The 72,089-nt window shown below is 36.4% G+C and overlaps 2 protein-coding genes and 1 pseudogene across 2 annotated transcripts; all 3 read left to right on the top strand.

The window, feature by feature from the left end:
• The first annotated feature begins 16,827 nt into the window (after positions 1–16,827).
• On the top strand, positions 16,828–17,594 carry LOC143531863 (cyclin-dependent kinase inhibitor 3-like). Its single transcript, XM_077027068.1, has 4 exons — positions 16,828–16,977; positions 17,065–17,105; positions 17,257–17,430; positions 17,512–17,594. Exons 1-4 carry the CDS (start codon positions 16,828–16,830, stop codon positions 17,579–17,581), a joined length of 435 nt encoding a protein of 144 aa, XP_076883183.1. The 3' UTR covers positions 17,582–17,594.
• Positions 17,595–41,348: 23,754 nt separating this feature from the next.
• LOC143531845 (putative membrane protein At3g27390) lies at positions 41,349–45,495 on the top strand. Its single transcript, XM_077027054.1, has 9 exons — positions 41,349–41,554; positions 41,663–41,771; positions 42,253–42,448; positions 43,012–43,145; positions 43,255–43,543; positions 44,003–44,109; positions 44,189–44,369; positions 44,823–45,271; positions 45,342–45,495. The coding sequence occupies exons 1-9, from the start codon at positions 41,470–41,472 to the stop codon at positions 45,484–45,486; spliced, it is 1,695 nt and encodes a 564-aa protein (XP_076883169.1). The 5' UTR covers positions 41,349–41,469; the 3' UTR covers positions 45,487–45,495.
• A 3,647-nt stretch (positions 45,496–49,142) lies between these two features.
• Positions 49,143–51,670, top strand: LOC143531846 (pentatricopeptide repeat-containing protein At5g03800 pseudogene; annotated as a pseudogene).
• The last annotated feature ends 20,419 nt before the right edge of the window (positions 51,671–72,089 follow it).

Consider the following 72,089-nt stretch of genomic DNA (forward strand, 5'->3'; position numbering starts at 1 on the left):
CGTGTATGGTTGGGAGGAGGTAGGTCCCAGCAGAGCCCAGTTGGACCCGCAAGATTCACCTTGAACAGGGACGTCTGCGCAATGACCAACTGCTCCAGCAGGACCCACCATGCTCAAAGAACCTTACGCGCAGTACGCCAGCTGTACCCGCAGGGAAAGCCTCCCAATGGTGAAGTACCCCGCCTGTTCCCGCAGCTACGGATACAAGCCATCAGGGAAGGCTACCCGCACTAACAGCAAGGCTACACGCACAAGGCATTCGTTACTTCAGTAGTCACATGAAGGAATGAGCAAGGCGGGAACACTCCCGCCTAAATGAGCCAGTCCGTATGCTTCTGGAAGGTCTTTCGTATTATACCTACTAAGGTATGGGCGGAACAGACAATTTGACCAAGAGCAGCCCATGAACTAATCACAGGGTGACAGCTCACCGACAACAATACGAGGAGGAGCACCCTCTAGTACTGTTTGTCACTATTAGCCGCTGCCTACTCACCAACCCTTACGAGGGGACGTGCGCAGCCTACAGTTGGTGGAACAGTGCGTAGCCGGCAGTAAAGGAACAGTATACAGCCGACCTTATTACTGTTGGCCGTAACCTATCCACCAACCAGCATGGCCTGTGCGTACGTCCACTGTTGGTAGAACAGGAATACTATTCAGCTGGCTGTACCTGCTTGGAAACCTACCTTCGGCTATAAATACTCCAACACCTTGGAATGGTAAGGACATCATCTGATATCTCAATCTTATCTAGCAATCTCTTAATATACTCTTATATTCAGAGCAATCTAGTCTGATTCTCACGCCGGAGGGTGGTCACAAGGAGGAACCCCCCCCTTCTCAGTGACGAGCTTACGGTGTCTGTTTTGCAGGTCTCTTGAAGAACAACCTTCTCAGCTAGATCTCATCCGTGGGAAACATTACTTAACCCCCAGATTATCTATAATCTGTCCAGGGTTCACTTAGTGTTTCTTCATTGGCGCCATCCGTGCATAAAAGCTAGAACTATTTTAGTTTTTTCAAAATTTCTGAAGAAATGGTTAACGTTACTCCGGTCCAAAGGCCAGTAACCGACCAAGAAACCCCGGTAACCACAACCCCAGCAACTGGGGGGAACACCGGCGGTTACACAAATCTTACGAACACTACCCCGACTACCCAAGCCGGGGCAAGTGCAGTAAATATTCCACTGGGGTTCACTGACGCCCAGTTGGAAAAACGAACGAGGGCCCCTCGCCAAACACTAGATCAAGTGAAGGCGTGGGCCGAAGCACGTCAAAGAGAATTCCAAGCTGAATTGGATGAACGCTTGCGTTCAGTTCAACAGGCTGACGAATTCGGCAGTACTCGCCAACACCTCAATATGAGCAGTGAGTGCGAGTACTCAGACGACGAGAGGGAGGAGTCCGATACCGACGCAAACCCTCGCCATAAGGCGAAAGGGAAGCGTAAGGAAACGGACGTCCAACCAAAAAGGAATTTTGGCGAAGCTTTTAAACCAACTGCGGAGAGAAACCCGCGTGACTTCTCCAAAACCTTTAGACCAACTGCTACAAATGCAGGAAAGTCAAAATTCGCAAGGGACATTGCGGAAGCAATCGCCCCGAGAAGTGCCAAACAGATGTCCAACATTGGCACTTATGATGGTCTATCCGACCCAGACGACCATTTGAACAGGTTCATTGCGGGGGCTACCGTCAGCAACTGGACGGAACCCACGTGGTGCTACATGTTCCAGATGACTCTGGTCGGAGCGGCCAGGGCATGGTTCGATCGTTTACCGGTCCACCACATATATGACTGGGCGGACTTTCAGAACAAGTTCAGCCATCACTTCAGCCAACAGAGGAAATACACCGAGGAACAGTGGACAATCCTCAACTGCGTTAGAGAGGAGGATGAATCTTTATTAGACTTCATCACCCGCTTCAACTCCAAAAAGCTAAGTCTCGGCAACGTAAGTGAAGATCTTGTTCGCGCCGCTTTCATCCAAGGCGCCGAATACCCGGAGCTTATCCGCACATTGACGGGTAAGGATGGCATGCCATCAACATGGGATACCATCATGACGGCGGCCAAGCGCTTTGCCGAGACAGAGAAGCAACTGGGAAGGGACCTCCCCCAGAGTACACACCTCTACACGCAGAGGACAAGAGAGAACAATGTCCGGATCGCCCGGCAGAACAAAAAGAGGAAGCTAGGTATCTGGCAGTCAAGGGTAAACTTTGACACCTCATCCAGCTCTCGCCCTCTTGTTGGCGGAAGAAGTCACACACACCCTCCAAGCCAAAAGCACCGGTGGACGCCACTCACAAAAAGCGTCACGGAGATATTTGCCACTGAAAAGCTACCGTGGCCAAAAGCTCCAGTGATCCGGCACCGACCTAATGCGGATCAGAGCAAATCCTGTGACTTCCACGGGACAAAAGGTCATGGTACGGAAGAATGTACATCCTTGAAAGATATTGTTGAAGCATTCGTCAAGGATGGAAGATTGGCACACCTGGTGGCATCAATCAAGAAGGGAGGACGGAACGACAACCGGTACCGGGGCAACGGACGAAAGCCCGTTGACATCAGCATCAACATGGTTCATGGCAACATCAGAGGAAGAAAAAGGCGAACGCCAGAACCATGCGCGTGGAAGGAAGCTGAGGTGCGCTTCCCGCGAGTGCCAGGAGGACCCAGCAAAAAAGGCCTTATCGTCATAAAAAGCCAGCTGGGGCACTACATCACTTCTCGCACTCTTGCTGACAACGGCGCCTCGTCAACGGTGATGTACAGGCAGTTCTTCGACAAGCTAGATGACGAAGACAAGGAGCGCCTGGAAACGATCTGCGCATCGATGGAAGGGTTTGATGGCAGCACAAGCACCTCACTGGGTATCCTATCTTTCCCCGTCACTCTTACAGATGGAAAACACTCCCGCACAGAAGATGTGGACTTTGTCGTGATAAGGAAGCCACACCACACGTACGACATTCTCTTCGGGAGAGACGGGATGGCAAGATTCAACGCCGTGGTATCCTCAGTCCACGGCATGATGGGATGGCCAACAGCTGACGGTGTAGCGATGATCACCGGCATTCCCCAGGTATGCATCGCATCTGTCTCATCTAAACCCAAACCAAAGATGGCTAAACCAACCATCACCGAACCAGAAAGATGGGCCTTCAATGGCAAGTACCCTGACCAGGCCGTAACCATTGGCCCAACAATTGTTGATCCCACACGCACCTTACTTAAGCGCTTATTACAAAGGAACGCCGACATCTTCGCGTGGACACCAGCTGACATGACTGGTGTACCCCGGAGTAAGGCAGAGCATAGGCTCAAATGCGATCCGGCTGTCACACCGATCGTACAAAAGCGCAGAGTAATAGGGCCAGAACAAACTAACGCGTGTAGAACCCAAGTCAAGGAACTTCTTGACGCAGGCATCTTACGCGTTAGTAGATATCAGACTTGGGTTGCAAATCCCGTTATGGTACCGAAGAATGACAAACAATGGCGCATGTGCATAGATTTCAAGGATTTGAACAAAGCATGCCCCAAAGATTGTTATCCGTTACCTGAAATTGATCTTAAGGTGGATTCGTTGGCACCATTCCGCCTTAAATGCTTCCTGGACGCGTATAAGGGGTACCATCAAATCCACATGGCCGTTGATGATCAGGACAAAACCGCTTTTCGGACGCCCGATGGCACATTTTGTTATCAAATGATGCCATTCGGACTTAAGAATGCCGGGTCCACATACCAACGCCTGATGGACAAAGAGTTTCATTCCCAAATTGGGAGGAACTTGGAAGTCTACATGGATGACTTGGTCATCAAAAGCCCTGACCCAGAAGCGAAGTTGAAAGACATCGAAGAAACTTTCAACACGCTCAGGAAGATAAACATGAAGCTCAACCCGAGCAAATGTGCCTTTGGAGTGGAAGAAGGGAAGTTCTTGGGGGTCATCGTCACTAAAGATGGCTTCAGAGCGAACCCTGAAAAGGTCGAAGCCATTCTCAAAATGGAATCACCTACTACCATCAAACAGGCTCAGACACTGAACGGACGACTAGTGGCACTTAATCGCTTTTTGGCAAACCACGCGGATAAGTCGTTTCCCTTCGTGTCAACATTGAGAAACTGTTTGAAAAAAACGCACTTCCGCTGGACACCAGAAGCGGAAGCAGCTTTTCAGGAGATTCGGTCACGCTTGATCGAACTCCCAACACTCACAGCACCAGAAGCGGGAGAGGAGTTAATCCTATACCTTTCCGCAACTGATAGAGCAACCGGGGCAGTCCTGCTAGTAGAGCGAAAGGGCATCCAGATGCCAATCTATTATGTCAGCCGTATCCTGACAGACGTAGAAACCCGGTACTCTACCATCGAAAAATTAGTCTTAGCACTTTTACACGCCTCACGCAGGTTAAGACGATATTTCCAGGGTCACCCAATCACCATCCTCTCCAACTTCAAACTTGCAAACGTTCAAGGCAAACCCGAGTTATCGGGACGCCTAGCCAAATGGGCAATTGAGTTGGGAGAATACGCGATAAAGTATAAGCCAAGACCAGCCATAAAGGGCCAGGTTCTGGCCGACTTTATTGCAGAAGTGCCTGTATCGCGGGAAAAAGAGTGCCAGGAAGAGGCTCAACCCTCTCCAGCACAAGACATCAATGATGTCTGGCGGCTCTACACTGATGGGGCAGCCAATAACGAGGGTTCAGGAGCAGGGCTAAAGCTAACCAACCCAGCGGGCCAAGAATACACCTACGCTATTCGATTGGATTTTCCAAGTACGAATAACGAAGCCGAGTATGAGGCATTCCTGGCTGGGCTGAGAATTGCGCGTAAGATGGGAGTGAAAAACTTGGAAGCCCACGTGGATTCCATGTTAGTAGCCAATCAAATCAACGGGACGTACACGGCCGTGAACGACACAATGGCCCTGTACCTCGCACAAGCAAAATCCCTTATGCGCGATTTCAATGACTGCAAAGTCATACACGTCAAGCAAAGTGAAAACAAATCTGCGGATGCGTTAAGCAAGCTTGCTTCATTAGCCTTTACCCACCTAGGAAAAGATATCCGCATTGAACTCCTCGAGACACCTTCGGTCCCGCACAAGGAAATTTGTGTCATCCAAACCGGCACGGAAACGTGGATGACACCAATAATAAAATACCTTGCGACAGGTACACTACCGGAGTCCAAAACACAGGCAAGAAAACTACGCTGTAAGGCACTGAATTATCAACTCGTCAATGACATCCTTTACAGACGTAACTTTCTTGGCCCACTCCTAAGATGCGTGGACAACCAAGATGCTGACTACCTCCTAAGGGAAGTACACGAAGGCATCTGTGGAGTACACGCAGGTCCCCGCGCTGTTGTAGCCAAGCTAAACAACGCGGGATACTTTTGGCCGGGGATGCATACGGATGCACTGGCATACATCAGAAAATGCAGGTCTTGCCAGCTTTACGCACCCAACACGCACCGCCCGAAGAATGAACTTGTTCCAGTCACTTCTTCATGGCCATTTCAGAAGTGGGCCATCGATGTGACAGGCCCATTTCCCACAGCAGCAGGAAATGTTCAGTTCCTAGTGGTAGCCATCGACTACTTCACCAAGTGGATAGAAGCAAAACCTTTAGCCCAAACAACCGCGAAACATATCAAAAAATTTATTTGGGAATTTATTATTTGTCGTTTTGGACTTCCACAGAATTTGGTGAGCGATAACGGCACCAACTTTGCTGACAAGAAGCTACAACATTGGCTGAAAGAACTTCAAATCACCCACACCTTTACCTCAGTGGCACACCCGCAAGGTAATGGTGAGGTGGAAAGAGCAAATAAGAGCATCGTCGAAGGCATCAAGAAAAGACTATTGGAACACAGATCTGGCTGGGTGGACGAGCTTCCGCACGTCCTTTGGGCAAACAGAACGCTGAAGAAGGCCAGTACGGGAGAAACCCCGTTCAGCCTCACTTATGGCACTGAAGCCATGGTCCCGGTCGAAATTGGTCTACCCTCACCAAGGGTCTTGATTCAGCCAGAAGACAATGATGCAGAAAGACTGTTGGATCTGATGCTAACCGAGGAACGCAGAGACTTAGCCGCAGTGCGTGAAGAGAACTACAAACGACAAATGCAAAAGTACTACAACACGCGGGTAAAACTCTGCAACTTCAATATAGGAGACTACATACTGCGTAACAACGAGGCTTCAAACCAAGAGCGCCCGGGAAAGCTGGCCCCGGTCTGGGAGGGGCCATACATTATCAAAGAAGTCCTGGGAAAGGGCGCATACCGGCTCGAAAGGCTCGATGGCACTCCCATCAAAAGAACATGGAATGGAGCTCAATTACGCAAATGTTATATGTAGATCAATTCCAAAACTTGTAAAGAAAAGGCCTAGAGCCACTTCTAATGGAAATGATTCTCCTTTCATAATGTGTTAACTTTACCTTTATACTTACGAACTTCCCACACTGGTGCCGGTATTCACCGCATGAATGGGGAAGAAGTAAGTCGTTACGTGTGGAAGGCGGCAAAACCCGCATAAACACAACGTTAAAAATAAGGAAAACCTACACGCAGGTCAGATGTAAGTAAAGATTAGCCATCCTTGTAAGTGCAAGTGACGGTCCTACCCGCACAATCACGAACAAGGAAGCAAAACTTCAACCTATCATCTACCACGTTCAAAGGTTATCCTAAAAAGGATAAGGAAAACCTACACGCAGGTCAGATATGGGTAAAGTTTAGCCATCCTACTAAGTGCAAGTGACGGTCATACCCGCACAATCACGAAAGAGGAAGCAAAACTTCACACCTATTATCTACCACGTTCAAAGGTTAACTTATCCTCAAAAGATGAGGAAAACCTACACGCAGGTCAGATGGTAAAGTTCAGCCATCCTACTACGTGCAAGTGACGGTCCTACCCGCACAATCACGGAAGAGGAAGCAAAACTTCACACCTATCTACCACGTTCAAAGGTTAACTTATTCTAAGCACTTGGAAAATTGCTAATTTAAACTAAAATATGCAAGTCATATAACGTTTATAAAGCAAGGAATCCAATAAAAGAAACGGTCTTACCCGCACAAAAGATTTATATTTCATAAATATTCGTTACAAGAATGGCCGGGTAACTACCCGCCTACAAGAAAGTAAATCTATACAACTATATCTATCCCAGCAGCGGGAAGGGATCTTCAGGATCAGGCTTCAGGGCCACTTCCACTTGGACCAGCCCCATCAGTAGAGCGTGGCAGTTCAAGGAAAGCTCTGAGGATAGCTAGCCCGTCATCAGCAGCAGCAACTTCATTCACCTTCTCCACCACTGGATGCGGGAAGGCGGCGTATTGATTTACTGCTTGGTCGTATACAGCTTCGGTATCTACATCGAATAAAGGGAAGTTGGAAGGCGGGATGCCTTTCTCAACGAACCCTAGACCAAGCAGAAAGCCGGCCTTTTCCCCATCCTCGTGAGAAGCGTTGAGGGCTGCGCTCATAGCATCGTCGTAAGATGTCTCTGAGAAGACCCGATGCACAACCTACAAAAGAAAATATACAAGTGAAACCTTTTCTATTTACAAAGAAAAGCGTAAAGACATGAAAACATACCTGAGACAACGCTTCTCGAAGAAGCCATTCCTTGGCAGCCAGAGCTTCTTGGAGGGCAGCTTGAGCTTCGTTACGGGCGCGTTCGGCTTCACTCTTGTTGAGGTTGGCAAGCAACACCTCTTTAGCCGCAGCCTCTTCGACGCCCTTTAGCTTACGCTCGGTATGGTCAAGCACCCCCCTCTGGTCCAGGATTTCTTGAAGCTTCTTAGCATCCTCCATTGCCAAGGCATCATGAGCCTGCTGGAGAGCCTCTAATTTTGCTTTAAGCTCTTCATTCTCCACGCGTAGAGGCTCAGCAACAGCTTCAGCCTTGGTGGCCCTCTCGGTTGCGTTCCTCGCAGTTTCCTTAGCCAGCCGAAGCTGTTCATTAACAGCTTGGGCAGCCTTGGAACGGGCCTCGAGTCGAGCCTGAACTTCAACCTCAAGAGCCTTGAAGGCCTTCTCCTTCTCCGCAGCCGCTGCGGAGAGTTTTTGGTTCTCCTCCCGGATAGCCCGCGCCTGAGCTACTTCTTTAGCGCGAGCTGCTTTTAACTTGTCGTTTTCACGACAAAGCAGCTCGACGCGTGGCTGCATCCGGGCGAGGAGAACCCGAAGCTCATTGCTTAGCCTACCCTTCTGGTAGCTAGCCATGGCTTCCCCCAACGCACCACTAGGAGCAGCGTGACGAGCCCATTCCACGCACTCCACAGGGGTACGAAGGGTTGTTCCTCGGCGTATGTTCCATCGCGGAACATACACTTCATTGGAATCCGACACTACAGAAAACAAAAAAGCAGTTAGGAAAAGATGATAAAAAATATATAAGTGAAAAAGGGCCAAAGGAACCCTACGCACCTGTAGGGTCAATTACAGGCCGATAGCCGCCGAACCCATCACCTGAACCCAATGGAAATCCATCCAAGAGGTCAGGCAGATGGGAAGGTGGCGGAGAGATGCGAGAAGCCCCACGCGTACCTGATGGACCGGCCGTCGTTGCCAATGATGGGGGCATGGTAGCAGCCGCCGTGGTCGCCGCCGCGGTCGCTGCCGCAGAATCCGCGGCAACAGTAACCGCCGGCTCTGTGAAGGATGCTGTAAAAATCGCACTCACAGCCGGCGGTGACGTCATCTCGGCTGGAACAGTCGGCTCAAAGGAGTGAGCAACTGAACCAGCGGAAGCAGGCGCAGGCGCCTGGGTCGACGCCTCAGGTAGGCTGACCAAACCTACCGTCATTGGCGGAGAGGTACTACTCGGCCCTTCACCCTGGAATGCGCCAACATCCACGCCTGCGTAAAGAAGAAAAGTGTTAAAAAGACTAAGGATTAAGCTATGAAGATAAAAGCTAAAGGAAAATTGTACTTACGGGTTTTCTTGAGCCTAAAGGTACGGAGAGGCGGGGATGGACCCGATGGAGCCGGCCTCTTCGCGCCGGTCACCGTCGTCTTTTTTGGCTCTCCGGAGGTGACAGCCGCAACCTCCGGAGCAGTGGTCTTATCACCACCGGGATTCCCCGCCACCTCTTCGCTCTCGGTCTCCGAACCAGACCGAGGCGCTGGATCGGCAGTGGAGGCCTTCTCCTTCCCCTTCCCGCCGGCAGCCTTCTTCTTCCGCACCAACGGAGGACCATCTGCGGATTCCTCATCAGAACATACGATTAGAGGAATTCCAGCAGAGGTTTCAGCATTGAGAGGTCGAGGGGCGAAGAGCGCCTTACCTGGCCGACGGGCACTGAGGATCTCATGGCCTAGCGGATAGACCTCCACGAACCGATCCGCCGTTTGTTCTAGGATGGGCAACTCGTTCTCGTCTAGAGCGCGAGTACCCATCCGGGCGGGACCGTCAGCCTCCCGCGGATTAAGGAGCGACTGTAGGTCGTTCCCCTCTGAAATAAACAAGAAAAAAGTTAGAAGAAATTCAAAATCAACAAAAGGGAAAAAGGCATACCGTAAGGAACAGAGTTCGAACCGTATTCGAGGACGATCGGAATCTTGCGCGCATCAGCCTCCTTACACACCCGGCTCATCCCCAGCATCACCATCCCGGACTCCGCAAACCGGTAAACCGGAGATTGGACCTGAGATATCTTGGCAAACCATTCCGCCTCCTGGTAGCTGGAGGCGTGAAGGCTGGGAAGTGCCTGCCCGTTCTTGAATTTCATGGCAATAGGGATGGCGCGGGCGGATATGAAGAAAAACTCCCTCTTCCACGCGCGAAGACTGCGCTCGGTCGCACAGATCTTTAAACCCTTAATCCGGGTCGTCAACGTGTACCACCCCTGGATGCACCTCCAAGTGTAGAAGGTCATCAGGCGGTCAACATAGGGCTCAACGCCCAGTATCCGGCACACCCACTCAAAATGGTGAATCTTGGCGATCGCCATGGGGTGCAACTCGGTCAGATGAACACCATGCCTCTCAAGGACACGGTAAACAAACTTTGTCAATGGGAACCTGAGATTCCTATAGACAAAGAATGTTGCATAAACCCCGATCTTGCCTCGGGGGGCATCGTACACGGTCTGATGGGGTTCAGGAAACTCAAGCTCGAAAGACTCGAGCATGAACTTCCTGACAACATACCGGTACAGGTCGCCAGGCAGAGCACACTGGCACTCGCCAGCAGTACTCCTGTCGTCAGCTGTAGAATCGATATCACGAGACATCGTGTAAAAGAAGAAAACGATTTCGGGAGAATGCTTGCCTGAAAAGGATAAGTATTCGCCGGAAATCGCAAAGAAGATGAAGAAAAGAGTGAAAGTGTGGATTACAAATAACCCTCTCCCCCTTTATATACTAATCGCAATTAATGCGATGAAATTAATGCGGAAGAGAGAGAAAACGAAGGTGCAATGAAACTATGACACGTGGCAAAAAGCAAGCTGGCAACAGCTGTTGACAGGACGCATACCATTAATTTCGCGGCCACGCGCCCGAAAAATCGCGCCCACGCGCCTGAAAAAGCGTCTGGAATGACCATGTACTGTCACGTCACCATAACTTCCTGCACGTCCTGACACAGTCAGAAGAAACCGTCGCACGACGTTTCAGATGTTTGGACTGTTCCTATCTTTCCACCAACTATTCGAATTTCAAAATTCAAAATTCAAAAAGATTCAAGTGAGCGGGAAAATACCCCTTACCTTGGCAACCAAATAACCGTCAGACGGATGCGGGTACAGTGTCAAGGCAAAACCCTTCACATACCGAGCACCCGCAGGGAATTGAAGCCAAGAATACCTTGGAAATAAAGTAACCGTAAGACGAGTGCGGGTACAGTGTCAAGGCAAAACCCTTCACGTACTTAGCACTCTGCAGGGAATTCAAACCAAGAAGGATCTTCTGGGCCATGCTTGCGGAAACGTGAATAACATTCCCGCACGACGGGAACGTCGAGAACTATATTGTTTGAAACTCCAAGATGGAATTGGTGGTTTTAGCATAAATAATCACTATGCCGAAAACCACCAAAACCCCATGGAGAATCTACACAATTTGGACTCAACGCTCCCGACGCGCGAGGAGGTTACAAACCTACCCGCTTCACACCCAAAGATCAAGCAGAAAAGTCGGGAATTTCTGCGTGACATCAGGAAAACCGCGGGATGAATCACCACGGAAAACCGAAAAACTATACCCCTTTTCAAAACCCCTTGCTAAGTCCAAACGTTCACCTCACTTTATTAAACATTCATGAGAAGAACATTGGACTGGGGGGACTTGAAGAGGTAGGTCCCAGCAGAGCCCAGTTGGACCCGCAAGACTCACCTTGAACAGGGACGTCTGCGCAATGACCAACTGCTCCAGCAGGACCCACCATGCTCAAAGAACCTTACGCGCAGTACGCCAGCTGTACCCGTAGGGAAAGCCTCCCAATGGTGAAGTACCCCGCCTGTTCCCGCAGCTGCGGATACAAGCCATCAGGGAAGGCTACCCGCACTAACAGCAAGGCTACACGCACAAGGCATTCGTTACTTCAGTAGTCACATGAAGGAATGAGCAAGGCGGGAACACTCCCGCCTAAATGAGCCAGTCCGTATGCTTCTGGAAGGTCTTTCGTACTATACCTACTAAGGTATGGGCGGAACAGACAATTTGACCAAGAGCAGCCCATGAACTAATCACAGGGTGACAGCTCACCGACAACAATACGAGGAGGAGCACCCTCTAGTACTGTTTGTCACTATTAGCCGCTGCCTACTCACCAACCCTTACGAGGGGACGTGCGCAGCCTACAGTTGGTGGAACAGTGCGTAGCCGGCAGTAAAGGAACAGTATACAGCCGACCTTATTACTGTTGGCCGTAACCTATCCACCAACCAGCATGGCCTGTGCGTACGTCCACTGTTGGTAGAACAGGAATACTATTCAGCTGGCTGTACCTGCTTGGAAACCTACCTTCGGCTATAAATACTCCAACACCTTGGAATGGTAAGGACATCATCTGATATCTCAATCTTATCTAGCAATCTCTTAATATACTCTTATATTCAGAGCAATCTAGTCTGATTCTCACGCCGGAGGGTGGTCACAAGGAGGAACCCCCCCCCCTTCTCAGTGACGAGCTTACGGTGTCTGTTTTGCAAGTCTCCTGAAGAACAACCTTCTCAGCTAGATCTCATCCGTGGGAAACATTACTTAACCCCCAGATTATCTATAATCTGTCCAGGGTTCACTTAGTGTTTCTTCAGGTTGGGTGTATAACAGCACCGTATTCACTTTCCCCTAAATATAATCTTATTAATTTCCTTAACCTAATTGAAACATATATTTAGTAACCAAATTCCTAAGTACTCGGGTATCTAGTAATGATTGAACATTCAAAGTGAAACCATGAACAATAAAAGCGTGTAATGATCCAAATAGAATTGCATATTTAATTTAAACTCACCTAACAACCCAAATCAGTAAAGAGAAACCATGAATCATAATTCATTCCCCCAAAAAAAAAAACTTTAATTACCAAACGAGAATTTAAAGTACAACTATTACAACTGATAAAAAATGTAACGTCAGTTATGTTTCCGGATTATAGACTCTTAATGGTAACATTATTAAAGAATCAAAATTTTAGTTCTTCATCCTTTGTTTTAAGACTTTAATCTAATCTACTGACATAACCTTTCAATGGTAATATTTAGTCCAACGGAAAACGATTGAGGTCCATTTCATTTTTTATTGAAGTCCAATTTTGGTCCACCCGGGTCCAAGATTCAAGACCACATGTTTTAGCTACCATACCATGGGTTCACAAATTCCAACCTCACTACAAACCAAGTTCAATTTGACGTATGATTTCAGGGGTGCTCATGAAAACATAAATCCGAATCGAAACCAAAACCCAAATAAATCGATCCAAATTCTTATTCGGATATTCGGATGGGATCAATCCGAATGCCCGATAACTAATTCGGATTCGGATCAGATATGAAATTTAAAAAAATTCGGATTGTTCGGATATCCGTCTAATCCTAATAAATAATATGTTTTTAGTGGTATATTCCAGCTTTGTATGGTTATTTAAAAAACTATTTTTAACTTTGAACTTTGAATTTATATTCAAGACTAATTCTTTTATTTTCTAGTTTCGTATGCTTATTGTGATTCTAAACGTGTAAAAAATGTTAGGGATCAAAAACAAGGAAAATTTTGTTATTGGGTTATATCGGATTATACGGATTTTATCCAAATCAGATCCGCATAGATTCAAATCGGACAGGATTATCCCTAATTCGGATCGAATTGTATTTCAGACAGTCCTGAAATCTTCAGATCCAAAGAATCCAAACCGAATAATCCGCTATCCGATCCGATAAACATCCATATATGATTTCAATCAAAACTAGACAATCTACCATTGGTGCCATCATTGTGGCATTAATGTCTTACATGTTAAATGAGACCCTACCTAATTTGGCATGTATAGACACATTGAAAGCGCCAACTATCTCTAGTCTATTTGGTTAAGAGTGAGGCATCCAAAAACTTTAATTTTTATAAAGTGGAAGGTCTTGGGTTCAAGTCCCGCCTAAGACAATAATATGAGTTGAAATGGAGATGATCAAATGATTAGTAGCCCGTCAGTTATCCGAATTAGCCGATTTAAAAATAGCCACATTGAAAACGTATAATTGAATGCTTTGGATTCAATTATTAAGGGTACAATTCAATTATTGTTACACCTAATTATGTCACTACATACCATTTAAATCATATGGAAGCTATTGTACCCTCAAAACGAAAGAAAAACCCTAAAGTTTCCTTTCCAAAGTAAAAGTTATTGGTTGAAACACAATAAGATATTTAGAGATCCTACCCTTTCCAAAAGGAGTAGACTTATTTTCCCAACCCTTTTGTTATCAAACCACAAGCCTATATGAATAATTAAATTTGATTTTAACTATGGTTAATTACTAAAGTGATATTTATTATTATTATTACAATTATTATTATTATTATTTAACAAATAATCTTTTTTTCATCAATTTTCCCCATTTCTCAAATAAAACTAGAATCACAACCATTTGGTTGAAGATCCTCATCTTTACTACTAAACCAAGCTAGTAGTTATGTGGTATTATTTATTTAAATGCATCTTTCCTTATGAAATTTTGAATTAGTAGAAATGAAATGATTACTAAAAGAAAAAGTACTACTTGTAGAAAAGATTTTCTAATTTTTAGATAAGAATTCACATTATTAAAAAAATATACATGTGTGTTTAAAAATTTTAAAAGCATATGAAGAAAGTAGTTTGATGGTTTTCATATCTATAATATACACATTTGTACGTGAAAAGTGTAACATTTTAAAAATATAAACTATTGATATAAAAATCAAACAATGTAGGATCCTGAGAACATTTTAACGTTTTGGAAATAATCTTAAACACACACATATATTATATGTAAGTGTGGATGGGGTATGTTAACGAACAACATGAACGACAATATATGTTCGTTTATATATTCATGCTTGTTTATTTGTTTATTAAAATTAAAAAAATGCGCATGAACTGTTCAATTTGTTTTCGTGAATCTTGTGCGACATGTTTTTTTGTTGACGCAATGACAAATTAAAGAAAAAGAAAAGTTAAAAGAAAATAGCCAGTTTTTACCTTTCGTACTCATGATAAGCTTGCAAATTTAATTAAGATCGTGAATTTCTAGATGCATACATGCAAAAACATGATCACATATATTATTTTTAATTAGTATTCGCAAATTGTTTATTTTTATAGTCGTATGTATTTTAATATATTTTCGTTTATAAGAGGGCATAAAGATCAGTTCGTAAAAATGAGATGCACCAGGAAGTTTAAGGTAGAGGTGTACAAAACCGGTTTTAAACCCAAACCAAACCGGTTTGGTCAACGGCTGGTCAAAACCGGTTTGACTCAAACCGGTTCGGTTTATAAACCGGTTTTAGCCGGTTTTAAACAAGTTTTTCTCAAACCGGTTCGGTTTTAAAACTGGTTTGGTAGATCTTAAGGAGAACCGGTCCTGAAACTAACGGTTTGGGCCGGGTTGGGAACCGGTTTGGGTGAAACCGGTTTTAAACCCAAACCAGTTCGGTTTGCCTAAAACCGGTCCCAAACCGGTTTTTTTTGTACACCTCTAGTTTAAGGTCAGTTGAACGAGGGCCAAAAAGCATAGCAAAAATAATCACTTTGCTTAAAAGCATATATGGTGTCTCCCCTTAGTGTAGCTACCCCTCTTTTCCACGACTACAACAATAGCTTTCTAATGGTCACATTCATATATAGTTTTCATTAAGAAAGTGTTTTAAAATAAAGGCAACTACTAGTTTATATGTTGGGCCACAATGCCACATTTATCCCTTTTAAAAATAAGTATGAAAATTTTCCAAATTTACACAAATAATTTATTGTGAACACTAAGATGAAAATTAATTGATTTTATATAGGTTTGAACGACCAAACCAAGTTATATGTCAAAAATAGTAGCTAAAGGATCTCGGTTTTTTTCAAGTAAAATATATAGTAAAAAGTTCGTCCTTCAAAGAAAAATTCTGTAATCCTTCACTTGTGGCTTAGTGGTAGGAGGCTTGGGATCTCCAATAGCAACTCAAGTTCGAATCTCACTTGTGTCATATCTTGGTGGATACTGACAATGAAATATTTAAGTTAGGTCTTGTGCAAATATTTAAGTTAGGCCTGAAGCCAGCGTAAGCCAGGTTAAGGCAACATAGTCTGGCCAGAGTAGGGCATCAGGGCCCTCCAAGTTTTAAGAGTACGGTAGTTTAAATACAAAAAAACCGCCATTCTAAAATATATATATACACATATATAGAAAATTCTGTAACTTCAGTTTTACTTTTGTGTAATTTTATTGTTTTAGTATATATCATACACCTCTGTCCAAAACACAAAAAATAATAGATTTTTTTTTAATTGGCATGAGTAGGCTTCTTACAACTCGTGGACTAGGCACACCAGTACTTTTAAACTATACAATTTTGAACAAGTATATTGCTACACAATCCAACTCAAGACTAAAAATAGAATAATAACAAGAAGATAACAAGAATATTCCTACACCAGAAAACAGTTGTTAGTGTGGGGCAATATAGTAATTCAACCCACAAAATGTACACGGGGAATTTGCTAATGACCAAATCAACACCAAACTTTATGCAAAAGTAACAATAGCCGTGACACTTGTGACAGTTATGGAAGAGCAAATTCGATATTGGTACCAAATCGGTATCGTCGGTACTAAATCGGTACCAAAGTTTTAAGTGTCGGGGTCGGTACGGTACCGGTACCGGTAATTCTTGAATTTTTTACTTTCGATGCCATCTCAGTACCAAACTCAGGATCAGCATCGGTACCAAAAATTTGTGATTTTTAAGATCGGGTTTTTCGATACCGGTAGGGTACCGAGCTAATAATATAAAAGGCGGCGTACAATACAACAACTTGAAAGAAGGAGGTATAATTCACAGATCTGTTATAACGGTTCCGTTAACATAAAGTTAGAGAGAGTAAGAGTATGAGAGTGCGTGAAATACAGGACCACACACATACACGCACTGATAAATAATAAGAAGAAGCTTTCAAACGGAATCACCAGCGTCATCATCATTTTCTCTCTCTAAAACTAACATAACAGATATTATTCTCTTTTCAACAGCCAATTCATCATTGGCTGATTTGACACCATATAATAATAATTCTGATCAGAATTATGGAGGTTGCGCCGGCGATGGATAATTCTGGATCAACGAAACGGAGGAAGGTCGTCAGCAATGGCGAATTGATGTTGAAACCGGTGCGAATTGCAGGTTGTGTGAGTGATTCGGCCTTGTCTTGTTGTTCGATTGACGGAGATCTGGAGGTATTAATGTATTATCAATTATCAATTAATTTAATTTTATTTATTATTTGAAGGAATTTGAATTTTGAAAATTGAATTTGTTTTCAGGTGAGCGGTGAAACTGAAGGCAATTTGGTCAGGAGAGAAAGGTTATCATGATAGTTTTATATTTACTTGTTAACGTACATTTATTATTATTATTATTATTATTATTATTATTCCATTCGGTTGGTTTAAATTTCAAACGACAAGCCGTAATAACTGTGAACAACGTAACGGCATCCGTTATATTAATTTCAGTCCTCTCAAACACCTTAGAACGCACACTCTCTCTCCAGACTCAATGGCCGGTTCCTTCACCACACCGACGGCTGAAAAACCGGAATCCGGCGAACGGAAACCGGTACCGGCGGCTGAAATTGAAGAGTTTTTTGCTGCTGCAGAGAAGGAGATCCAGAGCCGTTTCAAAAACAAGTAAGCGATTTAATTAGGTTACGATACTGAATTAATCGAGTAAAACATTAACAAATTATCAAATTTGTGATGAATTTGCAGGTATAATTACGACACTGTGAAGGACGTTCCGTTGAAAGGCCGGTACGAGTGGATTCAACTGAAGCAATGAAGATGAAGATGAAGGTGATGAATTATTAATTTAGAATTAAAGTGATTGTAAAAACTAAAAACTGTTTCTAGAATTTAGTAGCAGTAGCAGTAGCAGTATTGACCAGTTTAATTAATCTATATCTATGGTTTCTTCTTTCTTTATAACTTTAAATGTCCTCCATTATCATGTACTTCTACCGTTGGAACCCAAAATGAGGAAGAAAGAATAGTTAGTGATTTGGTGTGGCTGTAGTGTACTTGAATTTCCTACCCGCCATACATTTTGTGTCTCTGCAATTCTTTCTGATCATAAATGTGTACAAATTATGCCATAAGTGATTATTCTTTCCAAGGAGGATGCTAATTCTGAGCAAACTTCAAAAATTAACCTAACTTTTTTTTTTCCGCTAATAACGTAATACAAGCGGCGTCTTTGTATGAAAATGTCGAATTTTACGCCATGAGATGGACAGATCAACGATTGACATGTTCAACCAAGATGAAAATAATGACATACAAGTAATGTTTGAATGAAAATTACGCCATATGAGTCGGGCCACGGTAAAAATTACATACTCTTGGTCATATCCACAATTTAACTAGTGTGTGTCACACTGATACATGCTAGTGATGCTACTTTTTCGGTTTAGGAAATTATTAAATATAGTTTCATTTGGGTAATTGAAAGGGCTATCATGTTTGTTTGCAATCTTTCTTCCATTCTTACACAAGAATATTCATAAAAGGTGGTTGATGATTTTTATAATTTGTAATTTGCATTGTAAATTCCCCTAAAAGGCTAAAACAGTAAAAAGTTCAAATTTGGTGAACGGAAAAGGTGTGAAGTGGAGGAGTACAAACGCCTTGCCGTGTAAGATACGGACACGTGTAATAATGAAACAGGCTCCCATGTGGATGCATGTGTGGATATATATTTCCGTGCGAATGGCTATTAATCCAATTGCTCCCTACCAAACTTGCGAATGCCATATTATACCCTCGTAACGGGGGTATTAAATAGTATTCTTCGGGCATTATGGGATGTTAAATTAAGAATACGAGTGTTTCTATAATTGAAGTGATAATGATTGATGTGCATTAATCTTTACATTTGTTTTTGCTAAAAAGAGTAATGATAATGTGACGGAAAATGCCCGTTAAGTGATATTAATCATTACATATGGCCTTAGACCAAGTGTAATACGCGTTAGTCCTTGTGCATATTAGTGCTGGAAAGCGCCAAACACCATTATAGGTGTCTAAGACAGGCCGCCAAAGGGCAAAGGCGGTACGGCGGTGATGGGCTTGAGGTCAACGGGTGTGGGGTTAGACTTATTCTAACTAATTATTTTACTTTTTTACAAATTTTACATGAAAAAATGGATTAAATAACAATTGTGTTGTTAGTTAATCCATTGCATGTTTTATTGAAAACTTAGTAAAAGCCTCTATGCCTACATGGCGGTGACGTGACTGAGCGTTTTTCACTTTTTAATTAAATCAATTCACCTAGTCTTACGAGTTTCACCTCGTTCCAATGCTTTGTTTTTCCTGTCTACTATTTTTTTAAACATCAAAGAATCTAGTGAGTAGCAAAAAATAAGTAAATAAATAAAAACAAACTACACTAAACCATCACAATGCCTACAAGAAATTTAATCAATGTTTAGGACATTAAACACGCATCAATTCACCTAGTCTGCATTACCAAGATTTGCCCCGTTTTTTTAACCATAAGAGCCCTGACACCTTTTCCTCCTCCGCTATCCTTTTAGGACAACAAGCTTTATTATTGAAAACCTTTTAGATTCAACGCAGATTTTGGTTGAACTGACAGGTTATATGTTATCATTTGGCCTAGAACTTCACATCTTATGTTTATAATTACATAAAAATCATCAATTTGGTAGTTTGATTTGATCTTTCATGATTTATAAATTCTAGGGTTAGAACACTTCTATGCTAATTGTTTTGTTGGTTTTTGTGCCTAATAAAAGCCCAAGAGGATTATAGGTTGGATTTTGTTTGTTTTTTGGGCTGGGCTTTTTGGTCTTTTGTCTAGAGTTCAAATTGTTGTTCGTAGTCAAAAACTTAAAAAGAGTCTACTTGGAGTCTGGTGACAAGTTTTACCGGGTTGTGGGGTTATTCTAGAAAGGATGGGAATCGTTTGGCTATCTTTATGATATGAGAGGCAATAATCAAGATTTGAGCGACCAAGTACCACCTCGCGATTTGTGTGATCCTTCACATCTTGGCAATCCGATTAGTGCGATGGAATGCCTTGTCAGTTGTCAATGATCTCCCCCACCATGTTACAAAAAAAGCCGCAGATTCCCGAAGTCAAAAAGTCAATGTTGACTATACATGCAATGACAATGGACAAAGTGAATTTGATGGCGTCATTGATCGAGAATGTGCTTTTAGTTCAGCATTCTTTTTTAGATCATAGTGTGTTGAATATGAATGAATACATGTAGTATAACTGTGATATTGTATACTCTAAAATGGGCTAAAAATGTCCCCTTGAGTATAAGTTTTGAGATGCAATTTCTTTTTGGACTATTTATGTTACGGTCTTGAAACTTTTACATGACCAGTTGCATAGGCTAGTTACATTGGGTTGGTATAAAAGCCCAATTATTAGGCCCAATGAATAGGTTTCTTTTGTGTTCTAGTCTTTCTAGAGATGTAAAGTCCTAACCGTTTTTAACCAAACCAAAACCAGTTTGAAACAGGTAATTTTGAAACCGGATGGTAACTGATACAAGCCGCCGGTTTTCAACCGGTTAAGAGTTTGGAGCAGGGCCTGGTTAGTAACCTATTAATCAGTGGCGAAGTTTGGACGAAAACGCAAAAGGAGACCCCGGGCCATAATATATGCTTCGCCCCTACTATTAAACAATACCGATTATTCTTGTATGGTTAATAACCGATTAATAGGTTATATACCGGTTAGAAGGAAAAAAAAGTTGTACTAGCCGCTAACCTATGTGACAATATAAATGTGTTGTGAATCAAGAGATCTTTATATATATATATATATATATATATATATATATATATATATATATATATATATATAGGGTAAGGTTAAAATGAAAACCCATTTGAGTTGTGAAAACTCGCGAAAACCCTATGTAACATCGTTTTTTTTTTGTTACATGTAATATATGTTGTAACGTTTAATACAAAACATCGAAACATAAAAAAAATGTTTTGCTATTTTTTAACATTTTTTTACTAATTTTTATATATGTTTTCGGGAGAGAAAAAAAGTTATATTTATATTTATATTTTTTATTCACTTTAATTGTGAACCACAAGATTTAAACATTAATTAAAAACATGTGGTTGAGAATGAGTTTCTAGAGTTTTCACAACTCAATTGGGTTTTCATTTTATACTTAGCCTATATATATATATATATATATGTATATATATATATATATGTATATATGTATATATATGACAAGATTCACTTACAAGAACACTGTTTTTATAAACCATAAGATTTTTTTCTAAAAATCTTGATGTTATATTAATTTTTTTTTCATTAAATACTTGATATTTAATCAAAGTGATTTTAAAAAATGTTTTTGAAATTCAAATAACTTGTAGGTGGAGCTTACCATTTGGAGAAGTCTTTTAAACCGTTTATCTTGAGATATGTGAAATAAAGAAGGTGATCGGATTAGAATCTTGGATTAGTAAAATGTTTGTACAATGTGATCACTATTTTTGAACCACTGAAGTACTTGGTCCATTGGTGATCCTTTCAGTTAAGAGATAAGAGAATAGTGAGTGAAGCAACTCTCGATTAGAGAATAGGTGAGATTGCGTAAAGTATATCAGTTAATATTCACTTATACCTCTATAAATCGATTTTGTCATCTCTTTCCTTTGAACTCTTTAGTTACTGTAAATCTTACATATTGAGTTGTAAAAGAGGTTTAACAACAAATTTAACATCTTAATCAAGTAAAAGTAGAAAGAAAAAAATATCCAACAATTGAATGACACCGCTTAGCGAAAATTATTAAATATAAAAAATAAACCAAAAGTTATGAATCCCCGACGTATTTAATGATGCCAAATTGAATACATGTTGATATATAAAACCCCCTAGACCCTAGTTGAATTATGATTAAGAAGAAAGCCTAACTTTATTTAAAAGAAGAAAACCGGCCCTCTTAACTGGATTTGTTTTAATAGTATTGACTAGTTCTAAGATATTTTTTAAATAAATCCATATAACTATTTTCACAGATTATTTATTTCTAAGATTAATCACCAATTAATTATAAAGAGAAAAAACAAAATCTTTTTACCTAATAAATAATTAGCGATGCCAACAAACAAAAAGTCAATTGTATCAGCTGTCATATATGTAAGGAAAAGAAGGTAAAAAGTTACCTCATTCGGAAGCTTCTTAATTATTTTGTTTTTTAAACATTGGCAGGAGTCGGAAAAAACGGCTAAAGACTAAATTTCATGCTTTTGCCGCAATCTTTTTCTTCATACATGATTGACGTTTCAAATTCTATATCTATATCTATATGCTATAATAATATAAGCATCCTTCATTTTCCTTTGTTGAGGTCATGTCAAAGTCATCAGGGTAAACTAGTTCAGATTATAAGTCGAAGGGGTATAATTGTCATTTGGCAATAGTGAATTAAGAGAAGTTCAATTCGAGTTTGCACTTCATGTGAAATGTGAGGGACTAAAAGTGTAAATATTTGAAGCATGGTCCAAATCGATCTCGTTCTTCACCATTTTCTGTTATTTAAAGTTCTTTAACTAGTTTTGTTTTCTTTAATCAACAAGCCCTAATCATTTGGGTATTGTAACCGTTTTCTTTTGTTTTAGTTCGGCTCAATAATAAGCGAGTGCTTTTTATGAGGTTCTTAATCAATTGTTCTTGACATTCCGCTTGTTGATATAAGTTTGCTTTTATGTGTATAGTGTTAGGATCAAATATATATAACTAGATTTAATGTGTTAAGAGTACAACTTTTAAATTAGAGTAGTTAACTTATTATTATCATACTTCATTTTTTGTAGTGTAATTATAATAGTTGAAAATTGTATATAAATAATAATAATTATTTTAGTTATTTGTATGTTTGGTAACTTAATTTCATTTAAATCCTCTCTCTCTCATGCGCACACAAATGAACACCATATGATAAATTATGCGTGCGAATGATTCAAGTATTTTAAGAAGCATTTCCCCAAACAGCCCATATTTTGATGGTTAGATATCAGTTTATGATGGCTAAAGGCTCCCAATGTAATAATGTTCATGGCACATACACAATGGTTAACATTAGGCACACGTCACACCAAATAGTTGCCTTGCTTGGCATACTTTTAAGACACCAAACACTCCACCAATTATTTTGATTTTATTTATGCTTAATTCACATTTTTTTTAAACTCACACGCTTATACATACATTCTTTATTAACATAAGTCCTGGAGAGATAACGGCCATTACTTGTTAAACTAGTGGTTATTGCATCTGTGTACAGGGTGTTCGCAAAGTTCCAAAACCATAAAACCATTCAAAAAGTTGATAAACCATGCAAAATTTTAGGTTAACCGACCAAGTTGTTTTTTTTTCTTTTTTGGTTCCATCAACCGAGCCCTTAAACCTATGGTTTTCGGATTCTACTACAATTCAAAAGTTCGACGCATGCTATATAATAAAAAAAATTGAAAAGCTATATAAGTAGTCGTTTTATTTTTGAGACCTTACAAGATAACTAATTTTTGTTGATATAATTATTTTGAATAAAAAATCAGCCATCAGATGGAAATAAAAACAAAGGGCACACCACAAGAAGTCATTGAGCCAGGAATTTGCGTTATCAATTAAAGTCATACACTATATGTCACACCCCGCTAAAACGGAAGCACGGGTGCGTGACGTCATGTATACCGTAAGCATATGATTATTGCCAACATAGTAGCATTAGGATACCAATAGTTTTAAAAAACGTTTATAAACAATAACATGTTTTTAAATAAATTAGTTTAAGATAAAATTGGGATTTCTTGTATATGACCCCAAATATCAATAGGGGTATACAAGCGAAACCCCTCCAAAAGGTATCCTAATATGCCTTGAGGTCCCGTCTTTTTGATTCCTTAAGTACTTGTTAATTCCCTGAAAAACATACGTTTTAAAAACTCAACACAATGGTTGGTGAGTTCACAGGTTTTGAGACTTGATATGAAATCACGTTATTCATAAATCATTGAATTAGTTCGCAAACAAGTATACGATAACATATTGAAACAAATACAATGATCCTCCGTAGACTAGCTAAATCTACGAATTAATATGACGAACCCTGAGCCTATAACCAATCCACGACTTATATCCTTTTGCCCTGTTCAAATCTCACAGATGGAATATACGCACCCTATTTCAATGCAATATTGGAGGTTAGAGCGACTAACCTAAAATAGGGGGAAATGTCAACGTCAATAGTACTATTCGTATATTCATGTGGCTAACCTCGTTAGCTAATGGTTATAGTATGCAAGCAAGGGACTTATAGCACTATATAGTTCAACTCATGTTCGCATAAGGATTGGTGTTTTATTTCTAATTATCGTATATAAAAGCAGTTGTGTATGTTTTCCACCCCGGATTTATAAAACAGTAAAACAGTAAAAAGGGTTAGTGAAACTCACCTCATTAGTTTAGTGCTCAGTTCCCTAACAGTTTCAGTTTAAGCCCGAGATCCCTGCCTTCACACGTCCTATACGTGTAAGTTCACTTAGTTACCGTTATCGACTCGCAGGTCGGTTTATGTTAGTCGCTTTCACCCAACTAGTAGTTTCGTTAGCTCGTTTGTGCCGGTTGCTTTCACCAATCGGTCCTTTCATTTGTTGTATCGGTTGTTTTCACCAACCGATCGTTTCGTTTAAGGTGTCGGTTGCTTTCACCAACCGAACGTTTCGTTTAAGGGGTCGGTTGCTTTCACCAACTGATCGTTTCGTCTAAGGTGTCGGTTGCTTTCACCCAGTTTATTTCGTAAGTAATGTTTCATATGTTAGTTTTCAGACGACCTATTGGTGATAAGTTTTTGTATTCTTGAAATTGCATATTTATATAAATTATGGTTCTCGTATAATTATTATGGTTGGGTTAATAATATAACGAATCATTTCTATCCGAGTCATAGCTCGTTTTGTACAGTGTGTGTGTGTATATATCAAGTGTTTTAATCCCCAAATATTTTGTTAAACAATTAGTTGTAAGAACGGGCTTTCCATTGCCGATCTCGATATTTACAATGCATAAACGTTTTGAGTGTTTATTTAACGCAACGGGCGTCTTTTAAATCTTTATATATTTTCTGTAAAAAAAATGTATTTTAACGTCTTAAGTCCGAAAATCATATTTTTACGGGTTCACCTTTTAATCACGGTTTTGAACGTGTCGGTTTTCTAAAAGTTGGTTTACAATTTTTTTTTACCAAATATCACCTGTTTATATCAATACAACATAAAGAATGATGATTCTTACATTTTTAGAGTTTTAGTTTTTTCTCAGCTCGGGTATTTACCGGTTTTTAAGTGTTTACCAGTCGAACTAGCGACTTAAAATCGCTTAAAAGCCAACGTGAACCATTTTTAGAATATTATCTATTTATTGGACTTCATGAACTGTCCAGATTTGGAATGTAAATGATTCACGTCGGTTTCGGGTTTCTAATGCCTATGGGTTCGGTTGTAGTTTAAAACCAACCAGGTGACTATATATTTTTCTTTTCTTTTTTTTTAGCCTTCTTATCACACTAATTTAAATATTCCCTGAAAATATAATTTTTAGTTTATAAGTCGTCAAAATTATAGATCTTGCATTTAAACAAGTTAATGTAGTTTTTAATCAAAACGTTTAAACGCGATATAATTCATGGCTTTGATATTTATACCTTCTTGTGAATGGTTAAGAAGGGTGTTGAAACATGGGGACCCGCCTCTAACTTTTTTGATAACCCAAGAATAATATAGCATCATAAATCACACATGTTTGTGATAATTTAAGGTTGGAAATAGAGCTTTTAAGTGGTTTTCGGCTTACCAAACGAGATAGACGTTTGATGAAACTAGATGAAGGATTTCATAAGATAAAGCGCACCAAAATGAGGTTCATGTTTCTGTGAAGAACATTAGGTTTAGTGTTTTGATCGTGAAGTTTTTAAAACTCAAAGTGTATGAACATACGTACATGAATAAAGACATGGATGGCTGTGGAAGCTTGGAAAAACCTTGATGAACACTCGTAACACCTTTGTTTCTGAAGAAACACTAAGGGACCCCGGCAGATTACAGATAATCTGGGGGTTAAGTAGATGTTTCCCACGAGGGTTAGGTCCGGCAAAGATGGTTGTTCTTCTGATGAACTGCAAAACAGATACCGTGAGCTCGTCACTGAGAAGGGGGGTTCCTCCTTTTGACCACCCTCCGGCGTGAGAATCAGACTAGATTGCTCCGAATATAAGTGTATATTAAGAGATAGCTAGAGCAGATATGTGATAGTATCAGATGATATGTGATAAGATGTGATATCCATACCGTTCCAAGGTGTTGGAGTATTTATAGCCGAAGGTAGGTTTCCAAGCAGGTACAGCCAGCTGTATACTATTCCTTTTCTACCAACTGTGGGCTACGCACGTGCCATGCTGGTGGTTGGTGGGTAGGCAGCGGCTGATAGTGACATGGCCGGCTGTGTACTATTCCTTTCCCACCAACTGCAGGCTATGTACGTGCCACAACAAGGGTTGGTGAGTAGGCAGCGGCTGATAGTGACATTTTGTACTAGAGCGTGCTTCTCGTACTGTTGTCGGTGAGCTGTCACCCTGTGATTGGTTCATGGGCTGCTTTGGTCAGATCTTGTCTATTTTGTCCATACCTTGGCAGGTATAGTACAAAAGATCTTCCAGAAGCGTACGGACTGGCTCATTTGGGCGGGAGTATTCCCGCCTTGCTCATTCCTTCAGGTGACATTACTGAATTATTGAGTGCCTTGTGCGTGTAGCTTTGCTATTAGTGCGGGTAGCCTTCCCTGATGGCTTGTATCCGCAGCTGCGGGAACAAGCGGGGTACTTCACCATTGGGAGGCTTTTCCTGCGGGAACAGCTGGCGTACTGCGCGTAAGTTCTTCATCTCTCTGAGCATGGTGGGTCCTGCGGAACCAGTTGGTCTTTGCGCAGACGTCCCTCTTCAAGGTGAGTCTTGCGGGTCCAACTGGGCTCTGCTGGAACCTACCTCTTCAGTTTCAGTTTAGTGGCTGATCTTTAGAGGGATTTCAGCCTTGTATATATGCTTTTGACGGATTGAAAGTGTCTTTTATATCTCATAGAGATATCTCGAGAAAGAAGAAGAAAAGGAATTATTGGTGTGGTGTCTAACTTTTAAGTGAATAAGTGGTGTGGCGGTGAGTACTAGGACTGATATTTTTTTTGAGTGTTGACCGAAAAGTTTGGTTCATGAAATCAGGTAAGGTGTAAAAGATTTGTTTAATATTACACTTGATGTGGTATGGTGTGGTGATTGGATATTTTGGTCAAGGAAGAAGGAAAAGAGAAGGTATGGGCGACAAATAGCGGTGGGTGGTTTTGGTGGGTAAATATCTTGATTGGGTATTATATGTATTTTTATGTCTTTAGCTATTTGCAATAAATAAAATGATTCTATTTGTTCATTATTTATGATGTTCGGTGTACGTGTTTGTTTCATGTTTCAACTGGCTAGGTACTCTATAATTCTTAGTATTAGGGCTGTAAACGAACCGAACGAACACGAATAAGGTATTGTTCATGTTCGTTCGTTAGAAAATAATCTGTTCACGAACACTTACCGAACGAGATTTTATGTTCGTGTTCGTTCATTAAGGAAATTAATGCGTTCACGAACGGTTCACGAACACAAACGAACACAAATAAAATCGGAAAAGCCTAGAGATTGAGACTAATGTATTCATTAATGTGAATAATGAAAGCCTGTAAATGAATCGATTGAACACGAAAAATGGCATGTTCATGTTCTTTCATTTAACTTTAAAAGAACACATACACTTAATTGAACAAATATTTATGTTTATGTTTGTTTATTTAAAAAGGGACATTTGTGTTCATTTGTTTAAAATCTAAACAAATATAACTGAACAAAGATAAACGAACATACATGAACACAAATAAACATAAACGAACTTAAATGAAAACACCTAAATGAACACAAAATAACAAATATAAAACCTTTAAGCAGATGACCTATCTAGATAATATTTAATTATTTTCTATTAATACATAAACGAACATAAACGAATGTTCATGAATATAAATGAACGAACGGAACATGTGTTCATGTTCGTTCGTTTAATTAAACGAACACAAGTTTTTTGTTCAAGTTCGTTCGTTTATTAAATAAACGAACTTAAATGAACTTCCCGTCAAACGGTTCACGAATGTTCACCAAACGTTCAGTTCGTTTACAGGCCTACTTACTATGAACATCTTATTTTGATTAGTTTATCATAAACATAATATATCAATTATTATTATTTTCGTAGTATGCTATACTAAATAAGTAGCCATTGGGTTGTTTTCTTTATTTTTATTTCTTTGTTAATGGCCTCAAATGTAAGTAATTATTTGTATTACTTCATGTTTTTTTTATAACCATAACTAGCTAACTAGTGTATAAATTACTCATTCGTACATGTTTAACACTCATATACCTAAACATATGTTTTGGCATAATTTACGAGATGCTATTCTTAAATATAAAGATACGTAAAGTCGATCATAATTATTATTTAAAATCTTGTGTACGAATAAATACATAAATATTAAATGTATTTTTACTGCCTGTAACGTTGCTATTTTTGTCCCGAACGTTCCGGTGTTGGTAGTATCTCAAGAAACAGGTTCGTATAATATATAATCAAACTTTAAAGGTTCGTTAAATATGTTGAGTCATTTATACAAGCTGTCACAAATGCCCATATCCGTCGAATAAAATTCGAAAGTTCGAGTAATTTCTAAAGTTATTTAGATTCAGTGTATCTTGCACGCGGGCTTATGTTAAACTCGTTGTGATTAAACTTAACTAAATTTAATCTAGAAGGAATTAACATAAAGAAATCATATTTAGTGATTGTACGAAAACAACTTAATTTACGGGGTGTCACACTATAAAACCTAATATAGTATATAATACATGTTAGTTTATTATATACACATCAAGTTATTGCCAAACCAAATAGGCTATGTTATAACAACCTAAATTTTGATATGATTTTTATAACTATCAGAGTAAATTATGATTTCCGTCTAATGGTTTGATCAAATTCTCCCTTTCAATCCAGTTTTTTTTTGCATGAGATACTATGTGGTTTCAAATTTTGCAATTTAAGTCCATGTCATTAACGCCACATGCCTCCCACGTGACGGGTCATTTTAGTCTATTTTTTCTTACCTAGATAGAATTAGGACTCTTTGTTCCAACAATTGCTTTCATTCACAGAACTATCAACCCGTTCAACGCTTTTAAGCTCCATCATAAACATCTAAAAACTCTGGAGTTTGATCACCACCACCACCGTGGCACCAGCAAGCAATTGCTTTTACTCTCTGAATGTGTTTAAATTATTGGGATATACGGTGCAATTTAAGCTAGTCCCAGGGAATATGAGTGCACATGATGATCATAATGTTGATGTTGATCTAGACAAGTTTGAATGCCCAAGTGATTCTGATAATTACACAAAATCAGAAAGAGTAGTGAAGAATCTTAGAAAAAGAAAACACGATAAGGATATGACATTAATTCCCCTTATATTTTGGTAAAAATTCTTCGATAGATGGCATCAAATGACTAGTAAAATGTGATGCAATTGATAGTAGAAGACAACTATGAATTGTAAGAAATATGAAATTAAGAAATCAATCCAATCTTTGTTGGAGTGGATGCAAAGTCCACTTGTCCTTGGCTATTAAGAGGATACTTGGATTTTGAAAACGTCCAATGAACACAATTGTGCTCTAAAATGAGAAGGCTGCCCAATATAAGTTTTATTGGAAGATAAGTTGGAACAAACTAACACTAGCATGCCATTGAAAACCATCCAAGATCAAATGCATAAAAAATTTACCATATCCGGGGCTCTATCAAAAGAGTTTCAAAGTGAAGGGGGTGACCACTAGCAGGAGCAAGAATATAATGAACTTTTAAGGGATAATCGTGAGGTGTGTATGTATGCGATTAAACCAATGGACTAATGCAATAGTTGATATTGAGAGAGATTAATTCTTGCAAGGTTAACACAACAATACAAAAGGATTTACATATGTAATGTGTAACATTAGTTATATAAAATCGATAAAAAATCAATTTTGAGCTTCAAAAACATATCTATCAATAGACTAAACTACAAATTCTCTCCTTTTGTTTGGTTTTTATTTATTTATTTATTTATTTTCAATTCATCAATCTCAAACTTTGACCTTATCAAATTAATTTTACCCCACAAGTAGAATTTGCTTTGCATTTTGTTCACTAACCAATAATGTTATATAATTTATTTAAACGTAACCAAAAGGGAAAGTTCTTGCAATATATTGATAGTAACATTTTTGAATCGCATGTAAATCATCAACATATATGTGTTTTTCACATCACCAGATGACCTATATAGTTATGAATCATTGTTGGAGTAAAACTTGGTTTATAATGGTTAAAAGCCTCCAAAATGTAACCTTAGTTTTCGAAATGATACAAGTTACAATGGCTTGCTCGAATATAGCATTAGATGTACCAAGTAACATGCTGCATTTGGTGTACCTAGTGAAAATATATTTTATTAATTTGATACACACTTTCAAAAATTGTAGATGCATGAATACATTTACTAATTTACTAATTTTGACTCGTTTACTCCAATCTCCGTATTATTGATAAGTTTCTCAATTTTACTAACGTAACACGTGGGATATTAAATACAACCCAAATGGAATCATGTTTTAATTAATAAATTGAATTTTCACTTCTAATAAATAAGTTAGAAAAGTACACTAACTTTTTGAGTGACAATAATTTTGCAACTTTGTTATTCATAATATGCTATAACTAAATCACAGAAAATGTTTTCACATAAGCATTTGTTAGTTGTTATGTGATATTTGTTATTTTCGGTTGGCTTTGTTTTGTAAACCTAACTCATTTTGATTTTTGGATCTTTGGATATTAATAAAAGGATGGATTTTATGTTACAATCTTGTTTCATACTTGTCATGTTGCTATATTGTTCTTATTAAGGGTCCTTAACTCGCTTAATTTACGCTAAAAATCGGTTTTAAAAAAGCCCAGGGGCCAAATTTGCCAAAAAAAATAAACTTGCTGGAAATTTCACCTTGTCGTGTCGCGCGACAAGGGTACCCTTACCTGGCCGTGTGACGCCACCAACCACTTGCAGCAGCAATTTCGTTTATTTGTTGGTTTTTCTCTCGTTTAAGGTCCTAACACGTGTTTTAACTATTCAAACCAACCAAGTCTCAACCTATAATTACTCTAGAACCCTCTAACATGTTTTTATGCATGATCATAATTTATTTAAATCAAAAATTGTTTTAAAGAATCAAAGTGTATCGGTTTATCCACTGGACAAACGCATTATCCATTTCCTCAAACCCTAATCCTTCCCCATAGATACCCACTCAATCTCAGTTATTTCACATGCTCATCCTCACCTTCTTCTTCCAAATTGCTTGATCTTGCAAGTTGTTCCAGCTAGTTATGCTTACGTTTGACTTTAAAAGTCAACAAAACCGAATCTTGCATTTCAATCCGTTTCGGGTATATGTTTTTGATATTTTCAGTTGTTCTGAGTTCTTTTATGTTAGAAAACCATTTTCATTTTTATTTAAGGTTTTTGGACCTTCAAACACATATTTATGCATTTTAGGCTCGTTTGGTCGTTTTCTGGAAGTGTACTCGCTTAACTTTCTTATTTGAGTTTAATCTGGAAATTTCACTTTATTATAGTTCTATGGTTTTGAACATGTGGTAACCACTTTTGGTCTCATACCGAGTCAAGGACCGAACTAAAACTAATTGTATGAAACACTTATTTAACTTCTGAATAAATATATTGTATGAAACACTTTAGATCTGAGTTTTTTTCTTCATAGTTTAGTTATTATATGGTTGAAATGGAAGTATTGAACAAATCTTGGCTTGAACCCAAGTTTCGGGTAAAAACTGAGTAAACCTGAACACTCGTCTTAACGAGATAGTCAAAGCTCACACCATCAAAAGTTCAATCTATCTTTTTTGTTATGTTTTACTTTATATTACTTAAGATTTTGAAAGTGTTGGAACAAATCTTGGCTTAAACCAAGTTTAGGGCAAAAACTGAGTAAAAGTCAAACTACTCGTCTTAACGAGCGAGTCACCGTTCAAACCACCAAAAAATCTTTCCTAACCCTTTTAACTTGTGTTTTAATTTATATTATATAGATTATTTATATGTCGAAACCAAACTTGGTTTATAATAAGATCAGGCCGACTTACACTCGCTTAAACCTAAGTTTGAGACTTTAATTAATAAAAATTCTCAAACATGTTTAAGCTACTGTTTTATTGAAGTCAATCACATATTTAAGCATTTTGTAATGTTTATTTGGATTTGGCACTTTATCAAGTCTCGAACCAACTAAACCGGACAAATCTTTAAAAGTTGGATCTTGATGCTTACATTAGCGGGATCGTGCACACTAGCACTAAAACCAACTCCCCTACGTAAAACTTAACAAATGCTAAGCAATACTAAACATCAAAGACCCAGTTTCGTGTAAAACTCATTTTATCTTATCATTACTTTATTTAACCGCACTTTTGTAAAGTATAACTAAAACTCTCGAAAACTCAAGCCTTATTTTTATGAATCATTATACCATTTATATTCTATCTTCAAGACTCGGGAGAGGGGGGGGGGGGGGGGTTTGGGATTGCTTATTTTCACCAACTTATAACTTATTAACTTTTGAAAAGTAATAAGGTGTTTGGAATTGCTTATATTGTAAGAGGAAAAGTTTCATAAGTTACAATATAGTAACTTATTAACTTAATGAAAAGTTATATGGAGGTAAAATAAGGAATCCCAAATACCCCCCTCAATATTAACTCAAGGACTTTCAATCTAGGACATGCACGTTAAACCGTTGGGCTCACTTTCTTGAAGATTTTATTTTAGGTTTTCTTCATCGACGTCACTTTGTCCAAGCGAGTAATTTCATCCTCGTTTTCCCTTTTATACTTTAGGGGTAGCCTGCATACTTACTCAAACAAAATAGATTTTAAGACTTTAATCCTCAAACCGCAAACTCTTTTATGTTTTACTTTGAATAATTGCTTGATTATATGTTATATGGCTCATATGACTAATTGCTAAATGTTTATTACTTTTGTTGGTTGACCTAATCCTCATCCTCAATATGTATGATCATACGCTCCTCCTTGTAGTTAGGTAGTTTTTACCTATTAGAAAGAAACCTCATTTATTTATGATTTATATAACGCAATTGTCGTTATTATCTACGGTTTCACATAAGAGTTTTGGAATTTTGCCTCGTATTATATATACAAAATCATGGAATTTCTCACAAATATACGTGTTGACAAAATATATTTTATGCAATGTTACAGGTTTGATTATTGGTTGATTTAAGATTTGATGATGTTATTTTTATTTTGGACCGTTAGGTTATTATTGAAATGAACTCTCTCTTTCTTGTACTTTGTATTATTTGTAATGAACAAATTGTGGTGTCTTTTAATGTTAAATGAAATGAATGAGTTGCTTAAATATTGCCACTTTAATAGTGTCGTGTGCATTGAAATAATCACGTTGCGTCCCGGTATGCTTCGTCGCTTTTGATCGGGGTGACATGCTATAACTAGAGGGGTACCCATGTAAAATGGCATGGAGAACATAGTCACATGTACTTAACATGTTGATAGAGGGGTGCCCATGTAAAATGGCATGGAGAACATAGTCACATGTACTTAACATGTTGATTCTTCTTCTTTGTTTAAAAAAAAAGTAAAAGACTACAACAATACTCTACTCAAATTAAAGAGAATAAAGTTATTATTTTATTTATTATTATATTTTTAAAATATTAACGTATGAAAAAATTTATATTCTTTTAAAAATCGTAAAGTTAGTTAGTACAAAAGTCAACAATATATTTTAAGTGATGTAGTATATATTTTAAATAAAAGTGGTAATTCCTTAAGTCTATATAATGTTATTTTCTTAGCCTCTTTACATGTATTATAATATAGCATAGGTTTATAAAGTTGTGAAATAATTTGTAAACTATTATTCTCGTAAGAATAGACAAGATTTATGTTCGCCCAAATAAAGAAACTAAATAAACAAAGGTTGTGTTCGTTCATTTATGTGTGCGGATGTTCATGATAGTATTTCTAAGTTATTTCCAAAGGTTTACAACCAAACTACTACAACACATGCGCACTAAAATTCTCACTACTATGAAAGCTATAAACAATGTTTAATCAGGATAAAACAGTTGTTTACAAGAAGAATCCCATCTATAGAACCATATAAGAATATGAAAAATGTAAAAGAAACATAGAAATGAAAAATAGATAACGAAATTAAAAATAAATAAACACATAACAATATAATAAAATAGGTAAAGAGATAAAAGTGGTTATATTAATAACCTTAACGTTATGTGTTCATGAAGTCCTTTTCAATCATCTCTTAAAGAAGTGCAATTTTACTGAATCATGCCTAATTAATGCATCCTAAGTAAAACTGGTTCTGCCTCTACCTCCTATAATTAGAGATTTCACAAATTTAACGTGAGTCGTTGTCTGTCTCCCTTTCAGATCTCCAAACCATAACAATTTCCCCACCCTTCTCTTCTAAAATACTAGCCACCCTAATTTCTTTCAAAAAACTTTCTATCTTATTCGGTCCAACCTTGTGTGTTCATATGTCACCTTAGCATCCTATTTTTGTTACTGACGCACTTGTACGTCCACACATGTATTTTGTCATTTATACTTTTTTAGTAATAAATAGTTTACCATAAAAGAACACTTAATTATAAAAATAGAAGTAAAATGTGTTTGGAAATGCAACAACAAATCCGATGTGGATGTGCTTGGTTATGAAAAATAGCTTTGTGGATTGCATGCTTTGGGTTTGTTTGTTTTGTTTTTTCATATGGGGGATGACGGCCAACAAACATAGAATGTTTAGGTATTCCGTATGGGGTGACCCAATGGCTAAAGGCCACCGCCAGCTGGCCCCTGCTGCTTCATCTGGGAGAAAATAATCATAGATATGCCGGTCATTAGAAGGAAGAACCACCATAAAAAGATTCCTCGTGTATCATCTGTAGCAAAATTATGCACGGGAGCTAGCAATCCGGACAGCCTTGGAAGCAGGGCCTAATCCCCTACTTGAGACGATGAAGGAAGCACTTCGGCATCGGCAGCGGTAGTTACAGGATCATCGGATAGCTATGAAAAGCATCTAGGAAGAAAGGACCGAGCTGATTCTATAGCTGCCTATTCTGCCAAAAATATGATGAATAGAAGGAAAGGAGATCAGAAAAATAGGCGGACGACTTATAGTATAGGTCGGATGTTTCCGTGAGCAGTAAGCAGCAGATCCAACCCAGACGTACGGAGCTCTTAAGCGCCTCCAAGTTATATCCAGAGGCCCGAAGGCCCACGTATTGGTGGTAAAACCCGGATGCTCTCAAGATTGAACTGGAGATCATAAAGATCCCAGTCTTTCTTCATTGAGCCACCTATGTCGCCCAAAGTGTTATAAGTGAGAATTGAACTTGGGCCTCCTTTGAGAAACCCAAACTCCCTACCACTACACCACATTGGAAATGACATACGGGAGATGCTCTAATCGGTTTTAGTGCTCAAAGTATTTACTGTTGTATCCTTAAAAAAAAGTAAAAATCACGTATAGTATAAATGAATAAAAACGTAAAAAAGAAAACTTATTTCGAAATTGGGGGTCTAGAAGAATACTAATGATGGCGTAATATTTTTGTTCAGTCAATATTTCCTTGCGAATGACTATTTTGACCGAAGCTTTTCTAAAATATATGGCTGCCAACACATGACCACGACTCTACCGTTATCCCACTTACTCCTTACTTTCAAATTGCACTTGATAAATGCGTATCATCAATAAATAATAAATTGAATGCTTGATCATAAATGTCACCTAACAGGCTAACACAGTCTTTTATCATTTTTAGAACACGTGAAAATCATTTAAATCCAAGAGTTTGTATCACAAACATGAATATAACTAAAAATTTATGGATCTGAGTTCCGGTATAAGCATATTCTATTTAACTTTCGGTCAAATCTATAAACATGTTTAATTAGTTCTATGAAATAGGTTTGTGGATCAGGGGTCCTACATAGGTGTTTGGTACAAGCTTTAGTGTATGTGGTACAATATTTGGTGCCTACGTGGCTTTTCATTTGTAAATGCTAGCATTTACAAATATGCGTTATGACGGGCTATTAAAACACACTAAAAGCACACGTAAAAACACTAAACCCCGCACACACATTAGGCAGGCCAACTTTCGCGTGAAACATAATATAAAAATTTCTTATGATACTCTAATGGAAATCTATGTGGTTTAGTCAATTTGTAATAAAAAAAGAGTAAGCTGTTTATAAATTTTGTATACTTTTAATTACCTATTTTATTTAATCCAACAACATGTAATAAATATGATTCGATATAATAATATCTTGATTAGCAAGAATAATATTAAAGTATATGTAAATGTGTTGTATGATAAGTATTTCCAACCCATTCTCTATTCATATATACTCATATAATTAAATTAAAAATTATTACATTTTTTTTTGTTGAATTAAATAATACTCTTTATATATTTATCATTATTTATTCTCTTTTCCACTAACAACCACTTTCAGAAAAAATTTAAAAAATTATCTTGTGTAGTGAAATTTTAAATTTAACTTTCTAATATAACATGTTCTCTTTTCTTCACTCACAAGTCACAACCGCTCAAAGACATACCATATAATTTACAAACCTCACTCACACAGTTATAAGGCATGAGTTGAAAATTCTCTTAGAGCATTCACAGCCCGTTCCCTATAATTATGTGAGGGGGATTTATAAATTATATGGTATGGTTATGAGTGGTTGTGAATAGAGGAGAGAGAAAATGTTATAGGGGAAAGTTAAATTTGAGGTTTTACTGTTCATACCGTATAATTTTTTAATATTTTCTAAACGTGGTTGTGAGCGAAGGAAAGAGAAAAAATAATGATAAAGGTATAAAAAGTATTATTTAATTAAACAGGAGAGAGAAAAAACAATAATTTTTAGTGTAATTATATGATATATATGGATATAGAGTAAGAAATGCTCTTAGAAAGCATAATATGAAGTGAATAGGAACCATGTGAGGGAACTGAAATATGAAAATTGTTATTATATAAATATGTATGCACTAGTTTGAGCCCCCCTTGGGTGTTATGGGGGTTTATTTAGGGTTTTGTTTTTAATCGTTTTCCTCTTTTATATTTTGTAATAATTTGTTTTATTTTTTACGGTAGTTTTGTTTGATTTAATATGTATATATTAGTTTGTTACGTTCATTACATCTTTTAATGTTTGGGCTCTTTCAATTGAGATGTGTAGATTTTTTTTAAATTATTAACAAACCAACACAAACAAACACAAAAATGTTGATTTTTTTAAACGAACAAACATGAACACAAATATTTATCTTATGAAAAAAGGACGGTTGATATAGTTGACGATGGTGGTTGATGCATGAGAGGTGAAGTTGAGGATGGTGGGTGATAATCGGAAGTTAACTGGTGATAGTAAGAATAGAACGACAACAGAGAATATGTATAGGATGGAAATAAAATTAGTGTTTGATGATGTAAGAGCATTCTCATCCAACCCCTCATTTTATATGAGGGGTGTTTTATAATTTAAAGAGTGATTCAGGGTGTTATAAGTGAAGAGTTTTTATATTTTAGAAAAAGTAGTGATTTTTCTGTATATTTGAAAAATTACTGTTTATCCCCTATAATTTTTTAATATATTTTAAAAGTGGTTGTGAGTGACGGAAAGAGAAAAAGTAATGATAAAAGGTATAAAAAGTATTATTTAATTGAAATGAGGAGAGAAAATGTAGTGAGTTTTAGTGTAATTTTTGGTTTAGAAATAAGGGTGGGATGGGAATGCTCTAAGGGTTCACAAATAAATGAGATGTTATAACCTGCTAAAAGGTTATTTGGGATTGGTGAGACCTATAACACGCAAAAAATTATTGTTTGATCATTTTCACAAATAAATGAGATGCTATAACCCGTTTAAGGGCTATCTAGGTTTGGTGAGACCTATGACTAGTGAAAATTATTATTTGATTATGAAATGGTTTCACAAACAAGTGAGATATAACCCATTTAAGAACTAAGCGGGTTTGATGAGACCTATACCCATAAATTCGGGTCAAATGCAAGAGAATCCTCATATTACAAATCAAAAACATAAGATTTTTTTAGACATTTATATCAAATAGATAGATATGTGTTTGATACAAACTATTTCTTACCTTGACCTTGAGGTGTATTTTTACACTTATCTTATTTTGGCGTATAAATATGTTAATTTGTTTAACGTTAGATAGTAAATACACCAACACAAACATGATTCTCATGTTAGAAATTAATGAAACTCAGGCTATTTCAAGATGAAGATCGCCAGAAAAAAGATGAATTCCATCATCCCATAAAGGCTGTCCGATTAACAACGAAATTAATTCGAGAAAGGGAATCTCTGGTCTTAATTTACAATGAATCAACGAGGTTAATTTTCCACAAAAATGAAAAAAAATAAAGAAAAAGAAAAATATGAAGATATATATTATTCAATTATATATTATTTTATCAAATTAGAGTTTCCTTCTTCTAAAAAGCACATATTCAATGAGGCTACGAGCTATGGATAGCATAAATATAAGTCAATAAACATACATGCATGCATACATACGTATGTACGTACGTACGTACATACACGTTAAATCAACAAACATAACTTATTGGAGACCTAGATTCTAGAAAGACGACTACCCATTTATACCATTATTTTCAACTAATTCGGTTTTAAATTTAGTTAAAAGGTGTTAAATTAAGATGTGTTTACAGGTTGATGGATCAAACCTCGCGTGCATCCAATATCCATAAATTTGTATGATCTTCATTTGGACATGTAATAACTAATGAGCCTGAAAGTCTTGTCTTCCCACAACCCGAACACAACTCTTGCATGCATGTTAGTACAAGAAGACACCATCTCAAGCAAGAAATAAGAAAGTAAACAAATAAAACCTATCAATACATGTGTGTGTTTCCGGGAAAAGATGACTGATGAAGAGTGATGCAAGTATGTAACTTAATTAGTTGAGCGCTAAATAGCCAACTTGCAGTTTAGAAGGACTATAACTGTAAGTCTATAACTGTAATTCTTGTAATAGCTTAACTCAGTCGTTATAATACAGTTATACAATTACACCAAGCACTCCTCAATTAGTTTGGATTGATGAAATTTTTCTTTCTTTGTATTCTTTCTAAATCTAAGCTAACAATGCCTTTTGATGACCAACCATGATTTAGTGTCTCTAGCGGCAGGAGAAAGATAAGGAGATAAAGAAGAAGACAAAAACCGCAACGCCTTTGACTTTTGGGAAAAGTTATAAGTCATAAGTTTGCGACTTATCAACTTTTTCTCTCATACAATAAGAAATTCCAAACACCTATTTAATTTTTCAAAAAGTTATAAATAGGCTAATATAAGCAATCCCAAGAAACCCTGATTTTAGGGTTGTGAAAAAAAATTCAAATCCAAAACCAAATTCGAGTTATCTGAAAATTTTAATATCCTGAAATTTCAAATATTTGAAGTATTCAGATTTGGATTCGGAAAGGCTTTGAAAATCTTAGATAATTTGGATATTTTTAAGTAGCTGTTTGAGATTCTTTTATATGTCTATACTTTAGGTTTTAGGTTAGCCTAAAAAATTCCCAAAAATTTCCTGGGTGTGACTAATCTATTACACAACAAATATTTGTTCACCTTTTAAATTTTTACCAGGATAATCAATACTTTAGGTTCCCTAGGGTTTGTTAAAAATACTAAACCTTATTAACTGGCCACCCCCAGTGTATATATGTATATTTATCGACTAACACATACCTTTTTAATCCTACTTCTAAATCTACATAATGGTTCGTCACCTAGCATAAACCTTCAATCTAATTTTATTTTCAACACATAATTATTTAGAATCAAATGATTAAAAGGTAAAAATATAAAAAGGCCTACATTTCAACTTCAACGGAGGAAACTCGCACTTCGTTGTTAACAGATTTCCAACTTCGCTATCATATAACGACCTTGACTCCTTATGCGTTAGGTTTATCAATAATATGTTTTGTCCTTTCACATAGAAAGCTAAGGACAGAGGAACATGGGCCCACACTCTTTATCGCTAATAATACTTTCGATAAATATAACTTCTTGTAAAATGTTTGGATTATCGTATGAACAAATAACCTTTTCACTTTGTTTGTAACATCTAAAATTCAATGTGTGATTCACAATTTTATTCATAGCATACCAATGCCAGAATGGATTGTTCCACACTAAAAAAATAATTTTAAAAGCATTCAAATCTCATTCATTATATTAACCCATCCAATAATTTGAAATATATTTTCAATGGTTTCATCTAATTTGATAATATATATCACTTTCTAAAATAATGATGAAATTTAGAGACTCGTTTTTTTACTTTCATTATCCGTGTAGTGTTTTTCAATGAAAGTCAAAAAGTAATTAAAAAAATCAAAAAATATTATGTAACTAAATAAAGATAGATACGGGTAATAAGATGTAAGATACTTTAAAACAAATAAATAAAATTTAAAATTTGTTTTGTTAGCTAATTATTAAGGTTAGCCACAATTAACTAATAGCAATAACATATGTGAGTGCAAGTAGAAGAAGTGTTTGTTGGAATCAAACCCCAAAACTTGGGTAAATGTATTGACTTAAAAAGAATCATACTAGATTGTTAGGAGAATAAGCTAATCAACTTTAAGCGAAATCCGAATAAGTAAGCCGACTTTACCAAATAGTTTTCGGTTATTATAAACCACATGCTTAGATTTTAGTTTTTGTTTACACCATAACCAAACTTATACTCACCCCTAAAAATATGTTAAATGACCTACTAACATTAAATAATTGATGTGCCATAAAACTTTAGGTCTTGTCATTATCCAACCAAGATGTTAACCAAATATGCTAGTTAATATACAAAAAATTATCATGTTTAACTTTTAAGTTGGAATCACTTCTTAAATAATTAAGAGTTTGATTATCTAAAAATTCTTTTTTTAATCTAATACCTCATGGAAATGTCATCGGAATAAAATAATTAAAAACTAATTAGAAAATAAAGTAAAAACAAAAATAGGTAAAATAATACAATAGCAGTTGAAAAGCTAAAGTGACATTTGAATACAAAAAATATTAAAAAATAATCATCAAATAAAATCCAAGTCATATTATTTAAAACCAAGACAAAACAAATATTGATTCCCATTCCAATTAAACTTCATATGCTCTGTTCTTCATATCAAGACTCCTTCCAATTTCTTCTTGATTCTAACAAAATTCCATATATTCTTGATCAAAATTGAGTCTTGGAGTTAAATTTCAACTGAGATTTGCTGTTTGATCATTAACAAAGTATGCTAAACGTGTTGCCGGATTGGTTGAAGATCATCTATGTCGTTTTCGCCTTCTGTTCTGCTCTGTTCTTTGGTGCTCTCAAAAGTTAGTACAAATTTGACTTTTTTTTTTCTGTTGCGTGATCACCTTGACTCTGTCTTTATTCATGTGAATTTGCAGGCTAATTTTATCTATGTATGAATATTGATTCAGGTTTATTGGTCGGTCCGATTGCGGCTTTGATTCTTATTATTGGAAATGTTGTGGTGATTTTAGCTTTGTTTCCTACACATGTTGTATGGACCGTCTACACCCTTCTCAAGTATGATGTTCTTATATATATATATATGTGTGTATCAGTTATTAAGAGTTCATTCAAGTTCTTAAAAAATTTAAGAATTCTGTAATGATATTCATCCTATATATATATATGTATGTATATATATTATATATATAGGGTTTGGATCAAATAAAAATGAAATTAACGTGCTAAACGTGAGAATCAGGTAGAGTAATTATATATACAAGTAGAGTAATTATGTAATTACATCGTAGAGTAATTACGTAATTACTCTACTTGATTCTCATGTTTAGCACGTTAATTTCATTTATACGTTGACCCTCCCCTATATATATATATATATATTGGTATTTTAGGGACAAGATCAAGTATTTTGGTGCAAGAATTTTCTTTTTTTGGAGATGATTTTGAAATGAGTGATGTGACTTTTCAAAGTCAATTTTGGGCTTTGATTTTAACTTATATGTTTTATTTTTATTTTTAATTTTGATTTAAATGGCAGGTATCATAGATTTGATGCACCATTGAAAGTAGCCATCTTGTTTGGTTTGCCTGTTATGTTTGGGCTTTGGTTGAGTCTAAGCATAGGAGGCAGTGTTCTTGTTGGTATTGGTTATGGTTTCTTTACTCCATTGATTTCATCTTTTGAAGCTTTTAGACAAGAAGATGAATCTAATAAGTTCTATCACTGCATTGTGGTAAGTGTATCCTTATTCCAATAATTTTTAACATGCTTAGACAAGAACTATTCAATACAAAAACAATTTTAAGTAGAAAACTGTAAGAACTACATTAGTACAGTGTATGTAAGATACAGCAGGGGAGAGAAAAACATAGTGTTATGCAGTTACATAACTCCCTTATCTGTCACAACTAAAATAATATGTAAAAGACGCCTTCAATAAAGAGTTTTTGCCCGGATTTAGATGCTTAATTGACGGTTTTTGCAATTCTTGCTATTGAGGAAGGATTAGTTTTAGGGTGGACGATTTTGGCAAAAAACGTCCAAAACCTAATAGTGGTGGGCCTGTGTGTTTTGACGAAGCCTTTTTTGCTTTTGTGTTATTGGGCTTCTCATTGGGTGGGATTTTGGGGTTTCAGAAGAGTGATTGTTCTTTTTTTTTTTTTTTACAACTAACTAGACACGTTTGTGAATGGTTATCATATTCTTATAGTTCTCTACATAAATTAGTTGTGTTGAATGGTCTTATGGTCGTCTACATACACATGGGATTAAAATGTTTGAATTGAATGCCAATAGGATGGAACACAGGGCACAATTAAAGGAAGTTGTACGGTCGTTAGAGATTTTGCTGACATTTGTTATCATTCTTACCCGCTCTACTTGAAGGAGCTTCGAGAAACCCCCGCTTCTGACGAGCTTAAAACTCTTAGGTGCATGCCACATATGTGTTAGCCGTGATACGAATTATTTACACAAATGGTCCTTGTAGTCTGGTTAAATGCACGAATATCACCAATATTTTATAATTATGGATTTCAGGTTGATTCACGTGCCAGCATGCATAATTGTGGGATTATTGGGAATACTTGTTGATCTTCCTATGTTCACTGCGATCGCGGTAGTAAAGAGTCCGTACATGTTGTTTAAAGGGTGGCAAAGACTCATCCATGATTTGATTAGTCGAGAAGGCCCGTTTCTTGAAACCGCATGCATACCAATTGCTGGAGTAACCATTCTTGTGTGGCCTATTGTTGTTATTGGGAGTGTTATCATGGCTATTGTTTCAAGCATTTTTGTTGGCTTGTATGGCTCAGCTATTGTCTATCAGGTTTGGGCTCAAACCCTTCCTTTTAGATCCATTTTTAACTTCAAAGTTCATAAGAGTTACCTTTTTTTTTAGAGTCACGTTTGACTTCAAGAGTCAAACTTGGCGTAAAAAGTCAAACTTGATTTGACTTTTATGGCAACATTTAAAAGATAAAAGAGAAAGTAGCATCAGTTTTTCTAGCTGAAGCATAATTATTTTTATATACATTTCATTATTTTAATTTGTAACTTTAATTTAGAGTATTAATATGCAAAATGAACACATTTTTTTTGGCTTAAACTGATCATGTTCTAGCAATCTCATGAATACTCGTGTTGTATTTGGGTTCATGTGTTTGATACAAATTTTGGGTTCATATAAACTTTTCTTGTTCGTGTCTGGTTCAACTCGTCAACCCATGAACACGACCCTATTAACATTTCCTAATTTGAAACTTATATTACTTGGGTGGAAGTGCAGGAAAGGTCTTTCAAGAGGGGTGTTGCTTATGTAATCGCAATGGTTGCCGAGTTTGATGAGTATACCAACGACTGGTTGTATCTTAGAGAGGGTTCCGTATTCCCCAAGTAAGAGCTCATTTTTAATATATTAGTAATAATTTCTTTATAAAACTTTTTTAACACTTGTTACTTTATTAATTTATAGGCCAAAATACAGAAAGAAAGGAGTTTCACATTCAACAGATGTTTCGGTGGTTGGCGATAGTCGGTCATCTGATAGCAAACATGGCAGTCATCGGATGCAAGCTCCTGGTGTAATGCTGATGCCTACTTTGTCATCATCGAGATCGGTTAGGGAGGTTATAAGGGAAGTTAAAATGGTGCAGGTAATCCAAGAAACCATTTATTATAAGTAAAAATTACATAATAATATAACAAAATGTTTTAGCTAAATAAAAAGTTCACACAGATTTGGGCCTAATCGGCCCAATTCTATGTGTAAATTAGTCCCAGCATTGTTCTTATCTTGGCTCTTGTTAAATAAAATACTCTAGTCCAAAACTGGACCGAAACAAGGCTTATAACGTAATAAAACAAGTCACATGTGATTGGGCTTCTAGGCCTGATATTAGGCTCATACTTTCTCTTGATTAGTCCTTGCCTTGTTTTTAATTGGGCTTTCGCAAAATACTGTTGTACGGAACTGGGCCCACGATACTAAGGGCTTATAACAAGTCTTATTGCGATTGGGCTTCTAGGCTTGATCTTGAGGTGGGCTCAGGCCCATTTGTTCTCTTCTTTATTTTGTGCGTGATAATTTTTGTAATGTTATTATATAGGTTTGGGGAAACCTGATGCAATCTACTGAAAGTTTGGGGAAGGAACTACTTGACACAAATGTGATCGCTCCCGGTGAGCTTTACGATTGGTTAAATGCGAAAAAGGGAAACGAGTCAGCCATCATCGGTATCGGGCTACCTTGTTACTCATTCTTCCAAAATCTTCTTCGCTCAATCAAAGTTGGTTCCGAGGGTTTAGTGCTTCTTGATGGGCTTGAAATAACTCATTTGAACCGACCTCAAGACCGATTACTAGACTGGTTCTTTCACCCTATATTGGTCATCAAAGAACAAATTCGAGTGATCCAGTTGAGTGAAGGGGAGATAAGGTATTTAGAGAAAGTAATTCTGTTTGGAAGCGATACGCAACGTATGGAGTCTTGGGATAATGGTAGTTATGTACCTGAAGAACCTCTTAGGCTAGCTCAGATTCAAGGGATCAGCCGAAGGTAGAAAGTGTTTTTGCATATGCTTGTTTTATGTGGTTCGCTTATTGATGTTTAAGAACCGTTTGGACAGGTTGATAGGGCTAACACGTGGTGCAACGAAGCTGCCAACTTTCAGAAGAAAGTATCGGCAAGTGATCAAGAAGTTGATCCTATATTGTATGGCTAAGGGCGGGACAACGCGGTCTATGTCTATGAGATCAGTAGCAAGTGTGTAGGAAAATTTTGATGTGTTGTTCATATTCTTTGTGTGGTTATGTTGCTTATATACTTGCTTTAGTTTGTACAAAAAGTTGGGGCTGATTTACATAGAAGAATTTTTATCTTTTAGTGTACAATCATGATCTTGAAATTTTTATTTTTTAATGTACACTTAATATATGGCCAATGTTATAACACCCCTTAAGTTTTTTATATATATATTTTTAATTTTTTTATTTTTAAGTTTGCTATTTCTCATTAAAATCAAAACGATTAATATAAAGTGGCAGGCAAACGGGCAACAAGCTGCGCCGCAACCCCCTTTTGAATAGCAAAACCAATCCTACTAAAAACAAAGCGTTGGGCCGTAAGAGCCGAAAAAGTACCATGTACGACACGCTGATTCTTGCTGAGAAAATTCATCGTTAGATTTATGCAAGAGTTTGACCAAGTAACTTTTACACATCGTCAAAACATATACAAACACCAGTGAAGTGCTAAATTTGACTCTTTTATAACATATCTTTCTTCGGCAAAAACATGCATATATTCAAGCTTTGTGATGCTACCAGCGTTGCTTTATTTTGTTAAAGCTAGTTAGCCAATTTATATGAAGGTGATAAACTTGTGACTGCGAACAACATGTTCCATGTAAAATGTTTTTAGTGTTGTCAAACAAAGATTGATTAAGATGTGGAACATGGATGTTATAAGTTGCGATGATTTGCGACACAAAATGATCGGTTCCTGACTACCCCGAGGAAGCGTCATCCCCCGACAATGTATGTATAGTCAACATAGTACGAATTTTTTGCCGGGTTGAGTACAATTTATTATTGATAGTACTAATTTAGTTACTGATGATCAGCATTATCTTCGTTTAACCTTGGTTGTGGTAATTACATTGACTTAATAGAGATTTTTTTACCGGACTATGGTTTATGAAATATCTTGTGTTTTTGAGCGTAGATAAAAAGTTTTTTTTATTTGATCTGTTTTTTTTTTTTTTGGGTTTTTGAACGTGACTCAATATTTTGTCCGCACATGCTTAACAAATTATCACAATCACTTGTCTAAGTTGAATCTGACACCTCTATACAAGATGTACAAGTTCGAAACCTTTCCCAACCGATGGCCACAAACATTGCTACGCCCTTTATTATGCTTCAATATCTTACAATAGTCTAGTATTTGAATATTATTTGAATGTTATAGAATATAACATGGCCTAAAGCTCAAATGTTATTGGTATGCTCGGTTTGTTTCGAGTTTTTAATTTAGGGGTGTGAACATATTGAGCCCGAGGTTTACTAGGCTTGAGGTTGGCTTGATTCAAACTCTTTTTCTAAAATTCTCTAAAACTCGAGCTAGGCTCGTTTTTTATTTGTTAATTAGTTCATATATGTGTTTAGTTTTTTATATATTTTAGACAGAATTACAAATTTTGTCCTTTAAAATAAGACGAATTACGGTTCGTGTCCTTTTCTAAGTTTCCTTGCAGACGGTGTACTTTAAACTTTTTTTTCCTACAAGTTTTGTCCTTTACGCTAACTGGGTTAGAAAAAGTCAGTTAAATCCCATCACGTGAGGCGCATGTGAGGGTAGTTTTGTCCTTTCATCTACACCTACAAAAAGTTTATACTCACTCTCTCTCTCTCCCTTTTTATCTCCCTCAACCACTGAAACACAACTCATCACTACAATCATCAATTTCTTAAATTCCCCCGATTACTTGTCATATCTTAGTTTCAAATCATGGCCAACACCACCACTGCCTTGAACCATTCTAGCGTCGCCAGAGATGTTGAGTTCCGGTGCTTCGCCGGAGTTTACAACCACTGCAACATCCGTATCCGCTGTCGGAAACCCACCGGCGCCTCTAGGGCCATAATTGAACCCTAATAATCGTTGCCAAAAACCTAATCAGAGTGTATTTCTTTTATAACAGCAGCCCCGCCGTCACTTGCAGTCAAATAATGGTGGACCAATTCGGGCTTACAATCAACACCCCTTGCTGATAGCAACCGTGATTTTGGTTTCGAAGACAGATCTGATGAAGGACAAGATGTGGTGGTGGTTTCCGGGTAATGGAGATGTGTGGAGGTGGAAGACGGTGGCAACGATGCAGGGAGGAGACGTGGAGATGAAGGGTGAGACGGTGGCTATGAGTGAGAAACTGTTGTTTAGGCAAACATATAATTGGAACATGGCCATCGGAAGGTAGCAGGCGGTGGTAGTTAGGGTTTGTGTGTGATAGATTGACGGCGGAGTGGTTAATGGTGGTGCAAGGGAAGAAGAGGGTAGGGTGGACTGGTGGTGGCTGGAGGAATTGATGGTGGTGATTGAGTAGTGGTTAACGATGGTGAATGGGGAAAGAAGAAGGTGGGTTGGTGTCTGGTGGGTGAGGTACAAAGAGACTGATAAAAGGGGGTTTTGTTGTAGGCATAAACGAAAGGACAAAACTACCCTCACATGCGCCTCACGTGATGGGATTTAACTGACTTTTTCTAACTCAGTTAGCGTAAAGGACAAAACTTGTAGGAAAAAAAAGTTTAAAGTACACCGCCTGCAAAGAAATTTAGAAAAGGACACGAACCGTAATTCGTCTTATTTTAAAGGACAAAATTTGTAATTCTGTCTATATTTTAAGAAAAATCATAAATGAGCCTAAGCTCGGCTCGACCTCGTGTAGTACCTACCTTAAACAAGTAAAAGCTCAGCTTTAGATCAGCTGTATGGTGTTAAATTAATAAAAAAAAGTCCAAAAGTGATAAAACTTCAAAGATGCTTGATGAGCCTAAACGAGCTTTTCATACCGAGATAACTAAACAGGCTTCAAAAAAGCTCGGCTCGTTCCAAGTTTTAGAGCATGTTTGGGATTGAGTATGAAAAATGCTTATTGGTTTATTGGTGTTTTCAAAAAACCAATAAATTAAAATGTGTTTGGCAATCACAAAAATCTTTCTTATTTTAGCTTTTTGAAAGGGTTAAAAAAACAGTTTTCCAAAAGCCTCAAATCCTAACTTTTTAAAATGGCTTTTGAAAAAAGTCAATAAGCCAATAAGCATTTTTCAAACGTAATATATAATATCTATAATCTATATAAAAGAAAACCCAAAAATCCTATGTGTCTTGATGTCGTCACTTCCCCTTTTTATGAAAGCCATCAGATTTCTTGATTTTTAAATGGAGTCGTCTCATTGATTTAACCCAAATTCATGGATATGTCTTACCAAACCCAGATAGCTCTTAAACGGGTTATAACATCTCATTAAATTAAAAAATAATCTCATCAAATATTTGATATGAAAATCCTATAAAATAGGAATATACTAAAAATTAATATCCTATTTGATTTTAAAAAAGATATTATTTATAATTAAGAAACAATTTTATAATAAAGAAAATAAACGGGTAATGGGTATCACTAAACCCAGATAGCTTTTAAACCGGATTATAACATTACATTTAGTTGTGAAACAATTTCATCTCAAACCTCAAGTATATTAATTATTAACTTTCTTAAAATAAATAAAATTAAAATCTAAATATAAATATATAAATATTAAAAACGAATAATATAAAACAAAAATCTAGTTAATTATATTATTAAGCAAAGAAATATCTATCGGATACATGGCTGCAATCTTCTTCTTCTTCTTCTTCTTCATACATGGCTGCAATTAACCTTCCATCCATCGCACCCTCACTCCATCGTCACCATTCTTTACCACAATCCTCACACTCACACTCTCTATGTCTCTCTAAAAACCCCAAAGACTACACCAATTTACTCAATCTCGCCGTCCAAAATGGCGACAACCAACTCACCATGGCAATCCACGCCTCAATTCTCAAGCTTCAGCAAAACCCACCTTACCTTTTCAATACCCTTATCGCATCTTATCTCAATTTGGGCCTCACAAGCCACGCGTTCAAATTGTTCAATTCTGTTAATAACCCAGATGTGGTTACATACACCTCAATGGTTTCTTGGTTAGCTAAGTCCAATCGAGAAATTGAAGCTGTTAAATTGTTCTTTGAAATGAGGAAATTGGGTAATGAGTATAGTTTTGTGGCTATGTTGACTACTTGTGGGAATGTTTTGGATGTGGAATTGGGATGTCAGGTTCATTGTTTAGCGGTGAAAACTGGGTGTGTGGATGATACTTTTGTTTCGAATGGTTTGATGGGGTTTTATTGTAAATGTGGGTGTTTGGGTTATGCATTTAAGGTGTTTGATGAAATACCTGAGAGAGATGTTTCTTCTTGGAACACGGTGATTTCAGGTTTGGTGAAGGAGTGTGAGTATGAAAAAGGTTTGGAATTGTTTCGGGATTTGTTATGGACGGGTGGGATTCAACCGGACCGGTTTACGCTTACGACTGTTTTGACTGCCTGCACGGAACATGCTGCAGTCTTGGAAGCCCGTGAAGTTCATGCGTGTGCGTTAAAAGTCAGTTTACAAAACAATCTTAGTGTTGGTAATGCGTTAATTGGGTTCTATAGCAAGTGGGGTAGCATAAAGGATGTAGTATGTTTGTTTGATTCAATGCCTGTTAAGGATGTAATAACATGGACACAGATGATATCTGCTTATACACAATCTGGACTTGTTGAAATCGCAGAGAAGGTGTTTGATGAAATGCCTGAGAGAAACTGTCACTCTTATAATGCTTTGTTACAAGGGTTTTGCCAGAACGGTGTCCCGTCTAGAGCTTTGTTAATGTTTTGCAGAATGATAAAAGAAGGTGTAGAATTGGATGATTTCTCATTAGCTATCCTCATCAACGCGTGCGGGTTGCATGCAGATAAACCCATCAGCGAACAGATACACGGGTTCGTTCTAAAGTGCGGGTTCGGGTCAAACGACCGTATTGAATCAGCATTGCTTGATATGTGCTCAAAGTGTGGAAGAATTACCGATGCAGAAACCATTTTCCACTCCAACTCGTTAACCCAAACGAGTTCAAGCTTATGGACATCAATGATTTGCGGGTATGCTAGAAACGAGCTTTTACACGAAGCAATTTCATTATTCTTCAAAGGTCAAGCTGAACAACATATATTCATTGATGAAATTATATCAACTACGGTTCTTGGTATTTGTGCAACACTAGGGTTTGACAAACTCGGTGAACAAATTCATTCTACTGCTTTAAAGTTAGATTTACTCCGTGATATAAAAGTAGGCAACGCGTTAATTACAATGTACAGCAAATGTGGGAACATGTTTGCTGCGATTAACGTTTTCGATAACATGAAATGACACGATATTGTTTCATGGAATACTTTGATGGGCGGTTATATTTTTCACAAGCAAGGTGATAAAGCATTAGATCTATGGGAAAATATGAAAAGAAAAAACATAAATCCAAATTCCATAACTACCCTTTTGATAATCTCGGCATACACGCACACTACCTCAAACATGGTTAATGAGTGCTACACATTCTTTCACTCCATGAACACCGCTTACAACATTGAGCCGGATTCAAATCATTACGCCTCATTGGTTAATGTTTTTGGCAAATGGGGTTTACTTGAAGAGGCAGAGGATATTATAAACAAAATGCCATACGAGCCCGACCTGTTTGTATGGAGAGCTTTACTTGATAATTGTAGAGTGCATATGAACACTGCTATTGGCAAAAGGGCTGCAAAAGAGATTCTTGCTAAAAAGCCAAACGACGCGTCTACATACATACTTGTATCTAACTTATATTCTGCATCTGGAAGATGGAATTGTTCTGAAACGACTCGTGAAGAAATGAGAGAAAAGGGTTTTCAGAAACGACCCGGAAAAAGTTGGATTATTGTTGAAAACGAGGTTCATTCGTTCTATGCGCGAGACAAGTCACATGCTCGTTTAAGGATATTTACAGTGGGCTAGATATATTGGTTTTGGAATGTTTGAAAATCGGTTATGTACCAGATACTAGTTTTGTGCTTCATGAAGTGGAGGAACATCAAAAGAGGGATTTTTTATTCTACCATGGTGCAAAATTAGCGGTTACTTATGGTCTTTTAATGACCAAAAGTCGAATGCCGGTTCGTGTTATGAAGAATATTATGTTATGTGGGGATTGTCATAGCTTTTTTAAGTATGTTTCTGTTGTTACCAAGATGGAGATTCATATCAGGGATGCATCAGGATTCCATTGTTTTGTTAACGGTCAGTGTACATGTAAAGGGAAGTGATATAAACTATGAACATATGCGTGTTCTGTTGTGAAATATTTACCTATGTTGCATATGCAATATTTATGATTAGTAGCTCTTCAAATAGAAATATCTGTCTGTAATTGACTAGAGGTGGCATTTTTAACTCGTTTATTTATAAACGGGCTTTTTTTTTGACGGTCTGATGGATTGAAAGCCACTAAACTAATGGCGCTTATGTTAGAAGCCTATAAACAAGTCATTTGCGTCAACGATAAACATATATCGAGTCAAATGCATGCTGTGTTTTGTGTGCATATCAAAAGTGTATTCACAGCAAACTAGTTTTATACCCGTCCCAGTCCGGGTGGTTTTCCAATATAACAAAATTATAACTTACCAAAAATTCCGTTACAAAGGTTTCTCTACTATTCTTTATAGTAAACTCGTGCGTAATATATTTTTGCGTGTAATTTATTAATTTTATATGCATCATATAGTTTTTTAATTTTTTCTGGTATTGGGGTTTTGTCTCACCTGTGTTTTTTGAATGGATTTAAAGTCGCCCAAGGTGTAAAGCCTTAAGACGTTGACCCATTAACTCAAAATGGTAATTTCGACCCATTTACTGAAAATGATATGTTTGGCCCGTTTACTAAAAATGCCAATGATGACCCGTTTACTAAACTATAGTTTTGATACGTTCACAAAAAAAATGCTATTTTTGACCCATTAACTCAAAATGGTATTTCTCTTAAATAAGTAATGAAGATGATGGTCATAGTGTCATACTACAATATTTCAAACAGTTTTTTTTTTATTATTTTTATTTTTTATTGCAGATGATCACTTTAATATAAAAAAGCTTACAAATCATATCAACTCTACAAAAAAAAAAAAAATAATAAAAAATAAATAAATAAATAAAAATCGATACAATAACTACTTATAACTGTGGAAGTTTAGCTCTAACGTAATTCAACATAATCAACATAATCAACATTTCAACCTCATAAGAACATAAACACGGAACACCCACTAGATCTAATGCACGCTGTAGGACCATAGAAACTGCAGAAACACATACAAACATTCACGAATATTTGTGATTAATAAATAAACACATGACATGTTTTCTAAAAAACATCAAATCTATTGCGTAATTTGTTGAAGAAATCTCATCTTACAATTATAATAATATTATTATCTTTATAAAAAAAGTTATACAACAGATTAAATAACTTAAATGCACGGGCTGCAAGAACACTGGATCCTTAGTTAAGTGTTACAGAAAGTATTTGTCAAAGATGAATATGCATTTCTCTCATTAAATAACGAAAGCAAGTCATATCTGTATGTTATAAACGAGTGTCACAAATAAGTGTCATTAAAGCGTGTCATATAATATGACACGCAGATGCATGTCATATTTCGTCTATGGCAGGGGTTTCAACGACGCGCATTTGCGTGTCATCTGTACCCATCAATGACACGCAATGCTTGTCATTGAAGGCCTTTTTTCTGGTAGTGGTTGACACTACTTATATATATAATAATTACACTACTTGATTCTCACAGTTAGCACGCTAATTAAATTTGTACGTTAATTTTCCCCTTGTGTGCGTATGCAATGTCAACAGCGAAGTCTGAAGTGGGCAGTAATTGCTAAGAAGGTTATAGTTGTAATTTATGTACAAATTTGTAGGTATCATAAATAAAATAAAATTAAACCATAAATGGGTTGAGACCGCCAAAATGTCAAGCTAGGCACCATAAGAACCGGAGCAGTATTACGCATAGTGTGGTGTACGTGTAGGTCATGTAAAAACCGGATCAATAAAACAAATGGATCAACTCAAGATTTAGGTGGCAGAAACACCTAGATCCGTGGTGTAGAAAACATAATGAACGATAAACATGATCAACTAATGATATAATCAAGTATTGTATGATGAAATCGGTGGAGAATAACCAAAACACCATAAATGTGTGAAATTGTATTTTGCAATTGAGAACCCATGCTAAACCCTAACACTGCATTCTTGAGTTTTTTATTTAAGGGTTTGGAAAAAAAAAGATAAGAAAATTTTATTTTTTTAATTCTTGAGTTTTTTCATTAAAAGAAAAGAAGGAGAATGGAAAAAAAAGTAACGGTTTTTTTCTTTCAAAACTTTCCAGCCAAATATGACTGATTCGGAAGAAATGTTTATAGTCATGTATAATATTACCATTTTACCCTATTTTTTTCCTTCCTATCTAACTCAATAATAAGGACATGATTGTAAAGTTACAATTTTTTTCCTATCTTTTCCTTCCTATATTAATCAAGAATGTAATTAACAATTTCTTATCTATTCTTTTATTTTAATTCGAGAATGTCTTTTAAATATATAATTTCTTTTCCTTTCTTTTCCTATCCAATCTTATCATTTCTTTTTTTTTTTTTTTATTTTAAACCCAAGAATACACTAAAGCACAAGGTTTGGTCAACGGATGGTCAAAACCGGTTTGACTTAAACCAGTTTGGTTTATAAACCGGTTTAGACACAAGATAGGCCGATCTGGTCACGTCGGTTCGGTTCGGTTTATAAACCGGTTTAACCGGTTTTTCTCAAACCGGTTCGGTTTTAAAACCGGTTTGGTAGATCTTAAGGGGAACCGGTCCTGAAATTGGCGGTTTGGGTCGGGTTGGGAACCGGTTTGGGTGCGGTTTTAAACCCAAACCGGTTTGGTTTGGTTTGCCTAAAACCGGTCCCAAACCGATTTTTTTGTACACCTCTAGTTTGTATACTAACCAGCACATGCACACAAGCCCATATGCTATGTGCAAGCCCACTCAAAGCCCGAAATACAACTAACCAACAAATGACTGGACTGATAGAGTGATAGATGCTTGGTACGATGGTCATAGGTTTTGCCTTACAGTACGCATGACATCATTGGGTTGAGGCACCACCAAAATATTTGGTTGGCGATATGCACCTTAATTAAGAGTTTTAATCTCGGATCAAGGAACAAGGTTTGCACACATTTGCCTTGGGACTAGTGAAACATATATGGGTTATTTGTGATACTCAACTGCAAGAGTAACGTTGTATGATCTCGGTTTGTAATTATGACGATATTATGCTTTAATTTTTAATTTTGTTGTAATGGCATGCCATTCTATCAGGATCAAGATGTTACATGTGCAATATGTCATTGATTGGTGGCCTAGAGAATCACTCAACGAGCTATTTATGGCCCGTTGACATCATCGCCACATACCAAAAGAGGACAACCATACGCCACCAATTGATCCAAGTTGATGTCGAGCTTATTTCATGAACCGTAATCGTATTTCAAGAACTTTAAAGGAAACCATAATGCGGAAATAAATTAGGTCTATTTGATTTCTTCATAAACGTTAAAACTCTTTAATTAAGAAATTATGTTTTTATCAGATGTCTGTAATAATGACACGTCAATAATAGCCCAAGTGGGTCTTACAGGTGTTTGCCTTTTGAGGTTGGATATGATGCACATTAAGAACAAATAACTCCACGTAATAATTTGAGTTTTATGTTAGCGATTTTAGTCTTTACCTATTATTTATACTATTTACATATTATATGTAAATAATATGTGGCTGGTAAAAAAAATCTCCCATATTCATGTTGGGTAGTAGGGTAGGCAAGTCGTTCTTAATTCAAGTAGGTCGTTGATTCTATAAATATAGATAGCGTATCATTTGTAACGTAACAAAACAACAATGAGTAGATTCATGATTCACTACTACACCATACATGATACATCAAGTACATACCTACATGCTATAATAGAAGTGAACTCAAAGCATATTACAAGTGAGCAAATAAAATGTATACGTATCTTTATCTCAATCAATAAAATTTAGGCAAATTATCTAAAATCAGCACTCCATCTCATTCCCATCACCATAGTTGTAGGTTATCCTAAAGTGAGCCCCTATAATTGATATTCATCATCTCAAATTCAAACAACCAATTACATGATGAAACATAAGCATGCTTATAAAATGAGAAAATTCTCAAAATAAGCATTTATGAAAACAAATTTTTAGTTTTAGGTATCATTTGTAAAAAAATTCAGAAATAGGTATCATAAATTAGTCGTGACGAGTAGTTTGTAGAAACCAATTAGAACTTGTCGCGTGTCCTTAAACTAATCGTAACGAGCACGTTCACTAATCATTTGCTTATCACGACTAAATAAGTTTCATGCCTCGTAATCAACGCCAACGATTAATTCATAAGTCCTTTAGTCGTGACGACTAGTTAACCCGGTTTACATTCCCTACACGAGTAGTTTATTAGTATTAACTCGCTGCGACTAGTTTAACCTTATAATCCACTCGTCGCGAATAAATGACTTATGAATTACTCGTGGGCGTTGATTACGAGGCATGAAACTTATATAGTCGTGACGAGTAAATGATTAGTGAGATTGCTCGTTACGGTTAGTTTAAGGACACGTGGCAAGTTCTAATTGGTTTTTCCAAACTACTCGTCACGATTAGTTTATAATACATATTTCTGAAATTTTTTACAAATGATACCTAAAACTAGAAATTTGTTTTCATAAATGCTTATTTTGGGAATTTTTCCTATAAAATTATAAAGAAAGAAATGACATGGTATTGTATGGTATGATATGTTATATTATGATATGATATAATTAATATGATATGATATGATATGATAAAATATGATATAATATGATGTAATTTAGTATGATATGATATGATATAGTATGATATTATATAATTTAATATGAGGGTAAAGTTAAAATGCGAAGAAGGACAAAAATAAGAAGTGTGAGAAGGGTTTGTGGCCACACAAAAAATCCCTAAAAATAATAAAAAATCATAACTCAATATATAAATAAAAAACGGAAAAAATTAAAAAACCAAAATGTTTCCCCCGTTATTCCCGTTCCAAAAAGAAACGTAAAAAGACACAATGCCTAGAAAAAAGACAATGCCGAAAATGAACAAACATCTCAGTGATAAACAAAAAAAATACACAATCGATCGCAAAATATAACACAATGTCGAACAAAATATGACACAATGTTGAGTAATATAACAAAATATCAAGAAAAAAAAGACACAATGTTAAGAAAAAAAGATACAATCAATGACGAAAATAAACACAAAACACAATGATAAGTAAAAAGACACAATGATCTTTTTCTCTCAACATTGTGCATTTTTTTTTGAGAACAAGGAAAATGGTGGAAACATTTCTGTTTTTACATTTTTCGTTTATGTATTACAACTTGAGTTATGATGTTTTTATTAATTTTTCATCATTTTTTTAGGGTTTTTTTTTGCTACAAACCCTGCTCATTCTTATTATTTTTGTCTTTCTTTGTAGAATAAGTTGATCCTTTAATATGATATGATCTAATATGGATATGGTATATATAATGTAATATGATGCAATCTAATGTGACATACATTACAAACCATGCTCATCCTTTTTATTTTTGTCTTACTTTATAGAATAACTTACCCTTTAATATGATATGATCTAATATGGCATATATAATGGAATAAGATGCAATCTAATATGATATACATTTAGAAGTTAACTAAGAAAATTATAAATATTTCCTCAGTTTTGCTATAAAGTAAAACCTCCATTTCATAGAATTCAATGATTTGAATCATTTCATCAGTTTTGTCGACAGACTTCCCCATGAAACAAAAATTTGGATTCCTATAGTAACTCTTTCGTCAACAGGGAACCATACAAGGTGAAGTTCTAATCCTAAATCCTTTCGATTCATAGTGACAAAATGCACCTTAAGATATTATATAATGTACATACTAAAAATTTTATGTGGTATGTAAGGCCATTCGGTATATCCCGAGAGTGGGTAGTGGTGATTCGTGATGTGGCTCAAGATCACAGGGAACATCGCTTCCTTCACGAGCGTCGTCACCTGTGCGTGGGCTTTCGCTGATGATTGGAATCTATAGCGTAAAATTTGACCATTGCACAGAGCTAATGAGAGTCCAATGACCATAAACAATATATAAATAGTTGTTTTAAAAACTAATTATATAAATACTTCACACTAGTGATGAGCATATGGTACTAGTACTGAATCTGTTTTAAGTTTTCAAAAAGTTTGGGAAATTCGGGACAAGCACTGGTGCTGGTATATATTTACCGAATTTTTTTCCTATGGTGCCGGTATCGAACAGGTGTCGTACTGTATCGATAGTGAATTAGGCATTTTCGTTACCGGTACCAAGTTTTAAGAAATTTCGAATGTGGAAATAAGAGATCGTTATTTTTTTAATTATTTAATGTTTTCATTGACTTTTTTAATAAGTAATGAATTGTTTATTAATGTGTCATTTTTATACATTAATTAATTAAAAGTTTTTAATAAGTAATTAATTGTTTATTAGTATGCCATTTTTATGTATTAACTAATGATTTTTTTTTCAAAGATTAAATGCTGTACATGCTAATCACCTTATCACTCTATTAAAGTGATACTGACATTAATTAATTCAATTAAATATTTAAAATTAATTAATGTATAAATTAAAAAGATTTAAAAATACACGTAAACTCTGTATATCCCACTAGTGAGTGAATGCGTGGCTATTACGATTGAAAAAAAAACACTCACTCCGTTTAAAAATTTTAAAACCAGATCGGCCCAATTGAGCTTATATCATAAGCCACTTTATGAAGAAAATAGTAATCAGGCTCCTTTTGAAACTAGTTTTATCCCGGTTAGGTTTAACCAGTGTTCAACGGATATCTCAAACCAATTTTAAATATGGCGGATCTAATATGACTGGGACCATTTAAGCGAAACCGGGTTTAGAAATTAGTTGTATTGTGCACCTATATATGCATTGCTAATGCATGATTAAAAATGTGTCTAAACGGATTGATTAACAAGCTTAATGTACTAATTTTTGTAAAATGTTGAGAACAGTGAAACTCACACGCGCAAAGGGGCCGTTGTTAGACCATCTTTCAAGCTCTTTTAATCTTTTGAATTCCCTTTCGATCAAAACCCCTAATTATGGCAACTTGAGTCACCGTAGTACGTTCTGATCCTAATCTTCATAATTTACCAATGTATTTGCTAGAAACCAGCTAGTTAACTAACGCTATTTATGGCTATGTTTTTTTACAGGCTAAACGTAGAAAGTTGAAGAAACCGGTTCGATATGTGGCTTCTCAAACTAACATACAAATGGAACCACCTGCATCGCCTCCGCCAAAGATTAATGTGGTAAGAATCTTTTCTTAACTTCTACACTTTGTTAATGTTGTTGTGGTAACGAAGTTATTCAGGTTATGATTATTGGCAAATCTTTAAAATCCCTAGAAACATTTGAGAAAAATCTCTAAATTTCATTAAGATGGGTGTTCTCTATGTAGGACATGGGTCACGATTTTTTTAAACAATATTGATATTAGTGAAACAAATAAATAATCTTTTTATACTTTGTTAGTGTGCCTGCATCTATAATTTCACAAATTAGTGAGGCCGCTTCATCTCTATCCTTCATTTTGCATTCGGCAATTAAATGCCCCTGTTCCCGACAATAGAAACAAGTTCGTGTATTTGTTCTTCTTCACGTCGTTGTCGTGCAGCGGTTTATGTTTGCATATATTCAAAAATTCATAAGAGCTAGGTTTTGATACCAATTTGTTGGATTAATAAAGTGATAGGATGAAGATTCAATAACAAATGTAAAATAGATAATGCTTAAATGACAAAAAGATAACCCTTAGCTTGGTGGTCGTATATGATCACCATTTCATGTACAAACATAAACAAAAATGATGGATACATAACTACAAGTTGGTTATCTTCCCACATCATTTCGAACGTTTACAATAGAAATGTTCGAACACTTCAATAACATCAAAACAGTAATTAATTATACCTTTCCTAATATATGAATAATACAAATTTACATCAACATAACAGAATAAACATTAAGTTCGATAATTAAATAGCGTAAGTTCAATTGAGATGGCGACACACGTGCTACAATGGCCTTATGGGTGGACAAAGGATCACGATCCCGTGAGGGTGATCCAACTCCAAAAAACCATCCTAAATTGACGGGCTAGTGTGAGCATATCTAATATACTTATTTCTTTATACTATGAGGTTGGTTTTTTTATACTAACCCTAAAAAACCCAACGGAAGCATGGCCGTTTTTTCTAATTCTTGCTACTAATAAATACCGAGACTTTGCAATATTTGATTGATCATAATTCATTTAGGTTGAAAGCCATAGTATTGATACCTGAAGTAGTGAACCAGAAACCTATTACAAGAGAACTAGAAAAAAAATAGAATTAAATAGAAGTAAGAAGGGGTCTTTAATGTATCATTTCTAGATCCAATGGAATTCTTATGTATAGGAAGAAGCTCTATCAAATTAACTCAACATCTTTTGAACTTTTTAAGTGAGATTCTGAGAAAAGTTGATTAGTCTAAGTTGTAACTAGGAGTCATTGGACATTAAACCCTTATTCACTAGGGAAGCAAGATAAAGAATGTGATTCTTTACATGTGTTACACACACACGCATATATATATATATATATATATATATATATATATATATATATATATATATATATATATGTGTGTGTGTCAAATGAGAACCCTTTTGAGTTTTTAATAACTCGAAAGAACTCAGTGTAACGATTTTTTTTTGAATTTTTTTTACACATGCGTATTATATGTAAGTTACATACACGTAAAAAAATTACAAAATTTTTTACACACCGAGCCGACATTTTACACATGTGTAACGGACGTAAAAGTTAGTGTAACCACTTACATCTTTATTCTCTCTCCTACTTTGACTTTTTTGTTAGATTTAATCTCAACCACATATTCCAATCCATCTAATTAAATGTGTGGCATAAAATTGAGTTCTTAAATTCTTACAACTCAACATGGTTTTTAAAAGATCCCTCCCCTATATATATATACATATATATATATATATATATATAAGGGTGAGTTAACGCACAATAATCGTTTAACGTAAATTAGGTACGCAAATCACATTCAAGATTAAAAAAAACAAGTACTCTCAACTCAAATTCCAAACCTTAAAACGTTTGAGGTTAAGCCCTAAAACGTTTGAGGCTAAACTCTAAAACATCGTTGAAGGTTAAAACCTAAAACGTTCCAGGTTTAAGCATAATACTTTCAAGGTTTAAACATAAAACGTTCAAGGTTAAACCCCGTCAGTCAAAGTCAAAATTGACCAATTGAAGCTTCAAATTGATGATTAATTTGATCAATTTCAAAGTTTAACTGATCAATTGGCTACAATTTCAGTTCTTATCAAATAGCTAAAAAAACCTGTGAACAAAAAGCGATGGTGATTATCTCACGACGGTGGATGATGGTTTCAGCGATGGACGGAATCAATGGAGCAGAGGTGGATGGCGACCAATTGCGATCTTAGGGTTAGCCTGTTTTTTTGAAATCAACGCTTTAGAATGTCGCGTATGTAATGTAGGATAAGGGATTATTGTATTGGATCATTTACTATACACACACACATAGCGCATGTGTGTAGGCGCACACTTTTATTGTTAGTTTATGTTCTTTGACTTTCCACATAAACAAGTTTGCTTAAAATGACCACTGAGGAGATGATCGGAGATGTGGAATATCCAATTCAACCCTGTGAGAGGGGGACAACCCATCATAGACTCTTTTAAACAATGCCATCATGATGCGAAGATATATACCTTCATGCTTGCTGATATTATTCTAGACGATCAACCAGACCCGTTAACCCTGAGACTGTTGTGGTTTGACTGAAAAGGAAGCAAAAAGATTATAGTGAAGTTGTATCTTCTCACAAGAATACTAAGCCATATGTTCGTGTTTCCACCCCGATTGATCCTAAAGACAGAGATGCGCGGTTTATCTATGATTCTCTCACAATTAATTTGATAATCAACATGAAGGTGAGGACCGGTTCAATGGGGAGGATAGTAATGGACACTCGATTATGCGTTCTTTACCTGGTCCTTTTTTGCTGAAGGGAAATGTTGGGGATCAATAGATTTTCATACCTCGATGGATAGTCCATAACGAAGATATGTTTATTAATCCTCACATTTTCCATTAAGCTGTTCGCAATCTTTCTCCTCTTCATGAGGGTCTTCGTGTTTCCTAGATAGAAGTTGTGTGAATTCTCAATGATATCTATATACATTATGCTCGACAACTACTGACAAACTAGTTTCATGCAAGAGTAACGCTGACCAGGCCCTAGAATAGGGCTTCTTTTTGGAAGGTAGCCATAAAGATGATTTAACAATTATGGGAAAAATGCAATCAGAGCATTTAATTCAAGAAAATGAGTTGTTAAATCACTTGAAGGTGCTTCAAGAGGAACGTGAAAGGATAAGCCAGGATCGTGTTGCCCTAGGTGAGGAGAGGAGACTTTTTGATGTCGAGAGGGAGAAGTTCAGATTTGAAAATATGGAGTTGAAGGCCAAGGCCATTGAAAATCGTAGTTGGCTGATAAAGGAGGGTTTTTTTCCATGCATTTACTAACTTGCCCTGCAACATGGAGTTTTGAGGCCACTTGAGGCAGGCTGCCAGGAGGGTCTTGAGGCGGGCCATGCCGCCTCTTCTAGGAAGATACCTTGTGTATCTGTCAAGGGTCTTGAGGCTGGCCATGCCGCCTCTTCTAGGAAGATACCTTGTGTATCTGTCAAAGGGTACCTGAGACCAATGTCGAGGCCTTTGAGAATATGTCCCTTCCTTATCTGGTTGTGCTTGCTGATTGTGCTAACAAGCCTTATTTGTGCTGAAAGTATTAAAGCCTGAGATCTTTAAAAGGGTGGCTCCTACTCGATCAACTGTCAGCAAGAGTTGGAGTGGAGAAACAAACCCGGCTAGCATAAGCGCTGGAATAGGAACTCCCTTTTTTGTAACTTCAAAGATTCACAATTTGAATACATGGAATGTGGTTGAGGAAGATCTCACTGATAAACTTATGGAGTGGAGAAACAAACCCGGCTAGCATAAGCGTTGGAATAGGAACTCCCTTTTCTGTAACTTCAAAGACTCACAATTTGAATACATGGAATGTGGTTGAGGAAGATCTCACTGATAAAATTATTTATAAAGCCAATGCTAAAGGTGTTTGCCTAAGGATAATGATGCTGATGGAGGTGTGTAAAATTCGATGTTGGTTTTGAAAGGGAATTCCCTTCTCCTTTACAATATATGTTTTATAAACAACTATAGTATAATTTTGAATAATGGCCCATAAACTATATTAAATGTTTATGATAAACTCTGAAGTCGATTACTCATGAACCACATTAGTGAGCCTATAATCATTCTTTGGATATCTCACTACCAATTTTAGTTCTCGACATCCATTGTGGTTAAATGCTCATGTTCATCAAATGACGCGGCAGGCTGTTTTAGGTTTTCATATATCGGCAAGTCCTATTGTGACGCCTAAAACGAAATCCATAATTAAGGCCCTTTTGAAGTTTATTGCTATAAGATTTTCTCGTTTATTCATGTTGAGTCACTAGGTTTAGGGCGATCTCATTTAATCAAAAAAGGCAGTTGATTGTAAGATATTCGTAATGAAACAATGAATTAAACTAAAATCAGATAACTTGACAACTAGTCAGGCCTCATTATGGCATACATCAAATACATACCTGAATTTAAAGTAGAATAACAAATCCTAGATTTATAGTCGTATAGAAGTGTTCTCAAAACAGAATAACACAACTAAGCTAGTTAATTGGGCACATAAATTTCGGATAAATTTTTGGAAGTCCAACTTATATAAAAAAAAAGAAAGAAAAGAAACTATCTTTCCTTCTTATTTCCTAAATTTAATCAATAAAGAGATCCAATAACTCATTAAATAGCATCAATTTACTTATAGATTCATAGAAGAATGTAAGAAGTTGAATAGCGTAAAAAGAAACATGTATGTGGAAAAGCACATAAAATTTGGACAAAGTCAAATTTTAAATAAAGTTAACAAAATTTTATGGGCAAGACATATTCAGAGCATTAATTCAAAAAAATAAGTTGTTGAGTCAACTGAAAATGTTTCAAGAGGAGCGTGAAAGGATAAGCTAGGATCAAGTTGCCTTGGATGAGGAGAGGAAAAATTTTGATACGGAGAGGGAGAAGTTCAGAGCTGAAAATACGAAGTTGCAAGCAAACGCCATTGAAGATGGTAATTGGTTGATAAAGGAGGGTTTTTACCATGCATTTGGTAACTTACGCCACACGAGCAAGGAATTTTGTAGGTCACTTGCTGCTGTTCTAGAAAGCATTCGTAAGGTGGGATTCTAGAATGGTCTTGAGGCCGCCTATGCCACCTCTTCTAGCCAAATTCCCTTTTTTGCATGTCAAGGGCATGGCCTTAAGACCAAGTAAAAGTTTGTGGCCTATGTCAAGGCCTCCGAGAATATATCCTTTCCTTATTTAACTTTCCTTGCTGATTGTGTTGACAAGCCTCTATCGGTGCTGAAAATGTTAAAGCCTGATGTGCTAAAAGTAGTTTAATATTTATTAACTAAATTAATTAAAAATAAACACTAAGTAATACTCTAGACTCTCTAAAACTCGACTAAACTACTAACCGGCAAGTGAACCGATCGACTCTAGTAAAGCTAAGTAAGTCCGGATATCGAACCCACGAGACTCTTTAAATTACGTTTATTAGCTAATTAGACTCGACTACAAAACACGACTTATTAATTATATTTGTTCGGGGGTTTTTATTTAAAATACTAATTTAATACTATAATTAAAAACTAATTAAGAAAACAAGTAATTTCAACGAAAGCAAAAGTTTGATTTAAATAATATGGTGATAAGAAAACTACCTAGGCTAGAATCCCCTAAATTTCAGTTATGAATTAACCGGGAAAATATTTAGTTATGGACTGAGATCGTAAAATAGACACTTAAAAGAAAACCCGAACATGACCCCTGACCCTTCTCAAGAGACACCTATGGGTTTCTAACAAGTTTTAACGAACACCAGTATTAAAAATCAAGTTTTCTTACGGTCACCTAATTAATTATGATCTAGTTCCTTTATAATGAAATCCTACCTTACAGCGCGGAAATCAAAGGCAATTCAAAATGTTTAATTGATTTAATAGACAATAATAAATAATCAACCCTGGACGGACTACTTATGAAGAACTAAATCTAGCAAGATTAAATAATAATGATCTATCAATAACCTAGCACTTTACAGATTTAGGTTAGCAGCACACTTAGGTTTATTTGACAATATTATTCCTATGATCTTATCATGACATCAATCATAAAATAATCAAGAACACAAAGTAATTGATCTAGTAGCAACCTATCATATGACAAACAATAATCAAGGAAAGCTATGGAACAAAACTCATCAAACAATCCTAAGCATCCATATGCATCAATTTAATATAAATAAATCTTTTACTAAAACATAAAAACCATAACGATAAATAATCCCAAGTCAAATCAAAACATCAAAGTAGGTTCATCATAACCTAGGCAGTTTAAGGGTTTAGCCAACAACCATACTCAAGAACAAAAGATAATAAATAGGTTCAAACAATAAATTCATGACGAAAATAATGGATTCAAACCGAATAATAAAGACGTTTGGATGAATAGGTGTTGAACCCGGATGCTAACTGGTTGAACAAAAGACTTTCTCTTTCTCCCCTCCTTGCAATTTTTGGTTTTCGTTGAACTCTTCTGTTCGTAGCCGGCTGCCCAACTTCTGTTTTTGACTTCTGCTCGTAGGGGCTCTCAAAGAAATTGTATATATATTAAAACCCTTCTGCCTCTTTTTATAATTCCACGAACCGACTTTTCTTTTCTTTTTGATGTGTGTAGCCCAAGCCCAGTAATATAATTACTTTGTTGGGAGTCCACGCATCACATCTATGTCTTATTATCAAATTAAAAATAAAGTAAATAAATAAGTATGAAGCAAACTTCAAATCATTCTTTATAATTCAACCCAAGTCCACGTGATATGCAATTATTGTCAATTTAGCTCATGCACTCAACTTTTTTCTTTATATTAACTTGGTATTATGTGAAAACTAGAATATTAATTAAACGATCAAGTATGGAGCTCTTGTCAACAAAATCAGCAAATAAAATAAACCAATCAATAATTATTGTTGTTGACACAATTTACCCATTTCAGCTCGATGACTCTTAAAACCTTTAACATTTTATTTATAACCACTTGAGACCTATATTTAATTAAAACTAGCTCAAAAGTGTAGGAAATATTCATAATAATATGTATATAATTTAGCCCATATCAAAGCCTGATATCTTGAAGAAGGTGGATACAAGGTCATGAGTTGCTACCAAAAGCTGGACTGGAAAAACAAACCTAGTTAGCATAAGTGTTGTAACTTGTACTCCGTTTTTGTAACTTTAAAGATTGTTGATTTGGATACCCGAAATATGGTTCGGGAAGTTCCCACTAATAAAAATAATTTAGAAACCCAATGCTAAAGGTGTGTGGCCAAGGACTAAGATGCTTAAGAGGTGTTGAAAGTTTAGCGTAGGTTTTGGAAGGGAATGCCATTCTCCTTTAGATGTGTGTTTTATAGACAATTACCGTATAAATTTAAATACTGGCTCCTGAACTATATTAATGTTTATGATAAACTCTAAAACCAATTACTCATGAACCGCATGAGTGAGCCAATAATCTTTTTCTTTTTGGTATATCACTTCCAATTTTAGTTCTCAGCATCCATTGCGGTCTAATGCTTATATCCATCGATAGACATGACATATCATTTAGGGTTCTCAATATGTCATGAATATATATGAAATCATAAAACAACATGCCACGTCCATCTATAAATATGAGCATTAAACCCAATGGAAGCTGAGAACTAAAATTGGCAGTGAGATATCTAAAAAAATATTATTGGCCCACTAATGTAATTCATGAGTAATCAGTTTTAGAGTTTATCATAAAAATTATATAGTTCATGAGCCATTATTTAAAATTATATGGTAATTGTTTATAAAACATACACCTAAAGGAGATAGGCATTTCCATCCTAAACCTACTTTGAACTTTCAACACCTCCATAAGCATCATCATCCATGGGCAAACACCTTCATCATTGGATTTCTAAATAAACTTATTAGTGAGATCTTCCTCAAGCATATTCCCTGCACTTAAATAAGGAATCTTTAAAATTACAAAAAAGGGAGTACCTGTTACAACGCTTATGCTAGCTGGGTTTGTTTGTCTACTCCAGCTTTTGCCAGCAATTAACCCGCTAGGAGCCACCTCCTTCAAGATCTCAGGCTTTAACATATGAAGTACAGATAGAGGCTTATCAACACAATAAGTAAGGGTAGTCAAATAAGGAACTGGCATATTCTCGAAGGCCTTGACATTGGCCTCAAACTTTTGATTGGTCTCAGCGTCATAACCCTTGACAGACACAAAGGGAATCTGGCCAGAAGAGGCGGCATAGCATGCCTCAAGACCCTCTAGGAAGCCCACCTTACGAATGCTTTCCAGAACAGCCGCAAGCTGACCTCCAAAAATCCATACTGTTGTGGCGCAAGTTACCAAATGCATGGTAAAAACCCTCCTTTATCAGCCAACTACCAACTTCAATGGCCTTTTCCTTTAACTCCGTATTTTCAGCTCTAAACTCCTCCCTCTCCATGTCAAAACTTTTTCTCTCCTCATCCAGGGCAACATGATCTTGGATTATCGTTTCACGCTCCTCTTGAAACACCTTCAATTGACTCAACAACTCATTCTCTCAAATTAAATGCTCATAATGCATCTTGCCCATAAAATTTTGTTAACTTTGTCCAAAATTTGCTAACTTTGTCCAAAATTTGCTATTCAGCTTGTTTACAGTCTTCTATCATGCATAGGTGAATGGATTCTATTTGATGGTTTATTGGATCTATCTGTTGATTATATTGGGAAATAAGAAGGAAAAATATGTTTTTCTACTTTGCACATCCAAATATGTATCGAACATTTATGTGCACAATTAACTTGCTTAATTGTGTTAATCCGTTTTGAGATTACGTCTATATGAGAATAAATCTAGTATATGTTATTCTACTTTTAACTTTAGGTATGCATTTGATGTTTTCTATAATGAGGCATGATTACTTGTCATTTTATCTGATTTAGTTTCACTCATTGTTTCGTTAGGAATATCATACAACCATATGCCTATCTGGATTAAAAGCAATTTGCCTAGACCTGATGCCCAAAATGAATAAACGAGAATAGTTGATAACAATAAACTTCCAACAAGGGCATTAATTTTGGATTTTGGGTTAGGCGTCTAAATAGGTTAGGCTGACATGCGTATTCATAAAACAGCCTGCCACGGCTATCGATGTATATCAGCTTTAAAAAAAGTGGATGCCGAGAACTAAAATTGGCACTGACATATCCAAAGAAAGATTATTGGCTCACTAATGTAAATCATGAGTAATCGGTTTAAAGTTTAATTAACAATTATATAGTTCATGAGCCATTATGAAAAATTATACGATAATTGTTAGTAAAACATACATTTAAAGGAGAAGGCCACTCCCTTCCTAAAACTGTGCCGAACCTTCAACGCCTCTATCAATATCATCCTCCTTGGCCAAGAACCTTTAGCATCGGCTTTCTAAATAAGTTTATTAACAAGATCTTCCCCAACCATATCCCATCTATTCAAATTAGGAATATCTATAGTTAGAGAAGAGGGAGTAGTTGTTTCAACGCTTATGCTAGTCGGGTTTGTTTGTGCACTACAACTCTTGTCCGCAATTGATTGGGTAGGAGCCGCTTATTTAATATCTCAAGCTTTAACATTTTTAGCATAGATAGAGGTTTGTCAACACAATCAACAGGGGCAGCCAGATAAGGAAAGCATATATTCTCCAAGGATTCGACAATGGCCTCAAACTTTTGCTTCGCCTCAAGGTTATACCCCTTGATAGATACAAAGGGAATCTGGATAGAAGAGGCGGCATATCCTTCCTCAAGACCCTCCTGGAAGCCCGACTAACAAATACTTGACAGAACAACGGAAAGCAGACTCAAAAAATCCATGTTGCTGCGCAAGTTACCAAATGCATGGTAAAATCCCTTCTTTATCAACCAACTATGATCTTCAACGGCCTTACCCTTTAACTCCACGTTTTTAGCTCTAAACTTCTCCCTCTCCATATTAAAAATTTTCTTTCCTCATCCAGGGCAACACGATCCTGGCTTATCCTTTCACGCCGCTCTTGAAATAACTTCACTTGACTCAGCAACTCATTTTCTCGAATTAAATTCTCTGAATTCATCTTGTCCATAATTGTTAAATCATCTTTGTGGTGAGCTTCCAAAACTAAAGCCATTTACATGATCTGGTTAGCGTTACTCTTGCATGAAACTAGCTTGTCATCAGCCTGAGAAATTAACCCAACTCGTCGAACGTAATGTTGATAGACCTCATCGAGAATTCGCCCAACTTCCATCTATGAAACACGATCAGTAAACAAATCTTCGCCCAACTTCCATCTAAGATTGCGTACAACTTAATGGGAAACATAAGGATCAGTAAACAAATCTTCATTGCAGATAGTCCATCGAGGTATGAAAATATGTTGATCCCCAACATCTCCCTTTGTCAAAAAAGGGTTATGAAGAGAACGCATATTGGGTGTCTATTACCATCTTCCCCATTGAACTGATCCATGCCTTCATCTTGACTATCAATTTTGAGAGGATCATAGGTAAACCACACATCGCTATCATTAGGATCAACTGGGTGGAAACTCGAACATATGGCCTTGTCTACTTGCTAGAAGGTCAGCTTCACCATAATCTTTTTGCTTCCATTTTAGTTTGACCACAACAGGCTTAGTATTAATGGGTCTGTTTGATCATCTTGAATCAAATCAGCAAGCATGATGGTATATTTCTTTCCATCATGATGGCCTTATTTAAAAGAGGCTATGATTGGGTGTTCTGTCTCGCGAGGGGTTGAATTGGATATGCTACATCTTCGATCATTTCCTTATAGAAATAAAAGGTGATAAACTAATAACAAGCACACACACAAACATATATACATATATATATATAATATCTATATATATAATTGACTATATAAAAATCCTATTTGTCGCGATGTGGTTGCTCCCCACCCCCTCTCGGGCCACCAGATTGCTTCATTCCTGAATGGTGGTTTCTTATGCGTTTGACCCGAATTCATGGGTATGGGTCTTACCAAACCCAAATAATCCTTAAACGGGTTATAACATCTTATTTATTTATAAAAGCTTTCATCATCAAATAATAATTTTCGCGGGTCATGGGTCTCACCAAACCCGGATAATTCTTAAACGGGTTATAACACCTCAATTATTTGTGAAACTCCTTAATTATCAAACAATAATTTTCACGGGTCATGGGTCTCACCAAACCAGGATGACCCTTAAATGGGTTATAAGATCTCATTTATTTGTGAAATCCTTTTAACATCAAACCTTAATATAATTTCTCTCATCTACATATTCCCTAACCCCTGCTTTGTGGTACTATCTCAGTCTAAGGCTTTGGGAGCCTGCATTTGTGGGAGCTGAGGCCACATTCACTACCATCGCAGTCTGGGTCCAACTGGGAGGTCTTCCCATTTTTCTTCTATTACATGACCAAGGGGAATCTTCGCGTGGACAAAGAGAGAGAAGAGAGGGCTATAGGTCAACCTTATGGTTATGGATAGCGTAGCGTAAGGACGGGATAGGAAATCAAAATGCTCAATGAAGCGCTCAAGAGACCCTACATCCTTATTGAGCAGGGCTAGTCAGCGCCTTCCCTTAATGAAAGACGTGGTAACCGTCTTTACTTTAAGGATGAGGGGAACGTCTCTTTCAAAGCTTTAGTGCGGTTTCAGCGGGTTGTCGTTTCAAGTATGCCGTTTTGGTGGTATGACCTCACCTGACACATTAGCGGATTCACCTCCAGCATCAGTTCTATCCTCTCTATTATCGGTTTACTTATGATTACCACCCACCATTGTCAACCTCCCCACTCATGTATCAACCACCATCATAACCTACATAATTGTCCGCTTTTCATAAAACAAATATTTGTGTTCATGTTTGTTCATTTTAAAAAAATCAGCATATTCGTGTTCGTTCATGCTCATTCGTTAAAAATCTAAGAAATCTACACATCTCAATTGAAATAGACCTAACGCTAAATAAATATAATTAACGTAACAAACTACTATATACATATCAAATTAAAACAAAGTTATGCTAAAAAATAGAAAAATCATTACAAAATATAAAAATAGCAAAACGATTAAAAACAAAAACCTAAATAAAACCCCTGTAACACAGGGGCTAAAACCTTTATACATAAACGAAACCTTTAAAAATTCTCTGATTGTTCCCTACATTTTTCAAGCCATCAAATTGCTTTATTTGTAAATGAAGGTATCTCATGTGTTTGATCCGAATTCATGGATATGGGTCTTACTAAACCCAGATAGCCCTTAAACGGGTTATAACATCTCGTTAAATTAAAAATTAATCTCCCTAAATATTTGATATAAAAATACTATAAAACAGGGATACACTAAAAATTAATATATGATTTTTTTAAAAAGAAATTATTTATAAACAATTTTATAGTAACAAAATAAACGGGTCATGAGTTTCACCAAACCCAGATAACTTTTAAACCGGGTTAAAACATCTCATTTATTTGTGAAACCCTTTCATCATCAAACCTTAAGTATATAATTAACTCTCTTACAATAAATAACATTAAAATGCAATATATATATATATATATATATATATATATATATAGTTAGTTTCATTTAAGAACTTAGAAAACGTTAAGAACTTTTAGGAACTCTTAAAACCAAATATTTTTTTAATTTTTTTATATAATAGCATTATTTGAGATTAGTTTTATCATATTTGATATGTAAATTTTTTATTTACATATATAAATCACAAGTTTACATGTATGTAAAATTTATGTAATCACAAACTTTCATATGTGTAAAAGAAAATTAGATATGCATAAAAACTAATATGTATAATTGTAATCATATATATAAATATAAAAAGTGATAAAACTACACTAAAATAATATTAACATACAAAAAGTTTTATAAAAAATGTTAGTTATTATGAGTTCTTTAGAGTTCTTAAATAATTTAAGAGTTTTTTAATGATACTCATCCTATATATATATAGGGGATGGATCCTGCGAAAAGTGATATTATAGCGAGAAGTAAATCTCAACCATTGATTACACAAATCAATGGTTTATGTTACACCATGGCAATTTAGTAAATATCAAGAATTTGTTACCAGATGTTAATTGCTTACAAG

Source organism: Bidens hawaiensis, unplaced genomic scaffold (genome assembly GCF_021521415.1).
Source record: "Bidens hawaiensis isolate Kalapana, Puna unplaced genomic scaffold, B.hawaiensis_p1.1 tig00009272_1, whole genome shotgun sequence".
NCBI classification, from domain to species: domain Eukaryota; kingdom Viridiplantae; phylum Streptophyta; class Magnoliopsida; order Asterales; family Asteraceae; genus Bidens; species Bidens hawaiensis.

Excerpts from the sequence above, each read along its gene's own strand:
- LOC143531863 (XM_077027068.1), top strand. The coding sequence starts at position 16,828 with ATGGAGGTTGCGCCGGCGATGGATAATTCTGGATCAACGAAACGGAGG. Across the intron at positions 16,978-17,064 it reads CGATTGACGGAGATCTGGAG|GTGAGCGGTGAAACTGAAGG; the intron begins GTATTAATGTAT and ends ATTTGTTTTCAG. Across the intron at positions 17,106-17,256 it reads AATTTGGTCAGGAGAGAAAG|TCCTCTCAAACACCTTAGAA; the intron begins GTTATCATGATA and ends TATTAATTTCAG.
- LOC143531845 (XM_077027054.1), top strand. The coding sequence starts at position 41,470 with ATGCTAAACGTGTTGCCGGATTGGTTGAAGATCATCTATGTCGTTTTC. Across the intron at positions 43,146-43,254 it reads GACGAGCTTAAAACTCTTAG|GTTGATTCACGTGCCAGCAT; the intron begins GTGCATGCCACA and ends TATGGATTTCAG. Across the intron at positions 45,272-45,341 it reads ATTCAAGGGATCAGCCGAAG|GTTGATAGGGCTAACACGTG; the intron begins GTAGAAAGTGTT and ends CCGTTTGGACAG.